Source organism: Fundulus heteroclitus, chromosome 1 (assembly GCF_011125445.2).
Source record: "Fundulus heteroclitus isolate FHET01 chromosome 1, MU-UCD_Fhet_4.1, whole genome shotgun sequence".
Lineage (NCBI taxonomy): Eukaryota > Metazoa > Chordata > Actinopteri > Cyprinodontiformes > Fundulidae > Fundulus > Fundulus heteroclitus.
In genome coordinates, this window is record NC_046361.1 from 16,847,812 (window position 1) to 16,907,653 (window position 59,842).

General features: G+C 39.2%; 3 protein-coding genes across 3 annotated transcripts; all 3 read left to right on the forward strand.

Moving 5' to 3' along the window:
• Window positions 1-1,070: 1,070 nt before the first annotated feature.
• LOC118564834 (contactin-6-like) lies at window positions 1,071-17,534 on the forward strand. The gene is made up of 9 exons (XM_036144086.1): window positions 1,071-1,089; window positions 1,169-1,229; window positions 1,348-1,384; window positions 4,462-4,696; window positions 5,176-5,285; window positions 7,339-7,525; window positions 7,745-7,857; window positions 7,987-8,155; window positions 16,882-17,534. Exons 1-9 carry the CDS (start codon window positions 1,071-1,073, stop codon window positions 16,977-16,979), a joined length of 1,029 nt encoding a protein of 342 aa, XP_035999979.1. The 3' UTR covers window positions 16,980-17,534.
• An 11,731-nt stretch (window positions 17,535-29,265) lies between these two features.
• exosc10 (exosome component 10) lies at window positions 29,266-42,249 on the forward strand. Its single transcript, XM_012873477.3, has 25 exons — window positions 29,266-29,468; window positions 30,174-30,310; window positions 30,554-30,677; window positions 30,784-30,888; window positions 32,068-32,227; window positions 32,325-32,433; window positions 32,518-32,593; window positions 33,698-33,808; window positions 33,971-34,114; window positions 34,963-35,153; window positions 36,607-36,763; window positions 37,382-37,530; window positions 37,687-37,737; window positions 37,849-37,960; window positions 38,071-38,118; window positions 38,207-38,282; window positions 38,365-38,474; window positions 38,979-39,071; window positions 39,157-39,225; window positions 39,316-39,421; window positions 39,503-39,576; window positions 41,407-41,578; window positions 41,696-41,760; window positions 41,851-41,927; window positions 42,021-42,249. Exons 1-25 carry the CDS (start codon window positions 29,346-29,348, stop codon window positions 42,049-42,051), a joined length of 2,670 nt encoding a protein of 889 aa, XP_012728931.2. The 5' UTR covers window positions 29,266-29,345; the 3' UTR covers window positions 42,052-42,249.
• A 3,134-nt stretch (window positions 42,250-45,383) lies between these two features.
• Window positions 45,384-52,198, forward strand: srm (spermidine synthase). The gene is made up of 8 exons (XM_012873480.3): window positions 45,384-45,614; window positions 45,861-45,981; window positions 46,076-46,168; window positions 46,466-46,619; window positions 46,712-46,795; window positions 47,827-47,972; window positions 48,063-48,185; window positions 51,249-52,198. The coding sequence occupies exons 1-8, from the start codon at window positions 45,484-45,486 to the stop codon at window positions 51,264-51,266; spliced, it is 870 nt and encodes a 289-aa protein (XP_012728934.1). The 5' UTR covers window positions 45,384-45,483; the 3' UTR covers window positions 51,267-52,198.
• The last annotated feature ends 7,644 nt before the right edge of the window (window positions 52,199-59,842 follow it).

Consider the following 59,842-nt stretch of genomic DNA (forward strand, 5'->3'; position numbering starts at 1 on the left):
GTAAGGAAACCCCCTGCTGTCAAGAAGATAAGTCATAAAATTGGAAAACCAGTTTGATTTTAAAGGTAAACCCATGGAGGTTTCAGAGACCAGAGGCTCAGAAATAGCTTGCTTGAACTGCTGACATTTCCCTGTACAGTGAAATATAGTATTTTTTATCATTTATAATTTCTATTAGACCAAATATATGATAAAACATAAGGAAAGGGAAGGTGTTTTCAACACCTCCTCATTCATGTTGTTACATTTATTTTTGTTACTTACATGCTATGCACGTTTGAGCTCATCAGTCGAATGATCTGATGTTAATGGCCTATTAACCCATTTCATTCGTGTTGAATAATGCAAAAGCATTTGGGCTTTTATTGTTTTGCAAAAACAAAAGGTTAACGTATTATATCTACATTCCAAATAAACATAATAAGCAAAAAAAAAAAAAGATTGGAGTTCCATTACTTTCATCACTTATCCACCATAATTTAATTGGTGTAAACTGTTTGTTTTTTTTGTTTTTTGTTTTGGCTGCTGAATGCATCTTGCTGATGCATTCAGCAGCAATATTTTGCAGACAGATTTCCTATTTAAAGCTACAAAATGTTGAGTAATATCATTAAAAAGCAATGCTGCCTCTGCTCCCCCACAAGCTATAAACTGAATTGTTAATGCAGTCACACCGACGGGTTTTGCAGACATCAGCGTAAGAGCAAGGCCATTTTAAATTTTTACTTTCGTTTATCCAACATTTGTCCTTTTATGTGCAGGACTCCAATCAAAAATTTTCACATGAACTTTCTAATGAATTTTTAACTCTCTGTGACCCTCGTTTGGCTTCAAAATCTTTGCATTTGAAATTACAAGCCTCCATGAAAAAGCCAGTGTGTGTTAAAGAGAAAGCCAAGTGACGTTTTGATACTTTAACCACTTTAGGGAATTTATCTACCTTCCTGGTTTTTCTGCTTGCAAGTCGATCAAATGCTCCAGCTGACATGCTTTAAATGTATTTATTACATTTATCTCTTTCTACAGTGGTGTGATCCATGATATGCGCCCTGTTTATTTAATGATGTCTCATGTCGTACAGTTCCAGAGGTAATCGATGGTAACACCCTCACGCTACTGTGGTTGACCTGAACGCCTGGGTCGAGTACGAGTTCCGGGTGTTGGCCAGAAACGGCGTCGGGTCGGGGAACCCAGTCCTGTGTCGGTGAAGACAAGGACAGAGGATGCAGGTGCGTTGAATGCATTTAACACTGGATCCTGAAAGCTTTGTTTTTCATGCATGTAGATGAGTTGGACAAGTTGTTTTGTTTTGCAGTTCCAGATGCAGCCCAGGTGATGTGGGTGGAGGGGTGGCAGCAGATATGAACTGGTCATCACATGGGAGGTAAGTCATCAGTCTTATGTTCTTCTCTATCTATTATTTACTGTGTGTACAGTCAGCCCTTTGGAATCTTGTGGGAGGTCAGGGGAAGACTGATGATGCATTTGGTTTTATTTATTTATGCATTGTTAATGTAGAGAACATATCAACAATTGTTTCCGGTTGGATGAAGGAGGATTCATGCCCCTTGAAGTCGACTTCAAACCTCTGTGTGTTTCCTTGGATTTTCCGTTTCTGACCAACTCATGGTATTGCAGAATTGTAGGGTGGAAGGACAAGAATTTATGTATTTTTTTAAAAAAAAAATTCAGATTGAAATTTGGGTAGCATGACTTTCGTATGTATTTAGTCCCCCCAATACTTTTTTCAGTTTAATTAATTTTATGTATATAGCGCCAGTTCACAACACATGTCATCTCAAGGCACTTTCCAAAGTCAAATTCAATCAGATTATACAGATTGGTCAAAGGTTTCCTATCCAAAGAAACCCAGTAGACTGCATCAAGTCTTGACAAGCGTGGTTACGTCATTAGGACTCCTCCTCATACGTCATCGTAGCAGCCATCTTGGGAGGGTCACGTGTATCTGAACTGTAGGTAGCTTAGCTGAACTAGCTTTGTGTAAGACATCAAAGCGTCCAGTGAGATTCCCGAAGCTTTCTGTCTATCAAGGCTGATACGTGAAATGCCGATGTTCATCTACGGAGAAACAACTTTGAGTTAGTTAAGATCTGCTAACCGCTCATTTTAATCCATTGTTTATTTTTGTTTTGTTCTTTATTTCCACATATATATTTTGCATGTTTTAGTTTAGTAATGAGTAAGAATTCCAAAGTTGTTTGAATCAGAGAATTACTGTAACAGGGAATTGCTTTTGGTTCAATAAAACCAACCACTGCGGAATAGACATTGTTTTGTGTTCAGTCCAATTCACAGTTGCCTGGGTATTCAGAAATCAGAGCTAACCTCCTTTGGAGTTAACATCTGACATTAATACAGAGACAATATCATTGGATGGTGATAAGGAATAAGGATTTAAACTCTAATTGCAGTTACATTGGGGTTCTCACAGCCTGCTGGATAAACCTGGTCGGTTAACAGTCCGACCTGATCATTTATTCCAGCATAAATGAGTTCATAACAGCAAGTTAACTAATGCATTAGTGGTATAAATACTTATAAGCTTATAGCTAACATCACCACCATTTGAACTATATTTGTTATAGCGAAATTTTGAGTTGAATGATTTATTATTTAAATTATAATACCAAATTATAATTAATAATAAGCATATTCAACCAGCTTATGGCATAGCATGTGCCATTAAAGGTATACTATGCCTTCTTTTTCTTTTAGCTCTCGCCATTCGGAAAAAGCTTGCCCGATGTTCACCCGTGTAGGACTCTTCTCTCTGTCCAGAGCCCTTTTCCTCTTTCTTGCCTGCTCCGACATGGGCTTTCGCTGTTTTCTCGCTGGTTCCGCCATGATAACTGCACAAATATCGCCACTGCGTTAGCAACGAGCACGCCTTTCACTGGGGGCGTGTAGCAGTTTTCACCGTAAAGCAAGACCGACTCTCGCGATGCACCAGACTTCTGAGCCTGTGGGTTCGGGCTGAGGGCTCTTGCAATTGCAAGTACGGTATTTCCCCTACAGACCACCAGGGCGGCCGAGAAAACCTTTGTTTGACCTGAAATGAGTAATTTAATCATCCAAAACGGTATGGAACACAGTAATTATCTGAAAAATGTTGCATAGTATGCCTTTAAATGGTCAAACCTTGTCGTATTTTATAGCCTAACCCTGCTTTAAACTTCTCCACAAATGTATTCTAGACTTGTCTGCTGCATTCATGGATCTTTATGAGGCTGATTGTTCTCAGATGTTCTTAGAGAAAACTAAGAAGAGCTGTTTTTATGATTAGATTAAATGAAAGACAAGTGGTTTCCAGTTACTCATATGGTGATCTTCTGAGTGCGATTGACTGCACTAGATTATCTTTAGGGGTATAAGATTAATGAGGTGTGAAAACAAATGAACACCACACTTTTTAGATTTTTATCTGTGCAACCATTTGAAAACCATCTCTGCCTTTCCTTCCGCCTCTCAGTTATTCACTACTTTGTTGGTTTGTTGCATAAAATCCAGATCAGGGCTGCACAATTTTACGAAAAGTTGTGATATGCGATAATATTGGTAAATGTTGCAATAAGGATACAGCTTGTGATAAAAACATTTATCACAAGATTAATGCCTCCTATTTTAGGATCATAGCAAACATACACCCCACATAATGAGTCGTCTATCCAGCTCCTAAATAACAAAAACATTCATCATTTCCATCTCAAATTCAGGGTTTTAATGACAAGGTTGCCTCTGGTCTGACTTGTTTTAGCAATGAAACAACCTATCCATAGTTTCTTGTCAACTTTACCACCTCTTTATCTTCTCAAACATTTTTAGGTTGCATTAAACAACAAATGTTACCAAAACATATTAGTGGCACTGAGAGCCTGCGTGCAGGGTGCTTAAATAATTAGCTAACACTTATTGCACTCCAGGCGATTCTTTGCAATATGCATGTTGCGATCCGTGATATTGCGATACACTTGCTTTTTATTGTGCAGCTCTAATCCAGATAAATGCAAACAAGGTGTGTGGTTGTTCAAGGGGTGTGAATACTTTTGAAAGACGCTGTATGCAATTCACGAGGATAAGCTCAGTTTTGATTTCCGGCAGCTCACTCAGGTCCAGAATGATTAAGTCTACCATTGGAATAAACTAGTTTCATAGCTGACAAATAAGATTAGGTTGTGAGTCCTATTTCTTTATTAAATGCAGATTAACTCTTATTTTAGAATTTTATTTAAAAAAAAACTCCCTGCTTGGTCTGTAATGAGCACAGAGGCTTTTTAAAATCACTTATTACTTCTAGTCTCATTATATCAGGTAGGTCACAAAAGCAATTTGTGGGTCATGCACGTCTGAGTCTGCGGTGATTGCGCAAGCCCGGCGCCCGGAGTGAATGTGACTGGTCTGTATATATTTTAATATCACTATAGTTTTGTGTTTCACTCTCAGCCTGTCCCCGAAGAACTGCAGAATGGCGAGAGCTTCGGCTACATCATTGCTTTCCGTGCCTTCGGTGAAATCAGCTGGACCCACGTGGCCACCTCGGCCCCCGGTGCGTCCCGCTATGTGTACCGCAACGACAGCCTCGCGCCCTTCTCTCCATTTCACGTGAAGGTGGGCACTTACAACAGCAAAGGACAGGGCCCCTTCAGCCCCGTGGTCACCATCTACTCTGCAGAGACAGGTGAGGAGGGGACGTAATGGGGGCAGAGCTTAGCAAAGCTTGAAAGCCGTTTCTCTCGCTGAAAAGGACAAAGATCACAAAAGTGGTTTTACGGAATTGGCTGCTTCGGGCTTTAGAAATCATTTTTAAGGCAAGAGAAAAGCAGAAAATGTGGGCCACAATTGCAAGACATTTATGTAAGAGTAGGTAGTGCATTTTTCTCCAAATATCACCACTCACTTGGATGGCTTTACCAAGGTAAAAACCAGTTGGCATTTAGATCTATGCTCCCTCTCAGCGCACTGAGAGGCAGTCAGTTTGTGCTGTAGTGTGTGTCTATTTACCAGTAGCACCTTTGTGCGGTGACTCATGTGAGCCCGGATCAAGATTCATAGATGTAAAAGTACAGGGGAGAAAAAAAATTAAAGTAAAATCTCCGCTTACCTCCATGCTACTGCATCCTGACAGAAATGCTCAGTCTCATGTCGTCTGTTTTTCAGAGCCAAGCGGGGTGCCAGCAGGGGTTTGGGCCCGAAGTGTCTCAGCCTCTGAGATTGAGGTGAATTGGCAGGCTCTCACCATCACCGCTGAAAGGGTTCTGGGCTATGAGGTACTTTTTTTTTTCTTCTTTTTTTTTTTTTTAACTCATATAAATGGAAACAGGTATCAAAAACGACACCATTCAAAACGCTTGTCATCACCTCAGTCTGGACCTCAAAGCCATCTCTTCCAAAACTGCGTCGCCATGGAAATGGCATCCTCGCACCTCTTCCAGACTGGAATTATACACTTCTTTGTATCTTTCTGTATCGACATGACAGAAAAACATGTCAGACTCTTTTTCGAGGGGAGAAAGGAAAATTACCCGTCCACTTGCTCGCGCTGATCTTGCTGTCATTTATGCAAAATCATGATAAACATGACCCTAAAGGAATACTGGTCCTCGTGCCGTTGTCTTTTAAACATGATCTAAGTTAAAAAATAGGATGGATTGCTGTCAACTAAAAGGTGATTGTAGTTGAGTTTACCATCAGAAACTGGGGCAACCTGATTAATATATCTGTGTGTTCAGAATTTTGCAATATTTCTTTGTGAAAACTTTAAATGTTTTTCTTTTCCATAACTAATTTGTTTCTGTGATCATCAGCGAATACCAAACAAAGAGGATAAAAAGGGCAGTAAACGTGGGCTGGATATTTGCTGGTAGCATGAATTACTATTCCAATGATTAGGGGTGATAAAAGTGATAAATGATAGTACATACCAATTTAAAATTTAATCAGTCAGACTTCAATTAGTGCAATTATTTAAATTTCATACTTTGTTGTGCGATACAAGATGTATTGCACAGTTAAATTATGGGACAATAAATCCACGGGTTGAGTGACAAATTGTTAATTTATCTAATTGTTTCCGTTATTTAGATTGATTAAAAGGGTGAACAGAGCCTTAATTCACTGTTTTGAAAATTGTTCTTCATTTACAGCCATTGTTGAATTTTGATTCCCATCATCTTGGGCTGTGTGTTATCCCTTTTGTAAAGACTTATTTTACAAAAACAATCTCTAAAGCAGTAGCTAAAATAAAATGACCCATGACTTCTGGCTTGTATTACGCAGATGTTGTTTCTCTGATGTTTTATCTTAACTGAGGTTTCTAGGAGCAAGTGGAAAAATGCTAAAATTTCTCTTGTCAGATTAACAAAACTGACCTCAGCAGCATGTTTTCAGAGTTAAGCTTTTTCCCAGTTCAAATGTAATCTTGTCCAACCAGATACTCATGAACACATCTAGCTCAGGTCTAAAGGTATCTACAGTGCCTTAGAAAAAGTATTTGTACCCCTTAAACTTTTTTTGCAGTCCGTGACTTTACAAGCCCCAAACTTTGTTGTATTTTGTTGGGATTATTATGTAATGGAGCAACAGAAAGTAGTGCATGGTTCTGAACTGCAAGCAGTATTCCGACAGTTTCAGCTCCAGCAGTCAGACAGGATGGGAAGTGACGGTGAACATCAATTTTCAAGTCCTGCCATACATTTTTAATTGGATTTAGGTTGGTACTTTGACTAGGCCATTATAACAGGGGAATGTGCTTTAATCTAAACAATTTAATTGTACCTTAGACTGTATGTTTAGGGCCGTTGTCTTGTAGGAAAGCCAACCTCCTCTTCGGGCTAAAGTGTTTTGCAGCCTATATACTCTTTATACAGTTGTATATAAATATTACATGTTACTTTATATTCTAATTGCATTTTCTCCAAAAGTTTGTCCCTGATCTGTGTGGTGTCTTCCTTGGTCTTCATGGTGATGTTTGCTGACTAAGGTTATCTAACAATTTTGTAGAGGTCTTAATAACACCACTATGTTTACATTTGAAGGAGTTGTACTCAGGCTGCTTCATGCAAGCAGATGCTGTGGATTTTATTGAGGAGCAATTGAGTGCATTCTAAATAACAAATTTGCATCAATATTTTTCAAATTTAATTTGTAAATATGTTTTAAACCATGCACCGTTTTCTATTTACTTCCTAAATATGCGTAACTTTGTGTGGGTTTGTCACGTAAAACCTTTTTAAAATACATTGGTTATAATGTGACAAAATGGGAAAATGGCTGAACAGGTAACACAATTGTTTGCTTTGAATTTGCTCTGTTTCAAAATAGGTTGTTTACTGGGAGGATGACACAAAACCAGAAACGATGGGGAAGGTTAGAGTGCCTTGGAACCAGACCTCAGTCACAGTAAACAACTTGGCAGGAAACACCCAGTATTTTTTAACGGTTAGCGCCTTCAACACAGCGGGCACTGGCCCATTCCTCCCTGCAATCAATGTCACAACAAAAAAGCCACGTAAGTTGCACAGCGTTTTGTAACAGTAATCGTTTTGCAAAAAGCCTGTGTTCGCTTTGAGTCAGGGCTTTTCTTAGTTCGCCGCAATAACAATATCCTACGCTAATATTGTTTTTTAAATATAGCCTGATGTAGTAATGTCATGATTCAGTATGCAGGTAATACAATCATTTGTTTCTATGCCCACACTTTGACATAAATCACTTTTATATCATGCAGCGCCTGCCCAGCCACCGCTGAATATAGAATGGACCCTAATTGGCTCTCAGCTGTCTCTTTACTGGGAGCCTGTGGCGGCGATGGAGTCAGAGTCAGAAGTTACAGGATATCAAGTGAGTTGCTCCGCGCTTGATGATAGCACGCTTATTAATGCCGCGCATTAGGCGGCAAGAACGGAGCCTGCTGGAAGGATACATATTTACATTGTGTCTCGTCCCTCGTTTCCCCCTCCCCTCGCTCAGCTTTCATTCTGGAGACAGAGACACAAAGAAGTAAACACGTTCACGACGGCCAATTCAACAGCGGACCTGACCCTCCCCGACAACGACGATGACTACATCATTTGCGTACAGACGCTGAGTGAGGGAGGACTGGGTCCATCCTCAGATCCCATTAGGATCCACAGACTGAGTAAGTTGTTGTTGTTTTTTTTTCATATTCTATCTAGTTGAAAAAGCAAAAGAGGTGTACTCCCAGTTTGCCCGCTCTTCCTTTGGAGACATAAGTAAATTTGACATATTAATCTTATAGTGTCTCAGGGTCTATATCTGAATTTTTTTTATGTGTTTTATGAATGAAGTCACTCAACACGTTTTAATTCAGACAGGGACATTTTGTCCTGCGTTAACTCAACAGTACTAATGTCCCTTGCCACCCTCATTTGGCTCTACTGGGCTCATGTTTTGCTGAAATATGCAGCGCCATCCATCTCTGTCCCCAGCTCTCTTTTTACTAGGAGCTATTACTGTCTCTTGGAGCTCCAGGGGGGCTCGTTTTCCCCTCTAAATGCTTCTTTACATTGTTGGAAGTTCTGTGTTGAATCCCTTAAAAACAGCAGTTCAGGGAGACGGAGTTAGTTACATGCTGGCTTTTCTTTTTAATAAACACTTCTTTTCCTTTTTCTTTGGACACAAAGTGAAAGCTGTGTGCAAAAACACATTAGCAGGGAAAACATAAAGTGGTGTTTACAGAAGGTGGATTCTCTGAAAGTAGTTCAGAATGCTTCCCGGGCATCATTTATGCATGTTTTTCTTTCTCTGGGGAAGATTTTTCTGTGGACATTATTTCATTATTAAGAAGAAGCCAGCAGCACATAGCTGTTAATTTAGTCACAAATGTCATAAAAATGTTGGGTATTGGAATCAAACTCAATCACATCCCTGGTCCCATGAATGAGTTGTATTACATTTAAAAGGGCCTGTTTGTATTTTCTTTCCAGTGAGTTTTTAGTTGTCAGTTGCACACAGCAGGATCTCCTTTATTCTTTATGTACATTGAGAACAATAAGTCATCCCGGGAACTCGATTTAATGACATTTACTAACCGCAAAAACCAATACCAGGCTTTGTCTTTTTAATTTTGCTGTTTATACTGTTTATTTTTTCCAAAACAAACGTTATTGAGTGCTGTTTAGCAGAGCAGTCAAACTACTGAATGTAACTATTTTAGTAAAGAAACACATACTTTTAAGTTTTAATTGTAGAGCAGCTACACTAGACTGAATGTAGGTATAGATTTCTAGCCTAAAAGGTTGTGCTTATTGTTTTTGCCTTTCTCTTGCACAAACACTGGGAACACTGTAGTGTGTCTTGTCAATTAACATGTGTCAATTAACAGCACTGCTGGTGTGCCACCATTGATGCTAATGCTTAGCCAGACAGTGGATTCCCGCTCTAGAAGACAACCGAAGCTCAAAACTCTCCTAACATAGCAAACCATGCCTGAATCAGTGGGTTCTAAATTTAAATACTTTTGCTTGAGACTTGTTTAGTTTCTTTATATTTCCTCAAAATGTACCGAAAGAAGGCAGGCGTTCAATTTCTAATCTGTTTGTTTTTTTTTGCTTGATTTGTTTGTTTGTTTGTTTTATAAGCTTCCATCTGATCCTGATTTTTACCAATATCATATTTCTCTTTAGGAACTGTTTTCAAACAGCTTCTGATCTACCTGCCATGACCGCTCATTAACTACTTATATCAGGAGCAGATGTGACTCTACGCCACATGCTTTAAATTGCTGTTTTACTAATTTTTTTAAAAACAGACAAAATGATTTTAACCTTTATTTTTTGGCACTAGTTGCATTTGCTCACATTGTTTCATACAGAAAATGGACAAAAAGAGAGGATAGCAAAATCAAACCCGAGAGGGGATGGGGCACCTGCTCTGCCTCTGTGCCATGTGCTGCCCCAGCCAGGAGTTACTATTTCAAACTATGTTTTTCATAATGTTAGTGATTAGCATTGATTAGTGCAGTTAGCATTAATAACCGTATACATCAATCTCTGTGTATACTCCATAGAAAATATAGATGCTTAGTTCAACTTAGTCATTGGACGTGGATCTAGTGGACCATATCACCCGGAATATATTGTGGAGAACAATACAGTTATAACAAACAAAGAAGAAATTGCAAATGGGTTTAATGATTTTTTTGTTAATGTAGGACCAGAACTTGCTAGGAAAATTCCAATTGAAGACGATTGGTGCAGTGAATTAATAAATAACAATTTCAATTCAATGTTTTTGGCCCCTACAAATGAACAAGAGGTTTTGAGTGTATTTAAAAAATGTAAAAACAAAAAGTCACGTGACATAGATGACTTAGACATGAGATTGGTTCGAGGGGTGGCGGAAGAAATCATCAAACCATTTACACACATTTGCAATCTATCCTTCCAAAATGGACTCTTTCCCAATAGAATGAAAACTGCTAAAGTAATCCCACTCTTCAAATCTGGAAATAAGAATACTTTCACCAACTTTCGTCCGGTTTCACTCTTGCCACAGTTTTCTAAAATCTTAGAAAAATTATTTGATTGTCGGCTTCGCAGTTTCATAGAACAAAATAAATTGTTAACCGAAAGCCAGTATGGGTTCAGACAAAATAGGTCCACATCACTTGCATTAATTGATTTAATTGAAAGCATTACAGATGGCATTGATAAACGTAAATTTGTTTTGGGAATTTTTATTGATTTACAGAAGGCATTTGACACTATTGATCACAGTTTACTATTAAAAAAGCTGGAAAGGTATGGCATCAGAGGGTTACCTAACAAGTGGTTGCAGAGCTATTTGGAGGATAGAAAGCAAATTTTACAGTTTGGAAAACATAAATCTGGGCTCAGGGGCATAACATGTGGAGTACCGCAGGGCTCCATTTTGGGTCCAACTTTATTTATTATGTATATAAACGATATTAGCAATGTGTCTTCCGTTATGAAGTTTGTACTTTTTGCGGATGATACTAGTATTGTATGCACTGGAGACAACTTGGAGCAACTTTTGGCACAAGCAACAATCGAAATGAACAAGTTAAAGAAATGGTTCAACAACAATAAATTATCACTAAATTTGAAAAAGACTAAACTAATGTTATTTGGCAAACGGAAAACTAATGTACCAATTGAAATTATTATTGATAATGTAAGCATAGAGAGGGTTAAAAAAAATACTTTTTTGGGTGTGATTATAGATGAGACATTGTCCTGGAAAGATCACATTAATTATTTGCGCACAAAAGTTGCAAAATGTGTGGGAGTGATGAACAGAGTACGTCACTTCCTCAGTCAAAATGCATTGTTCCTCTTGTATCATTCACTTGTTATGTCATATCTGAATTATTGTATTGAAGTTTGGGGAAACAACTTTAAGACCAATCTTCAGCCCCTGGTTACACTACAAAAAAGAGCTATTCGAATTGCTCATAAAGTAAATTATTTACATCCCACTAATTTATTGTTTCTAAATTCTTCCAATTTAAAATTGTTTGATCTTGTAAATTTAAGGACTGCGCAAATAATGTTTAGAGCGTCAACTGGCTCTCTTTCAGATAATGTCTTAAAACTTTTTCAGGAGCGGGAGGCACTTAGCACTTATAATCTTAGAGGCGAAAATCAATTATACCAACCAAAAGTAAGAACTACATTGAAATCAATGTGCATCTCAAGTCGTGGTGTCACCCTCTGGAATAGTTTATCGGAGGAACAAAAGTGTTGTGAAAACATAAATCTTTTTAAAAAAATATTTAAGCGGGATGTCCTGAGAAAATACCTGGAAGAGAGTGAGTGATGTTCTAAGAGGGTGGTGTGGTGTAGGGAAGGAGATAGTTGGGCCAGTGTGTTGTCTTGTATGCATGAGTGTGGATGTGTCGTTTGTCTTTGTCTTGTCGTTTGCAGGTCTTGGGAGTGTCCCTGGGATGAGCGGGAGGGGATTGGACATGTATAAGCTTTTGCTTCTTCCATCCCCCTTTCAAGCCATGCATCTGTATTGTTTATCAGTATATGTATTGTAAAATGTGTGCAGGTTTGAAATAAACTTTTGAATTGAAAACTCTGAGATGTCCAACATCCAGAACAGACAGGAGTTGAATTTAACAACTTTGTTCACGCTTGCTGGTATCTGATGAAGTTGGCTCCAGGTCACTTTGGTCCTAAACCTGCTTGACAAAACGTGCCCAAAGTGGGCATGAGTGGATGTCCATTTTGTACACGAAAAAGTCAAAAAGAAAGGCCTTACACTGCAAAAATACAAGAACAACAATAGATTAAAATGAGCAGCACCGGGCAAAGTCTTGCTCTCAGTTTTTGCAACCTGAAAGAAACTCCAGCATGCCTATGTAGAAAAAAGTTTCCTTTTTAAATAGCTTTCTTACAGCTTTTGTGCTTCCTCTGGCTTACGTCTTTTTTAAAAACCTCACAGATACTGAAAATACCTGTCTTTGTAAAGGCTTTTGTAAAGGCTTCAAACAGACTCCGGACCTGTAAATGACACAAAACAATGAGAAGGTTTAAAGCTTCGTAGGGCGTCTGAAAAGAACTCCAGCTAACTTCCTGACAGCTCCTCTGGAGGAGATACAGGACAGATTGTTAACCAGTTACTGGAGCAACACCACAGGCTTGTTTTTTTGTTTTTTTGCTTATTTCATTTTACAACATTTATGAGTTGTAAATTGTGCCAATCAGAGAGAGAAAAAGATAGGACAAACATTTTATTATTTACCTGTCACAATAATAAATTAGGATGAGTAAAACGGAGGAATTATCAAAACAAATTTGGTGTGATTGTAATAAAAAAAAGGAGATTATACTTGATTTATCACTACATCATGTCCTCATCTCCTCTTTGCGTTTTATATGTCATTGTTTCCTGCTATGTTTCTGAAGGAATACTGGTTTAGTTGGACCTCACCAGGCTGGTGCTTGGCCTCATCAGTGTGGGTCTAAGTCTGGTCAAAATATTTTTACAGGCTTGAGCTCATGTACATCAGTTTGCAAAAGAATAAAAGTCTGCATGGTAGCAGACCTTTTGGATCATTTTAGGCAAGCAAGATACATGTTGATTTTAAACTAAATGCAGTGAGGCTTACAAATGAGTTTTAGATTATCTAACTGAAAGCTCAGGGCCGGTAGCACTTGCCAATAGTTAAATAAAAATGGAAAAATCTGGACCTGGTAAGAACTCTGTTGTCCTTTGTGTAAGCCACTGACATCATATTTTATAAATTATATGTGATCTAATAAGGGACATTTGACAGATAAAAAGTACCTTTAGAAAACAATGTCTTTCAAGAAGATATTAAACATGCTTTTCATTAAGCCCACATTTCTATATTGAAAAAGTTGTTGCATAGGTCTGATGTAATATTCTAATCCTAAATATCATGTTTTCATTAGTTGTAAGCATAAAATCCTCCTAATTAACCAAAATAAAAGCTTGAAAACAGGCTTGCTTGTATGTAATTACTTGTATGTAATGTGCTTCACTTAGTCAATTGAGCTACTGAATTAAATTAACTTCTCAATAATGCTCTATTTTATTGACTATGAATGTAGTTAACCAGGAATAATCTAGTTGTCTGCCTCACGGACAACAACAAGTAGTTCTTCATATCAGTGTGTGAAATGTTTGGTAACCTAAGCACTCAAAATGCAGACATTTGCTCCTTTTTTTCAGTTAGATTTCAAATGTAAGTGCTTTGAATACATACTTTCTCTGATATTGTGGTTACTATTGTTACTCCTCAATCTCTGTGGGAATATGCAAGCAGTTCTAAAAGAGTTTCAGGGAGTTTTACAAAGATTCCTTAATACATATAAGATTACCCATGCTGGTCCGGTTCTTGGAGCCTCTTTTTAATAATATTGTGCAGCTGTGGGGCCGAAGCCAGGAATAGTGGTCCGTGCAGTGAGGAGAGCCACTGTTTGTGTTTCACTAAACATGTAGCTGAAGGGAGATAGTGATGAGAGCAACATAGATGGAAAGAGGCAGGAAAGACACTAAAAAGGTGCAGAGAGAAAACCCAAATCCGATGTCCGAGCATAGCGGAGACAGAGTCCAAACAGCAGATAGGTGGCTCAGCATCGAGGCACAGGAACAGGATCAGAAGGCTAAAACGCCGTGACCGGAAGTGGCTTCAGATGATCAGGCAGAGTTATTTCAGCAAAGAGCAACAGTTACAAGTCATAAAAACTCAGAGCACCTACAGTCACAGATGATGTGCATTCAAGTGCAGCTGTGTGAACATAGAACAAAACCCTCACAAGCTTTGACTCTTCTTCCAGTTCCCACACCGAAGAATGTTAGGTTAGACAATGACCAGGTAGTGAGCCAGGTAAAGTATTCAGTTTTAAAGGTTTTAACCAGCTGACCACAAAGTCTTTGGCGATCGGTGAAAATCGACCAGTACCAGTTAGAAGAAGGGGTTTGGTGCTACTTTAAACTGCATGTAGGCTGCTGGTTTTATCAGTACCTAATAAGCTACGCCTTTGATTCTGACAAATTATTTTGAAATAACCTCAAGGGGGTAAGAATAAAGTATTATAACAGCAAAGAGGACTGGCACGTTTCTGGGGAGATAAAAATATATCTGCATGAGCCAGAAATATCCTGAGTAAAAAAAATGTTTTTTTTTTTTTTTTGTTTTTTTTGTTTTTGGACTGAAAAGCCCAGACACAGAAGAGAGAGGTAAAGGACAACGAAAGAACAAAAAAAAAAAAAAAACAGAATGCAGGTTTTGGTGGTACAGATTAACCTACTACATGATAGGCTAGAATGTAAAAGGAAGGAAAACTGTTCTATTGAACTTTTTGTCTATCAGTGTCATGTCTATCAGTCCATATATATATTGTAAGTGAATTATTGTCCAGCCCTATTGTGGGTCATTTGGGCTACAACAGAGCGAGAGAAAGCTAGACTTTTATCAGATAACAGGGAGGCAGGACTGAGTACATCAATGGGTCTGTTTTATCTTTTTGAGCTTTCATCATTAGTCCATAATGAAACATGCTAGATTTGGGAATGTTGGTAGATCTTTTGAAACCTCAAAGTTAAGGGAAGGCCTTACATTCTCTAAGGAGTACAGAGAGAGACTGCCGTTTTATTAGCTGCCCTATGGTAATTGCTAATATAAAAGGCTGTGTACAGTTTATAACGTCAACTCCTTAATCATCTCATCTTTTTTTAAGGAGTAAAATCCGGTTTTACAATAATTGCCCTCACACACATGCAGACTAATATCGCCTCTGCTGCTGATATAAAGAAGTAAAGACGGCTCACAAGATGAAGACTAGAAAAAAATATCTTGATTCAGTTTGATAAATTGTCTTATATTAGACTTTTTAAAGAGAAATCAGAGCAGCCAGTATCAGTCTTAGCAGCTCAAAGCTTTACAAAAACTGAGGATTAGAAGTAAGCCGCAAAAGTTTGATCCATGTATCTCCGGGACTGACGAATCTCCGTTGACCATGCAAACAGATATAGCCGGAGCACACATTATTTCATGTAGTAACACAAGGAATGTTTGACTGAAAAACCGATATAAAACTAAACATATCCATGTTTACAACATGCTGAAGCATTCAGGTTTTTTTTCACTTGAACTATGAGGCTAAGCTCAGCTCCAGAAAAAAACAATCCCACACCAGAACCTCTCCTTCACCAAACTTGGCCCAACATTCAAACATGTACCAGTTCTCCTGGCAACCGCCAAACCCAGACTCGTCCTTCAGATAGCCAGATGGAGAAGTAGAGAACGCGCCTCCACTGCTCTAGAGTCCTGTGGTGGCGGGCTTTACTGACAGTTGACTGTGGAATATGTAGGAGTGAGGAAAATTCACGACTGGACTTGTTGCACAAGTGGCATCCTATCACAGAACCACGCTGGAAACTCGCTGAGCTCCTGAGAGCGACCCATTCTTCCACAAATGTTTGTAGGAACAGGCTGCATGCCTAGGTGCTGGATTTTATACACCTGTGGCCATGGAAGGGATTGGAACACCTGATTTTGAACATTTGTGTGGGTGAGCGAATACTGTATATAGTGTATAAATTAAAGCTCTCATGGAAGCAACAGTAAAAAAAAAAAAAAAAAAAAAAAAAAAAAAGAGCAAAAGTAACAGTCAGTTTTGAAGGTTTGCCAACATCATCAGTTAAAGCGTATCATAATCTCAATAAATCACAAAATATCACATTAAAGCAAATAAGCAATGTGATGATTTTCCATCGATACAGGTAACGACTGCTACAAAATATTGCCTCCCTTTTTCTGAAAGCTTATTTTGCGAACACGTTTGTATATCTTTCAGATAAGCTGTTGACAACTACTACACTAGAACCTCAGTGGAAAAGAAAATATTAATTTTCGCTCTACAAATAGCACAAATTTACTTAACCTGGCGGTGGTTTTTTATATGGGCAGTTACCCAGGGCAGCATAAGAAAGGGTGGTGCACAAGCACTGGGTTAAAAAAAAAGTATAACTTTTGTGTCAGTTAAACCCTCAACAAGTTTTTTATTTCTTTTATACATATGAAGTTAATCTAGAGTTTGGTCTCTACTGAGGATAGAGACTAATTTAGGGGCTTTTTTCTGCACTGTGCTGTGTTTCATCCAGCTGCAGAATTTAGGTGGATTCCTGTATTTTGATTGGTTTTGGGAGCAGCAGAAGGAGGGGTTTGCTCTCATGCAAAAACTGCCACTTGTCATATGTAACGTGTTTCTATATTTGTAGGAATGTTTTCAGCTTTCCAGTAGGTTGAATCTAACTCAGAGTTAAAAACAGTTATATATCTGTCTGATTTAATCTAAAGGACTTCATTTTCACCATGTTTCTTTTGTGTGTGTGTTTGTATTGTAGGTATGAGCGCTCGTGGTTCCAAAGCCCTGAGTGTGGACACATCCCCGCTCTCCTTGTTCTTCACCATTGCAATATCTACGTTCAGGTCAATGTTGTGACAAGGCCTCTCTCTCTCTGCTTTGTTTTCCAACATTTTTCTATTGTTGAAAAAAGTAACCAGGCCTTTTTTTTCCCTTGACTCTTGTTTGGAGATGACAGTTTTATTGTGTTCTATAGAAAATATTAGGCAGTGCAATATTGGAGCGTGCTGTCAGCCAAAATTAATTAACATTATTTGCTTGCCTTTATTTAATCATTTTTTGTATGTGGGTCGGACATTTTTGCCAGTCGGGAACAATACTCCATTTCAGCTCTTTACTTTTAACGCCTAAATAACACAGATGCCTTACTTCCATTCATGTGCCAAAGTAGTTTCAGCCTTCTTTTTGTTAAGGGGATTGCGCCATGCTTTTCTCAGCTTTCAATTTCATGCAGTTTACAATCATTAAGCACCCAGTGTACCTTTTGGAGCGCCTCAGTGTGAGATTTTAGTTTTCATCTCAACATTTTTCTGTGCTCCTCTTCATGCCTAAATCAGACCGTTTGAACGTGTTTATTCACACATGCTTGTGCCTTTGAAGACTCTCGCAATGGCCCCAATTATAGAGACATCCAGCAGCAACAAAATAATATATTTTTATTATATATATATATATATATATATATATATATATATATATATATATATATATATATATATATATATATATATATATATATATATATATATATTGGTCATGTCCAAGGTTATGGTCATAAAACACCTAGTGTTAACCATTTACCTTATCATTATAGTTTAATTTTGTAAAGTTAAATTTAGGCTCCCTAAGGCTTTAATGGTTGAAGGAATAACTGTAGTGGACTGCTGCCTACAAATCTGGACTTGGCATCTAGAAACATACCATGTGCCTGCAAACAGCAACAGGAGCAGTGCTGTGGAGAACGAGTGCCAGTGTGTTTTCTTTTTCAAAATTATCCAGCTACTACAGAACTCCAACATTTTTACTTCAAACTAATTTTTTCCTATGAAAATGTGTACACTGTTCTGAATTTATCCTGTTTCACAGTTAAATATATGACGTGTATTTCACTTCCCTTTTTAAAGGAAAGGATGGAAGAGGTGATCTGTGAAACAAAGAGGTTTCAAAACACGGTGCTTCGCTTAGGTTTCCTCCTGAGCAAAAATCTCATTGCAAATGCAGAGAAGACAACATTCACTTCAATCTATATGTTAGGAAAACGCAAACTTTCTCAACAGGTCTTACAACAGCTCTTTAGTTTTACTAAGTAGAAATCTTCAATCATGATGAAGCCCCTATAACAAACAAGCTTTACTGTTCTGTCCAGTGTTTGAAGGGATAACGTTGTGAATCATAAACTAATAAGCTGTAGAGTGATTTTGAAATTGCATATAATGAGTGATTTCACATTTTCTACACGAAGCATTTAACTCCCCACCGTAAAACCCAAGTTAGATAAAGCTCTAACGTCAACATATACCGGTGCATTACCTTAATTTTGCTAAGAATCCACGAATATAGATTCAAAAATGTTTTGCGGCAACTTTAGATACTATACATAGAAGTCAACAACAAGCACATACTAACTGGTCACTTTATTAGGTAACCTGCTCAGTTGCTTGTTAACACATGGTGAATCATCCTGTCACATGGCAGTAATTCAGTGCGCTCTGGTATCTAGACGTAATGAGACGACTTGGTGAACTTCCAGCCACCCACAAGAGAGGGAGATTTAACTGATTTTAAGGGTGACATGGTGGTTGCTGGTCTGAATATTTCAGAAACTGCTAATATGCTGGGATTATAAGACAAAACTAAATCTTGGGTTTATAGACAATAGTCCCAAAAAGAAAAAAGTGTCCAGTGAGCAGCAGCTGTGGGGATGGAAATTCCTTTTTTTTGACAGGACAGAATGGATACTTTTGATGGACTGATAATAGTTCAAATAAACATTACAAGTTATGGACAATGCATGCACAACACGTCAAACCTTGAAGCAGATGGGCTACAGCAGCAAAAAAATAATAAGAAAAAAAAAACAACGGATGTCCCTGATATCAGCTAGGAACAGAAAACGGATGCTACAATTTGTTCAGACTCACCAAATTCAGACGCTAACAGATTGGATCGACATTGCGTGGTGGGATGAGACCCGATTTTAGCTGCACCATTCAAAATTTGGTGTAAACAACATGACCACATGAATTCAAACCGCCTTGTATAAATGATTCAGGCCCCTGCTGCAGGTGGTGTAAGAGTGGGGGAGATATTTTCTTGGCACACTTAGACCCCCCTTGTTGAGCCCATCCTACCTGAGCGTTACTGCTGACTGTATCCAGCTGACCAACAGAGCTCTGAAAAGGCGTACGTACCTAAACAAGCGGCCAGTTAGTCAATAAAACATTAGAAAACCATTTGGGAAACATATTTCAGCTGCAGCATGTGGCGTCATGTGAGCCTTGTCAGTGGATTTGAAGCTCACACAATAGTGAATGTTGTGCACATCACTTATAAGGTCTGGCCTTCCAGGAAGCATAAATGTACTAAATATCATGAAACTAAGAGATGCGTTTAAACTCCTGGAACCAATAGAGATGGATGTAGTCACAAGGTCCCTCAAGCCTTAACGTTAAGTGTAAAACCAGTATATTTCAAGGTTCTTACATAAAGGTTTATTTTATCTCGCAAAGAGAGAGATTAGAAGCTTTCGACAGAACTAACAAGACTGATGCTTTAGAGGCCGAAAGGAACGAGCAGCACAGTGCAGGAATAGTTAACCTTTAACCGATTTATAATGAGAAACATTATATACCGTGTCAACAGTTTTGTGATACCTAACTGCATCAAATAACACGCTTAATCGTTGATCTGAACCATCTGAACCTGTACATAAAACGTACAGTTTAGCCACTTACCTAAAAGATGATCCTAAAACGCCACAGGGCTCCAGTAACATATGACGTCAAGGACCGGCCGCGACAAAAAGCCCTCCTGCTGTCTTTTTCTCACATCTCCAGCGTTTGAGAAAATAATGGAAATTAATTCACCACATAGATGACCTCTAACAGCCAGCTCCAACAGACAGTCTGCTTCTGCATAAAATGACTTAACCCATAAATTATTAAATATTGCAGCTGTTTATACAATGTTTGTACAAGTCAGATCATTATTAGTTCAGTTCTCGAGTGGCGTTTCATTTCCGATGCAACACATTTATCCCATGTAAATTTTAGACTTTTCTTCTAGTCCTTCCATAACCTCTGTTACTTTTCTATTATTGACTCAGTAAGTCAAAGTTGTGATAATGGATCTTTTGGCTATTACAAAATGAAGTAAAAAAGAGTGAGAGAGAGAGAGAAAAAAAATCGTCATGGGGTAAAACAACTTCCACATTTGTGTGACTTTTCATACCCAGCGGATGCATCCATCTGTTGTACCATCTAGCTTTTTCTGTCACCAAAACCGATAATCTGACGTTCACCTCACATCCACTTTACACCCTCTTCACACCGCCACCAGGCAAGTGGAGGTGAGAAAGGAAGATGGCTCTCAACATCTCTCTCACTTGTTTTGGTAACAGATCCTTGCATTTACAACAGAGTTAAGCATTGCAAAAGCCTTTACTAAAAGACTAAATTTCTGCTGTCATGCTGTTCTTTTTTTATGTTGACTTGATTTGACCACAGCAGGCAATATTTGTCCTTTTTAAATTCTAATAATTAAATGCAAGTGCATAACACCTGCACAAGCGACAGTTCCTTAGCCGTAGGATAATCCCCTATATCTGACAACATTCTCAATCCATAATCATGTTACTTAATACATTTTTAAAACATATAAGCTCAGATTGATCAATACCAAATAATCATTAGAATACAGTTTTACAGTCATTGGTGTGCACAGGTACACAAGAGGTTCCCCACTACAGACACCTTTGCTGGCTCCTCCTTTGCAGTCAAATCGAAACCAGCATGCACCTTCTTTGTTTTCTTTTCGGTAAATCACCTGGTTTGTCCTTCATAGTAAAAATAAACAATAAAAAGGAATTGGTTGGTGATTAAGGCATGAAAAGATACTAACATTGTAATAAACTTATTGGTTTCAGATTGTTTCCATAATCACCACAAATAAATACCCCGTTTACACTACCCTTTTTTAACCGTGCCGAGAACGGTCCGACCTCGGTAACTGAGATAACTATCCAGTGTAAATGGATTGCAAACTGAACTGAACCGTGCCAGACACAACCGGACCACGCTAAATCCAGACCAGTTCGATAGTAGGGCTCGGCCCGGTTTTTTAGTGGCTCGGTTCTCTGATAACAAAGAGCGCATGAGCAGATTGCGTCATCTCCTTGCAGTCAGCTTACTAGTTTTGCGGTTACAGACATTCATTATAATACTAGCTTCCCTACCATACCACACGGTTTCCAGCGATGATTCTGCTTAGCAGTGTGATGAACCTCAACGTCTGTCGTTGTTTCTTATATCTGTAATCCCTGATTAGATGTTTGTTTGTCTCATCCACTTCCCAAAAGCCGACTCCGTCAAGTAAATTCTCCAAATGTTGCCTTCTTCGCCTGACTCTCCGCAAACAACGAAATCAGAATCAAGTTTATTGCAAAGTAGGTTTTCACTTACAAGGAATTTGGCTTGGTGTTGATGGTGCAGACAAAACAAAATATATATATATATATATATATATATATATATATATATATATATATATATATATATATATATATATACATACAGAAAGCTATATACATGGTAGACTGTGCGTTAATGTAATGCAGAAGGTCTGGAGATGCTACGTTGGTGTAGCTTGTAAGTCCTGAACGGGGGAGAGAGGCAGTATCCAGTGTCACCGGCGGCTCTGGGCCTTATTGGTAAGGCTGGTAGCAGATGGGCAGAAACTGTTCTTGTGGCGTCAGGTTTTAGTCCAGATGGACCGCAGCCTCATGCCAGAGGGAAGTGACTGAAATAGTTTGAACTGGGGTGGGAGGGATCAGCCACAATCTTCCCTGCACGCCTCAAAGTCCTGGAGGCGTACAGGTCCTGGAGAGATGGAAGATTGCAGCCAATCACCTTCTCTGCAGACCGGATGAATACCACAATTATATCACAATATCACAGTTATAACCAGGCATAACTTCCTGAATGTTACGGGCACTGCTATTTTGATTTGCTTGAGTCCCTCCTTCAACCCTAGAGAGCAGTAGTACCGCAGATTGTCACTAGGAGGCGAGGAACCGTGCTAGCATGATGTGTAAATGGTCGTCAGAACCAAGCTCAGCTTGGTTAACTGATCCAAGCTTGGTCCGAGCTCGGCATGGATCGGTTTAACAAGGGTAGTGTAAATGGGGCTTAAGTTTATTGCTAATGATCGCCTGATGTTCTCTCTGGACCTAGAGAGGCCGTCTGTGGGTTTCAACCCGAGTACTTGCAGCCTTCTCAGAGCGAACTCTAACCACTAGGCCACCACTCCTCTAAGCTAACGCTCTTAGCTGGCTAGCAAGTTTGTCTCTAAGCGTTTGTGCTGCTGCTAAATTAACTAAAGCCAAAAAAGAAGCTTAAATTACTGCTCCAAACACGATTTTTATCACAGGTACTACAACAGCTCTTTAGTTTTACTAAATTAAAATCTTCTGTCACAATGTAGCCCCTATAACAAATCAGCTTTACAGTTCTGTTTCCCATAACCCACGCGGTGAAGGAGAGTAACAGCGTATTCAATTAACCTGTTTAGGTTGCATTTTTTTCACCAAAACAAAGTATCTCACATTGTTAGAATGAACCCATTACTGAATAGGCTTGATTAAAAATTAGTATTTAGTATAGTATAGTATAGTATAGTATTTATCACCACCCAAAAGCTAATTTTTACAGTGTTTTCTTTTTGTTGTGGTTTGGAGGTTGATTGGAAGGAATGACCCAAATGCAGGTTCACAGAAAACAAGCTCTGAAATCCAATAAACGTTATGGTAAATCCTTTAGGGAGGGGCAGATGCGTAACAAATCAGAACCAGGTGAAATGGGGAAACGGGGAAGTAACTGGACTAAAATGGATTTTCGAAAGTAAAAAACCTTTAGAGAATAAAATGGGAAGCAAGATTTGTAACAACAAAATCCAGTAACAACAACTCAGTTGAATATGTTTTCAGAAACATCGCCTGGCACCTGCTTGACTAGAGAAATGTCATTACTTCCAACCTCACAATCTAACATTAATGTTCAAGTCAAGTTGTGTCCCAGTAAATGCATCAAAAATATCCTCTCAAACATGTCTGAATATGTCAAAAAATCTGGTTTTGTTTAAACTTCCTCTTGTGTCTCTTTGCTTCCTCTGACCTTAGTTTTAAACGACAAACCCCAATAACGCTGAAAGATGGCCAACATTTAACCCTCTTCGCTCATTAACTGCATCCAAGCTAAAGACTGTTGTTCATGCATCCTGGTAGTGCTCCTATGCGGTGGGTTCACTGATCAGACAAAGGCCAGATTAGTGAGTTTCCGGCCGGCTGGCCACCGGTCAGCGCAGATTGAGCTGAAAATCGGCCAATTCCTGTTAACTGCGCATTTGTCGGTGCATCTCTAATGCACACTTTGGCTAAAAGCTTCAGATGAATCTGCTTATTATGATGCTATATCACCAGTTTACTGCCCTTTGTTTCTCATAATCGTCGTGAAAGAAAGAAAATAGTGAAGTTCTTGTGCCTGATTACTCCAGTAAAGAAACAGACACCTGCTCCCTTTCTAGAATGTCCCATTGTCTTTAAATCAGAGGGCTCTTTAACCGTCCTTTTGACCGAATGAAAGGAATGATCAGAAAACTTGTCACTAAGCATTCCAAATTAGCAACATGGACATTTGAGTACAAGAGATTGAGGGATTTACAGGAAACACTAATGATTTAATCATTAATAGTGAGGGAAAATTGAAACAGGACTTTGAATCTTTCTCTACATCCATCTGGGCACCCGGCCGAAGCCAGCCGGTATGCATCATCATCATCAGCCATTATAGTTGGGACGAGACATTCAAAGTGCTGCCAATTGTGCCAGTCTGAAAACTGAAATCTAGCCACCAGCTTTGACATTATTTGGCTAAATATATGGTCAGCTGTGTTTTTAATACTCTGTGAATCTGTCCTTTGTTGTCCGTTGTATTATCTGCCTTTCTGTGTAGTTTGTGCTGTCACTGTTTGCCTATGTATTTCAGTGAAAAACCCGCCACCGCCACCACCACTCAGGTACTCAGACCTGCTTCACTCCATCATTCAAATGCTCCGAGGTGGCAGGAGCGAATAGATCAGAGAGGTATTAGCTCAGAACACAATGGGCTATTTAACAGTCTGACTTGATGAATGGAAAGCCTGACATGTGCCATGATTAGCAGACATTAAAACATCTTAATAAATTAAAGCAGGCCTGAGGGGGTTCTGTGGAGAAAGGGCATTCGACTAATGGCACTAATGACACCCGCACAAGACTAATACATCAGGATTTAGAGAGGACTGAATCAGGACGGTTCTATCAAGATGACACGAGGAAAGGTGTGAGCACGAGACAAAAGAGCGAAAGTTGCGGAGCAAGATTGTGGATGGTTATCACCTTAGCCCACGGAGTCACGGACTAGTGATTTGACGAGGACCGTTCTGGTATTTAAATATACATTCATCAAACTCTTTTCTTGTCCGTAACAATGCTTGTCGGCGCAGGGTAAGTGAAGCATTACGGGCATTCAAGTACAATAATGCAAGGTCAGTGTCGGGGGCGCAAAAATGGATTTGACCCAGTCTGGCGCTGAAATGTCTGCTTTTCTATTAAATGATCATAGATTGCCAGAGAAGGGGAACAGGTGGAAAAATCCACAGAATGCAGGCTATGTTGGGTGCATCCTTTTGATTAAATCCTGTATTGTTATTATTACCATTTCCCCCCCAAATACGTGTAAATGACTAAAAACAAATCTTGAAGTCTGAGTCTGGTTATGTTTTTTTTTATTTATTTATTTTTTTTCTTCTCTGTGGCTTTCTGTGCAAGACAACCTATGTATGTTCTTTCATCACTTTGTTTTAATTATAACGAATAGATGCTTACGTGGGCAACACATGCTTTTGGCCATTGTAAGGATCACACAAACTGAAAAAAGGCTACATTTATGTCTTTGATACATGGAAGCATTGCCAGCCTCTTTGTTTTGTAATGTATCGGTACTGTGGAGATGATTTGATATGATTTGGCTGATTTCTTTCTAAATGTTTGATATGGTTCCTAATTGTTCCTGTTTTGTTTTGGGTTTGTTTTTGTTTTTGTTTTTTCCCAAAATCTCTGCACAAAGGTCAAGTGTTGTTTGATATAATATCTACGAGCCAACATTTTCTACTAGGAAAGCCAGTCTCCATTACCTTCTTATTAGATACAGCACCCCCCACCCTAATAGGCGAATGAATGCGTTAAAAAAAAGCTCAAAATAAATTCATCTTATATGGAGTCACATGATCTGATACTAAAACATTCCACAGTTCTCTATCAGGGCTTTATTTTTTTTTAAACCAATTGTTTTAAAAATTTAAGTTAAACGTCCCCCTGTGGATATAACCAAGGAGTTATTTTTATTATATCCATTTCCTATTTAAGAATTTAAGATCAACAGAGCTACATTTTTCCTTTTGAGTGATATGTTCTCTTGTCTTTGCTGTTTTGTAGATTGGCTGAGAGACATGGGGACATTTATAACACATTATATGTTAACCCCAGGGAAACAGGAAGGCATAGGCTCCTAATTAAAAGTTACAAGAGAGACTAATCAAAATTAAAAAAAATAAAGTTTACTTCATATGTCATTGTCACGATTATAGGCATTTAGAAAGGCTTAAATGTGTCTGGATTTGCATTTAGTTGCATCTTGAATTTGGACACTATATTCTTTATCCATTGATTTGTTTTTCTCTTCATTTCATTTAATTTGATGTGTTTTTTCTCTTTGAGAAATAGTGAAATCACTCTTTCCCTGTGGTGTAGTTGCAGCTAAAGATTTCTCACCAGGTCGCAGCAAAGCTGGTTGTTTCTTAATCAAGACACGGGCGAAAGGAGTTTAACCACTTAATATTCTACCTTTCTTACAATCCAGCAAAATCTGTTTTAATGATATTTGTTTAAGGAAATAAAATCAAAACCTTGTTACCTTACCTACTGGCAGCTCATTTAGGAGACAACGTATTTAATTAAATCTGGCTGTAGCCCCACTGCTTCAGTAGTGGACTAAAACCTGTTGTTACAGACCATTATGATGCATACTGTGTAAAAGGCTTCGAGATTTAGTAATGCAACCACAAAGCAACCGGCTCATGTACCACAATCACCAGGATGAATTGACACAGTGCTATTTAACTTCATTATTACATATGTTACATATGTTATTACGTTAAAACAAAAAGAAATCAAAAATACTTTTTAAAACCTTGTAAAAAGAAATAAAAAGCCATTTTGGGGAGATACAGTATATTGCTGAGGACAAGTTTTGAGTTGTTTAATATTGAAATTGGAAAATATATAAAACATATATCAACTTAAGATGCAAATGCACTTAGGACTTAAATTTAATTTATAATGTTCTTAAATTTAACGTAAAGAAAGAAAGTTTTGGATACATTTATATTATAGGAATGTGTAGAGGTGCCCATAGTTTAAAAAAAAAACGCATTAATGAATGTGGGATATTTTTCCTCAAAACATAAGGTTTTGAAGAAAAGGTTAAAGTAGTAGTCGACTTCTCCACTGTGACAAAGGATGAATTTATTTTAGGCTTTTTTTGATGTCTTTACCAGCGGTGCCAATAAAAGAAGAGGGCTCCGTGCTGTATGTAATATATTTGCTTTTAAATCAAGCTCCTTCCCGGCTCAATTCTGAGAAATGATTGTGGCGTTCTATTTCAAATTATAATCCTCAGTCAAAGCTTGAGTTTGAGAGAAAAAAAAAATCACCAGCTGCTATCTCACAATCTTTCGGTGCGCCATCACAAAATACGACAAGGTGGTCAAACTGATGCAATGGACCACAAAGGTAATACTGTCTATTAATACTTCTAATGTTTTTATGCTGTATTTCAATTTTTGCAGTCAGTAAAATTGACTGTAAAACAATAAAAGATACCTTAAGTAATTTGATTAAGAAAACTATTAACAGTGACTGACAATTGGAGCTCCGGGTGACAACGCTTGGCCTTTCCTATTTGTGACTCCTCAGTGTTTTCATGTCCCGGTGATCTCTGTGAGATCTTTGACTTTTAACGTTTTTCACATTGAAAAGTGAACAGTTGATCTTGATATGCGGAAGATGTGCATGTGTGATATTGTTTGGTGCATTTGTGTTTTCTAAACGAGGGGGCTTAATAAAAACAGTTCACTGAGGACTTTTCTTGTGGATTTTTCTGCTTCTCTATGATTATTCTGTGTGGGGTGGGGTCATTTTCAGCATCAGCAGTTTTAGTGTCTTTTACTGCTGGAGGAATTTGAGTAGAGCCTCGGGGCGCCACGGTACCTATAAAACGGATGATATTATGAAAAAGCTAATAAATGGGGGTAAAAGGCTGCAGTAATGTCCTCTTCAGCGGGCAAGGAACACAGTCCATAAAGGTCTTTGCTTGATACATTAATTGTATTGTTGCACATCATTAGGACCATTATCGAAGAATATTTTACGAGTGTCATTCCACACCCAATATCTTTCAGAAGACACTTCTATATCTGAGTCGAGCTGTTGGCCTTGCACAGCTCCGTCTCTTTCAACAGATCTGGTTTATTAGTGCATTCATGAAGTTCAGAGAGTTTCCACTGAAACAACAGAATGACACGGAAAGCTGCTGTGAAATATTGATCGAACCAGTGTTGCAGAGATGCTTTTAAGATAATAAGAAGGAGAGGACCCTGTGAAAGGATCGATTCAAATGGGAAGTAAAGAAAAGAGAGGTTTCTCCCCTCACACCACAGATCATTTATAATGAGCTGGTGTGTCAATACTTTGGCTCTTCACATGCTATCGACCGCTGGACCACTACTTCGGGGTGTCTGGTTGATGTTAACACAAAGAGAAATTAAGGATATACAATGGCCGTTCTCACGTCGTAGTGCAACACTGCAAAATGTTTTTAATTCAGACATGATTTGGATATATTTCATATAGAGATGCTCATAAACGCATGATTGGTGGATGTTGCGTCTCCCAGTGTGGCAGCTGCGGCCCCCGTGGCTACTACAGATTCAAAATGTCCACATTGCCCCCTTATGGTAGCAGCATCCCGGTGCATCCTTCTCAGCCAAGCTGGAGGAGATGAGGCAATACAGAGGAGATGTTGCTGTGTCTGCAGTGTTGCTGCATTGGATGGATGCACTGCTGACCAGCGCCTGCTCCTGCAGGATTTGTGGCCAAAGGCAATAAAGATTCTGGGCACAGCTTAGTCCAAATTGCAAAAGGCATCTGTAAATATGAGCCAATAAACCCATGGGGACACACTGGTGGCTTCTATCCGTTGAGTTATGGTTTTAAAGTTTCTGTGCAGAGCCAGAGCAATATTGCATGAGGTCCTAAGCAAAAAAAGTCATTTGGGCCCCAATCCTCAGTCAAGCCCACCAGCCACCACTGCACCACTATCTCCCTGTTACATATCAGCTTGCTTGTTTGTTTGTTTTTTTTTTGTTTCTTTTTTTTTTTTCACTTTTAGGGCAGATGTTAATTTTATGTTTACCATAAAATTACGGTGAACATAAAAAAAAGCTACTGTGGGAACGCAATGTTGAACAAAGTGAGGACTTTTATTTTATTCAGCTCCGATGCAAGCAGCAGAAATTATTAAATTAGCTGTAAAATTGAACCCTGTTAACATATCTTTCAGGCTATGAAGGTTTCCCTTAGTATGTGTACTACTGATGCATATGTGCAGCACACTGGGATTTTTTTTTAAGCTTAAATAATGACACCAGTCATGGGGCTAAAGCCATTATTTGTTATTTATTTATTAGCTCAACCAATCAATCAGATATTAAGGTCTATCAGAAAAGCCATAAAGACACGGAATAAAATGTAAGGCAATTAATGGACATTCTAGTTATTAAATAGCACTTTATTATTTGTGTAGTAAACGGTGGGCTGATTTATAAGTATTGGTTTATATTTATTTAAAGTATCTCGTATGTCATATTTAGGCGATGACATATTTAGATATTATTTGATAAATTATTTGTCAGAGTGACATGAGATATGAGACAGCCTGCTGTTGAACGGCCTGTATTTGCGTTCAGCTCCTCCACCGACAGGGGTCGCTGTAGTTCCCCCCAGCGGCACGTCTCCGAAGAAAACACTCGGCCGCTTCCTGTGGCACGCATGTACACAGCAGAGATCGGGCGATGAAAACCTCCAAGAAAAAGCTGCCCACCAGCAGCGAACCTAAGCAGAATAATTCAGACGCCAACAGCGAAGAGGAAAAGGAGCTGTGTCCTGGTTTCAAAGACGTGGACGCCTTCGTTAAAGTAAGTCTGAAGCCGAAGCTTTTGGTCCTGGGAATGAAGGCAACGTGGATGAGCCTGCGTTAGCTCTGAGCTAGGCACGTCACAAGAAGAGCTTGCTACCTGGCCAGTGTTTCCTTCTTAAATGTCACTTTGTAGTGTAAAGTAGCCGTCTAATTGAAGAGTTAGAGCTGCTTAAAGCTTGTATTTTTGTCGGGACGAACAGTTTTCATGCTCAAACCCGCTGAAGTCTGCATGAAGGAGCACTTAATGTGGGACTTAACAATGTAGTTCAGCATTCAGTGTCCGTCATTTTTAAAATGCTGCAACTTTACATCCCCGGGGCGGATTATGTTGGTAGGAACTAAAATGTATCTTTAATACTCTTAAAGGAATCACCTGTTTTGGCGTGAAACACAAAACGTGTGTTTGTCAAAGGTCGTTTTTGATTGGATGGCATTGCCAGTTAAAAGGTTCATAACAGTGACTGGTGTGCCACAAACCCACATGAAAGTTGCTATTAAAATGTACTTGGTATCAAAAATCAAATACAAAATTAAAAAGAACACTAGAAACAGTGAGCAGAGGTTTTGTCCCAGCTGTCTTTTGAGTTAAAAAAAACAAAAATCTTCATTTTCCACGTTTTCCTTTTTCTAATCTTTTTAACCCTGTTTTGATTGTGTGGCAGATGTTCTCTAAGATGAGTCTCTCCTCGTTTCTCCTCTGCAGTATGAGTTGGGAGCTGTGCTATCAGCCACTAAAGCCTCCGCTGGCTTACCGCAGGCCGGAGACGAATATGACTTCTACCGGAGCTTTCCAGGCTTCCAGGAGTTCTGTGAAAGTCAAGGAGATAAACTTTTGCACTGGTAAGTGTCGCTCTTACTGGATTCTGTCAGGCTCCCGTCTGTGAGACGAACCACTTCCACTCATATAAATGAGCTGCATGGACATTATGTAATTTATATAATTAGTTGGTCAAGAGCTGTAGGTACTTCGTTTGTGTTTTGCATTCTTCTCAACTTGTACGTCTTAATGTTGTTTTTAAAAGTGTTTGTCTGATCTATCAGTGAAGTGCTTGTGTAACAGGAGCCACTTTGTTTTTGTGTCAGCATGAGTCAGATAATGCAGCACCATGGCTGCAGATCTCACATAAGAGACCGGAACAAGCTAACCGGCGTGGAGGAGAGGTTTGACTTGGTTGTGGACTCCAACGATGTTATTCTCGAGAGAGCGGTAAGACCTGAAGCTTTGTCCAGAAACATTTTTGTTTTTGTTTTTTTTTTTTTCCAACACAAACAGTTTTGCTAAAAACAACCACGCTCTGCTCTTTTACTTCCAGGGGATTCTCCTTGATGAAGCTGATGGGGTGAACAGGAACCAGAATCCCGTTATGCCTGCCGGGTTTCAGCCTCCGAAGATTGTCGTTTCCAGCTGGAACCGTAAGGTGAGATGGCTGACCTGTCAGCTTCACTGTCGGATTTGACCCAAATCCAGAGTTGTATGCTGTGTGCCAATCTAAACATCCAATCCATGGGCGTCTAACTCCAGTCCTGGAGTGTGGGTGTCATGCAACTCTTAGACGCATTCCAGGGCGAAACACTTTAACCAAATGGCTGGAATGCCTCTCATGCCTGTAGTTAAGTTCTGTAGCTCCTGCTAAAGGCCTGATTTTTTTTTTCAGTGTGTATTGAAGCAGAAACTCTTCTAAAAGTTGTTGGAGTTTGCCACCACTGATCTGATCATTTAAAATACTGTGGGACATTGTATGAGGACACAGACCAGGGAATCAAATAGTGAACAGAGCCTGAACTGCCAATTGGAAACTCCAAAATCTGAACTTTTTGGGAGAGTGTTAAATTTGTTGCTGAAGAAGAAAAACTCAAGATCAGCTTTTCTGTCACTTCTGCTCTCCACATGCTGTAGATTATGGTCCATTAAAGATAGTCTGCGATTTTTTTTTTTCCCCCCCAGAAGTTTCCCTAAGTCGCTTTTTGAATAACTACATGCGCAAGACCGTCTTACCTACTTTTCTGCTCCTCAGGTGGATCGCATGAAAAAAATCTCCCAAATCCACTCTAGTCTTATTTCTTTCTACTGAGGTCTTCCTCTTTTTCTCATAAACGTGAAAGCGGTTCACTTCTTGTGACTCTCAGCCATGTTAAAAGTCTACAGTGAGAGCAGCGAAGCTACAATGAACGGCTAACACCAAAGCTAACCGCTAAGCTAACCAGATACATAAACACTAGAAGCGCGCAGCCAGCCGGCCAGCATACGTGAGCGCGTCAGAATGATTGGCATGTGGGACAACCAATAGATGAGGTGATACTCCTGGAACTTGAGGGGGGTGAGGGCAGGAACAACAGTTTTTACAGGCCTGCAGCTCTCATTGAGATCTTTTTTTTTTCTTTTTTTTTAACCTCCTCTTTGTGTATTCATAATGTATTGACTATTTTCAGGAGGGAAGAACAATTTTACCCAGTATAACAAAAAGTGTTTCTGAACAGTATTACGAACTACGGCTTAAAGAGAAATCTCTATTGGTGCATCACTACTGGGCAGAATTCACTGTGGTGTCCAACACCATTTAGTTGGTCTTTTAAAAAAAAAAATTGATATTTTTCAGAGTTCCAGCTCAGGCAGTCGATCGGAGACGTTCCGACTGCTTCACGCCAAGAACGTTGCGAGACCCCAGCTGAAGTTTAAGGAGAAAGTTGACAACAGCAACACACCTTTTGTTCCCAAGATCTTCATCAAGCCCAATGCGTTGAAGCCACTTCCATCATGTACGCCAAGCCTATTAACCCTCATGGATATCACGTGCGGTCCTTGTTGCTTTCCCTTTCTGTCATGTCTGAATGGATTCGCTTTCTCAAACTGTAGATTTCTCAAACAAACAAATCCGTAAAGAGAGACCAGAGGACCTGGATGTCCCGGCTGCCCTGGCTGACTTCATCCACCAGCAGAGAACTCAGGAACACGTAGAAGACATGTGAGGCTTGTTTTATTGTGTAATGTGAATGTTTTTTTTTTGTTCTTCGTCTCCTTGCTGATGTAATATGTCTGCTTCATGTAGGTTTGCACATCCCTACCAGTACGAGCTGGACCATCTGACCATACTGGAACGCTTGCTGTCCAAGCCAGAGCCTCAGGTGATGCAGTCAGATATGCCTGGAGCACATTGAGGATTTTCCTTTTTCTTCATTAAGCAGCAGAGCATTTTCACCCAAAGAAAAGAAAATAACCCACAGCATACTGTAGTGTGCTTGACGAAGAGCTGCAGTTTAAAGCAGCAGCACAAAAGGATTGGTCCAATAGAAATTAAGAAAATCCCTTCAAATTAGATCCAGAAACACTGAACCAAAACCTTAGCCTACTGACCCTCATGCTCAGCTGCTGTATAAACAGAGCAGTACATTTCCCTGCATAACTTTGCATGTGAATATCATTTGAGTGTTTTAAGAGAAAAAATATGTTTTTGTAAAATTAAGCTTTACAGAAACCTGACTGAGCTTTATAAAGAGTGTATTTACCAGGAGCAGCTAGCTGCTCAGCCACAATCTTCATTAAAAGCCCAGTAACAGGAGGGATTTAGAGATGGGTTTTAATATAGTAGACAGAGAAAAGTCTCGCTGAGGCAGTGAAATGTCTTTGTTCTGTGGCTGCTTAGGCTGAATCTTTGTCAGGAATCTTCAGGTGAACCTTTGTGTCTCACTGCAGGCGTTTTATGTTGGATGTTTGTGTCCAATATCTGGTTTTCCTCTTGTATCACTTCAGTTGCCAAGTTGACTTCTATTGTGTCAGGATCAGAACTGGAATCCATGTCTTCATTTCATGAAGACTACATTATTGTACTTCCACTGCCTAAACAGGAGATCCATGGGATCTTCTTTAGGTTGTGATAAGTGCTCATGGTAGGCGTCTCAGTCTCCTAAGCTTTCCCACAGCTCCCAGATTGCTTTAAAGTACTCCGGTTGTTGCGTACGGAGGTCAACACGGAGCACCAGCGTAGATCACGCTGTGATCAGGGTCGGCTGGCTGTGAAATGAAAATTGAGACCAAACTCTTCTACCGACTTGAGATCTGCGGGCTTTGAGTTTTTAACAGCAGCTAATAATAACCCATCTTTAGAAAAATAACTTTTAAGTAATTTAAATGACCTTTTTTATTTGTTTTTTTTACAGCCTTGTGAAATCTTGTCTTGAAAGTAGATATAATGATACATTTTTACTTAATTATCTGCGTTTGTATTGTAGATGTACAAACCGGTGGCTGAGACCAAGCTGTCCTTTATTGACTCACTGGAGGATCTGGTGGCTCTTAACGAGAAGCTGTGCAAATTATCTGAATTTGCAGTGGACCTGGAGGTATGGAGATCATGTTTCATTCAGATCAAAGTAATTATTGAGTCATGCACTGTTGAGCTGGAATTTGTTATCAGGACATTGTGATTTAATGCTTTTGGATTTATTTATTATGCCGTTTTTTTATTAATTTTTTTATTTTACACGTTTTGTTCTCCATGGCAGCACCATTCCTACAGGAGCTTCCTCGGCCTCACCTGCCTGATGCAGATCTCCACCAGGGAGGAGGACTTCATCATCGACACCCTGGAGCTCCGCAGCGAAATGTACATCCTGAACGAGGCGTTCACTGACCCGACTATCGTCAAAGTAAAACAACTGTTCCATAAATCAGTTCTCGTATGTCTTAAGGTCTGAAAATCCAGGGTAGGGCAAATGTGGTTTAGTTATGGCAGCTGCTAACTCTTTATAGAGTCATGTTTTATGTTTTGTTATAATCTACTGAGATTTGGTCAAATAAGCAAATCAACTAGGTGTTGCACTGCCCCCTGCTGGTCTGGCCATTATTGATTAATATTACTTTAGTTGAAAGAAGGATTAGCAAATATTTTTGAGCTCTTATTTAGTTTGTGAAACTATTGTGTGGGTTTTTTTTTTCCCTCTGAGATTAAGTCCAAATCTAATTTTCTTCAGGTATTGTCTGGTGTTTGTTCTCCTGGCTCGTGGACTCTCGTGGGCCTGGTTCTGAACTGCGTTGTTTTATTAAAACCTGACAGCTCTTCTCAGAGGGAGGCTTTTAAATATTTTGGTGTGTTTTCTTCCAGGCCAGCTCAGCCGTCTGAGCTCCAGAAGCGGCCGTGGAAAATCGATTTGACAAATAACATTTGAAATGATAAACCGCGTCGTAGTGAATCATCTTTCCCATCTATTCTTCCTGAGTTTAAAGAGAAGTCCGAAGTTTTAATTTCTATTTTCTTAAAAGATAAAGCTGCGGCGCTGTATGTTGTCTCTGAGAGACCAATCATACTCAGACAAGTTTGATGAAGCTGGCAGGTGTCTTCTGGTGTGTGGGAGCCAACGTGGCTCACACTCAGCGGGGACACCTTTGGAGAAAGTGTACTGCGTGGGCCCGATCTGCCAACTCAATTGCAAATGTCCTCCAAATGAAAAATCATCATGTCTTTTTTTTTTTTTTTTTCTTTATCTTTTTTTTCTAGGTTTTTCATGGTGCCGATTCTGACGTGGAGTGGCTCCAGAGGGACTTGGGCTTGTACGTTGTCAACCTGTTTGACACCCATCAGGCGAGCCGAGCCCTGAACCTGGCCAGGCATTCCCTCGACCACTTACTCAAACAGTTCTGCAACGTGAACTCAGACAAACGCTACCAGCTGGCCGACTGGAGGATCCGGTACGTTCACATCTGGACCCATTTATCTATTTAAAGTTTTATTATTATTGTACGGCATTCTTTTTTGTTATTACGAACTTTGTCAAGAAATTATTTATTGTTCATTGCAAAAGTATTCATGTACATGACAACAACAGGCATCAGTGATATTTATTGGGATTTTATGTGATAGACCAGCAGAAGGTGATGAAGTTGAAGGAAAGGTGTGGTAGGCGTGTTCACCCCCTTTCCTCTGATACCCTTAAATAGAATTCAGGTAACTTATCTTCAGTAGACATCCATCGGATAACTAGAGTCCCCCTGTCTACGATTTACCCTCAGTATAAGTCCAGCTTTTTATTTTATTTTTTTTAAATCTTTCGAGTTTTGTTAGAGGACTTTAAAAAAACAAACGGCTCAATAAAAAAACCAAAGAACAAAGCAAGGTTCTGAGATTAAGTTGTGAAGGGTTTGGGTTAGGTTATCAAATAATATCTCAAGCTCAGAACATCTGGCATGGCAAATCACTGCAGCACCATCATCTGGAAATTCAATTCAGTTTTATTTATGGCGTCAATTCACAACACGTCATCTCAAGCCACTTTCCAAAGTCAAATTCAGTCAAATCATACAGATCGGTCAAAAAGTTCCCTATGTAAGGAAACTCAGCGGATTGCATCAAGTCTTGACAAACAGCATTCACTCCTCCTGAAGGAGCGTAGAGCCACAGGGAGGTCTGCATTGTCCTTGGCTTTGCAGCAATCCCTCATACTGAGAAAGCATGAAGCGACAGTGGAAAGAAAAACCACCCATTAGCAGGGAGGAAAACCTCCAGCAGAACCAGGCTCAGTGTGAACGGTCATCTGCCTCAACCGAATGGTTAGATAAGACAGACCAGAGACACAAAAAAGCACAGAAGCACACATTGACCCAGGAATACTTTCTATGTTATATGGTAATAGTGGATGATTTGCCTCCCCTGGATGGTGTCACTGCTAACAGCTGAAAATAAGAGATTGAACTGCAAACCTACCACCACCTGATCTTGCTGGGTAAGCAGCATGGCATCTCTGGAGGAGCTGCAGAGCCTCTAAAACCCATGTTGGAGAATTTGTTGGCAGGGCTGCTGTTAGTTGTGTACACCATAAACCTAGACTTTATTAAAGAGTGGCAAGAAGAAAGCCTTTATTTTAAAAAATCCAAATTAAGTTTCGTTTAAACCAGGGTTGCTCAGATGATCTCCATCCATTCGGATCGAGGCACCATGAGCTGCCATCTGTTGGTTTATAACATAAAATCCTCGTAAAACAGATTTCACTTTGTGGTTGTCACACGCCCAAGTTTGAATGCTCTTACGATGATGTGGATTTCAGAATCAGATATGCTTTAATAATCCCAGAGGGAAATTACTGAAACATTTAACATTGCTTATAAGAAATGGAAATAAACATTAGCCCATGTGATGTCATCGTAGACCCTTGCCAGATGAGATGATCGAGTACGCTCGAGCGGACACCCACTATCTCCTTTACATCTACGACTGCATGAGGGCTCAGCTGCTGGAGTCCAACCACGGGCAGCCGGGCCTGCTGCAGTCCGTCTGGAACAAGAGCAAAGACGTTTCACTGAAGGTTAGCCCAGATCTCTCTGCAGTTTGTTTAGCTAGATGCTTTCCACTGGTTCAAACTGTTGTAAGTAGGGCTGGGCGGTATGAACCAACAATATCTCTGTCTTTAGGCTGAATTTTTACGATTTTTATTGCGATACGTTTTCTTTTCATAAAGTAATTATGAAAAGGTTTCTCTAAATCAAAGCTTTATCCCAAATGTCTCACAGGCACATTTCTAACAAACAGCTGTAGATAAATATGAGAAACGTCTGGAAAATAACCTACTGGAGTACATAAAAGTATAATTCTAATGCAACATAATCATCTCGATATAAACCATATAGTCTCATCTTATATCTCTTTTTAATATATGTCCAGCCCTAGTGTAAAGTATAGTTAATTAATAATTCTGTCATGGTTTGCATAACAGCGAGCATCAATCAAGGAAAACGCTGCAGATGATGAAATATTTTTATTCATTGCCATTTCATGATTTGTATTTTTAGATTTAAATTAAAAAAGCGTACCTGTCATAATTTGATATTTTAACTGTGAAGTATTTTTTTTTGTGAGGGAATCGCTTTACAGTAATTTAACCGTACTCAGCACCGCGTCACCCCGCCTCTCCCTCTGCCAACAGAAATACGTGAAGCCGATCTACACGGAGGAGTCATATTTAGAGCTGCAGAGGAAGCAGAAAAGGTCTTTTAACACTCAGCAGCTCACCACGTTCAGGCTGCTGTACGCCTGGAGAGACAAGCTGGCCAGGCAGGAGGATGAAAGCACCGGGTAGGCTGTGTGAATTCAGTGGACCTGGTGTTCTTGAAATGTCCCATATCCGCAGTTCGTGTGAATCCGCCTCTTCCAGCCCACTTGATTTGAAGTTTTAGTTGTTGTTTTTTTTTCCTGTTTATCGTGTTTTAATGTCGGTCTGTTTCTGTTCAGATATGTCCTGCCCACGCATATGATGATCAAAATATCTGAAGAACTGCCCAAGTAAGAGAGATTTAACATTTTTAAATAATTTCATACGTCACTCACAATTCCTTTTATTCAGATTAAGTTTTTTTGTTTTTTTTCCCTCCATCTTTCGGTTTTACTCCCCAGAGAGCCTCAGGGCATCATTGCCTGCTGTAACCCTGTGCCGCCGCTGGTGAGGCAGCAGGTCAACGAGCTTCATTTGTTGGTACAGCAAGGCAGGGAAATGCCGCTCCTGAAGGTGAGGAGAAATTTACGGCAGGGGTGCCTGAGCCGTCGCTCGTCTTCGAGACCCTGCGCCAGCATCACTTCCACGCTTAACTCTGGCTTTGCTCCGTTTTACTCGCACAGGCCGAGATCGCAGCTCAGAAGAAGAAAGGACTCACGCCCGTCAAAAAGGTCGGCTGAAGGCTTTTTCAACCGCAAATTTCTCCGTTTTAATAATCGGCGATGACGCCCGGGTTAATGAATGACTGTCTGTATTCAGGCTGACGTCACGTTGTTTGGTCCACACGATACGTCCAGGGGGTCTGAGAGCGAGCACCCTCAGTTCTCGGCTGATGGTAAACGGGACTGTTAAACTGTGGAAGGTTTTCTGGGTGACTGTGTTTCATTTGTATTAATTTATAATTTGCCAACTTTCAGACGTCCCAGTTAAACAGGGAATCCTGTTCTCAGAGGAGGATCGTCAAATGGACATCGATGAGCAGAAGATAAGCGGCCTCTTGGCTCCAGCTAAAATCACTGTTTTTCAGGTAAATACTACACCTAGCAAAAGTTTTCATACGCCCTTAAACGTTCCACATTTAGTCATTTTACAGCTGCAACCATGAAGTATTCTACTGGGATTGCATACGATGGACCATCATAAAGTATGGCATCAAATAAAACTAAAGCAAATGTATTTCATGTTAAAATCACCTTTTGCAAATAAAAATCTGAACAGTGTGGCGTGCTTATGTGTTCAGTGCCCATGAATTTGCAGAACCGCCTGTGGCTGCGATAACATCTGCACGTCTTTTGGGGTGTCTCTACCTGCTCTGCACATTTAAAGACAGAGTTTTTGTACCCATTATTTTAAAAGAGCTCAAGTTCTCATGCAGAACTTTGGGTTTCTGTCATAAATGGCAAAAAAAGGAGCATTCAAGTCATGGTTGCATTGTTATGACAAAATCTGAGAGGAAATAAACTTTGATCAAGTTATAATAAAGTTTATTAAATAGTAATTGTTTTTTTTTTTATTCTGCTTTCTTTCAAAGGAACTGGAAACTCCTGCTGACCAAGAGTCCCAATCCGTAGCCCAGATGAAAGCCATGCGTATTATCGAGGCTTTTGAAAATCCTTTTAGAATGGTAAAAATCTCAGAAACCATTAAGCGACTAATTATTTATTGCATTCATTCCCGTTTAATCCTTATTTTTCCTTTTGAAATCTCAGTATTTACCCTCCACGGGAGCACACGTCAGCAAAAATGCCAAGTTTGACCCGTCTTCAAAAATATTTGAGGTAATCCCAGCTCTCTTTACTCTCTCTCTCTGTTACTGTGATTTTTCCACCTTACTGAGTTTTCATAGCTGTAATTTTTGACGTCAACAGATCAGCAAGAGATGGAAACTGCAGAGTATTGAAAAGCAGGAGAAGGAGTTGGAGGTCAAGAAGAAAGCAAAGGAGGAAGCAAAAAAGCAAGCAAAGAAACTGTCAGGTAGAAACATGTATTTATCTTTGATGTGAGAGTGCTCTTTTATATAAAGGAACGCTCCAACATGAAGTGTTTTGTTCACAGAGGAAAGAACCAAGGCTAAACAGAGCTATCAGGAGTCTCTGAAGAACATCACCACCGTTCGCCAGCAGGCAGTGGTAAGCAGTTGGCTCTCCTCTCTCTTCTGCGTTAAACGGTACGAGCTTGATGAAAAAGGTTGAGCTCCATGTCGCCAGGAGTCTGGTGCCGCATTTAAAGGACGAAGTTTTAACAGTTCAGCCGCGTGTGGTGGCCTACAATCGCTCGGCTTTACAGCATAGGAATACCGCGGCTGATGAGTAGAGCTGCTACTTTTTCTACTTTTTTAAAATATTTGTGTCTGTCACACAATGTGCCTGGAGAAGAATACGCGCAGGCGTGGGGCTGCAGCCCTGAAGACTTTCTCATCGCACATTTCTTCCCTACTGGGGAGAAACGGGAGCTTCTTTCTCTAAAGCCACCCTGCTGTTAGCTCTCTCTGGGGGTATTACACGATACCTGCAGAGTCGCTCATGTACAAGCTTTCTTTCATGTTCTATTTTATCGACGTCCTTCATTTTCTATGCAAGGTGAGCTGGAGTAAAGGGGGGGTCACGGCCTTTGTCGTCCCCACGTGTGCCTGCCAGCTTTACTATTCCTGTGCTGCAGGAGTGATGAATGCCAAAATGATTCAGCCTGCGATGATGGCTGCTGAGAACCACGGCAAGCTGGCTTGTTAGCGCTGTCTGCTGCTATGGATCACAGTCAGAAATATTGGCAGAAACCCCGCTAAAAGTAGCAGTCCACCCACCTGCCAATGGCGGAGAAATATTGGCTGTGATATTAGCAAATTGTCACTTTCAGACGGCCCTTTGGCAGCGAAGGTTGTGGGTAGTTTTTTTTTTTTTTTTTTTTACTAATTAGGATTTTATTTAAAAAGCTTTGCTGTTGTCTTTGCTGTTGTCTTTGCTTTCTTTGCGCTCGTTGCATTGATACTGTAAAAGACGCTGTAATCGGGCTCCAACGTCGCTTTTTATTCCGGTCTCTAGAAATGTTTTGCATGAAAGACGAATTAATTAGATTAGATGAATAAAATTAACAAGCATGACGCTGCCGTCCAAATAAATACCTTTCTGGCTGTGAACTAGCAAAACTATCCAATAGGGGGAAAAAAGGGTTTTCAAATATGAAAATTAATTAAAGGAAATTTATTTTAGTTAAAAATATTCAAAAGAAATTTCTAAAGAAATTAGATTTAATAGAAGCAGTAATTGGAACGTTTGCCACTTTATGTAACATATGTCCTTTTCCCAGTTTTTATTTTTTTATTTTTTTGAATATCATCCGGATTTGATCATCTCTTGCTTAAAATCTAAAGTAGTTTAATGGACCAAATTTGACCTTAATTATTTATTTGCTGGTTATGAGTTCTTTACAGTTGGAATCTGCTGAAAAGTTGAATCGGTTCGCTGAACATAAAAGAAATTTACAAAGAGAATCTTGTCTAGTAAACCCAGCATCACAAGTCGTCTCGTCTCCTGAGCTGACTGTATCGTCACACTTCTAGTAGGGATGTGTTTGAGCTATGGAAGTATTGCATAAATATCATTTTAAAAAGAAGAATTATTTCTGCAGAAATATTTCCTCTAGTCTGCCCTAAAATGTCAGAAAACGCTCTTTATAACAATAGATTTAGCAATATGTCTGCTTTTGAAACCGCTGAAGGACCTAACAACATGGACTCAGGTTGTTCTAGATCTAATTTTGCTACTTTCCTAAATTTCTGATTCTTAATTGTCTTTAATATTAGAAAAATGTCTGCTTATGTGTTCCGTTGAAGTAGTATGCTCATGATATTTATAGTCATAGTACATGACTAGAATCTTTTAATGTAGATGATATAATTTTTGGAGAGCAAGAAAAGGTATATGTGTATGTTTTCTTAGTTTTTGACTTTTTTTTTCCCCCAGGAGTCCAAGGATGGTGGGACAAAAAGAGCAAAGGGGGACAGTGGGGTTGGAGAGATGACTCCCAAACCGAGTAAGAAGCTGATGAAATCAGCAGAGAAGGCGCAGAAGACTGAACCTGAAGAAAGCTTCAAGCCCTTTGACTATACTCAGTCAGACCTTAAAGTTTTTGATGGTAGGGTTATTGGGCCGTTCTTTTTATTTATGAACAAACCACATCCACATTTTTTTTTATCCAAATTCTTTTGATTTTCAATATGAAAACAAGCTTGTTTCCTGCTTTGCTTTGCAGGTTCCAAAGCTAGGGACAACACACAGTTTGATCCAGCTCGGCAAGGCCAGGATTTTAGGAAAAAGGTGGGTTTGTGCTTTACTTGTACTTACAAAATATATTTGCAAAGGCATATTCTCTGTATGCTTAATGACTTTAAATATTTTGCCCAACAGAAGTTTCCCCAAGGACAAAAGAGAAATGTTTCTGCAGGAAACAGAAGTATGTCATACATGAGCGGGAAATCAGAAAGGTAAACATAAAAAAAAAAAAAATTAGTTTTTTGTTTGTTCTTCCTGCAAATTCAGACATCCTCACATGTTAAATCTGTCTTTGTTTCCTACAGAGGTTTCCGAAATAAGTGGCCCAAGAGATAGACTCTGCATTTTTTTTTCCTCCTTTTAAATCACATGGAATACATATATTTTCTTTTTTTTTTTCCTGTTTATCACAAGGGAAAGTCAGTATTTCAGAATTTGAGTTTCAAAGTGGGTTTTTTTTCTCCACCTGTTATACTGCCCTGTAAATATGTGGAAACACACAACTCTTTATTAAAGTTGTTTTTTAAAAGAAAACAGTCTCTTTTGTGCGTTTAAGTTATCACATCAAATACAAGTCACTCCATCCTCCATAAGTAAAAGGGAAATATTGACGACTTTACATGTTCTGTGCCAGATTGTAGGAGCTGAATTCTTCCATTCTAAAAAATGTTTTATTTGCCTCAGTTTTCAAGCTGTGCTATATTCACTGACAGTAGCAAAAGAAATACAGAGAGCTAAAGACAGAGAATAGAAAATCATTTCAGAATTAGTCTTTGCATTTCTTCTTAGGTCCATTCAATAAGGACAGGTGCATAAATCATTTGAAAACACGGCTACTGGTAGCTTTTGATCCCAATCCCACAATTCCCTGTTCGTTCCTTGATCAAGGCTAAAAACTATCAGGGTTTTCAGTCTTACTCCTAAACCGAGGAACAATTTGGTCCTGAAACTTGGCTGACTCTGGACATTTCTAAAAAAAAAAAAAAAAAGAAAACACAAAAAAAAAAGATGAAAACAGTTTGATTCAAACAGGGTTATTTTACTTTTTCATGTAATGTTCAACTTAAATGTGATTTATGTTGTATAGTACCTTGTGAACTGCGCCTTATAAATAAACAATACTACAACTTCAAGCTCATTGAGGGGAGCAATTGTTTTAAGTCAAAGATTAAAAGAACTATATAAATTGCTGCAGTTTGGTTATAAAAGCAGTATAAAACCGAAAATCCAAAAAGCACTTGTATATATTCTTAATCGTCCAGGAGATTTAACCCCAAAGTTTGCTAGGTTACCTAAACTTTTGCAGCTTTGCTAATAGGTCATATTTTGAACAGGTGATGTTTCTCAAATGATTTGCTTCTTCCGGAGCAAAAGATCCTGAACTAAGAATAGATTCAGTATTAATGTGTTTTGGTTTGGATGAGCAGAGATTGGACTAAATAGTCTAAATTTGATACATGACAGATGTGTAAGTATTCAAAACGGCTAATTGTAGGCCAATAAATGGTTGAAAGTGGTTCAATCCTATTATAAATGTTTAATATCAAACATTTTTCTTTAAATGTTTGACAAGCTATTAAAATAAAATGTTTGCATATTTAGAACCAAGTGATTACTAATATTTTTGCTTCCTTTTATACAGTTATTTTACTGTTAATATTCTTTCTAATGTATTGTTACAGTATTTTATGCAAGAAACTGTTTGTCTAAAAACTTTTACATTAAAAATGTCCATTTTTGTAGGTATTAAAGGAAGATGTACACGATATTTGTCTGCCTGTGCAGGTTTCCAAATGTATGTTGATGGCACGGTTTTCTATGTAGCTATTAAGGATGTTGCGTTTGTTTCAGCTGTTGCTGTGATTGGAGTCAACATGGTTTAAAAAGCCACGTCTGACTGTTAGTTTGGTTTTGGTCTAGAGCTCGATTTTTAACCTAACAATCATGATATTCGTCTAAAGCTCAGTTGGCAATTCATCAAAAAGGTCTCACAACTGAGATGTTTTGGTGTTATGTTTTCTGTTTTTAGGTTGTTGTCACTAATGTTTTTTTATTCATTAGAAGCCGGTCTAATTAAAAAAAAAAAAAAAAAAAAAGTTGAATGAGGCCTGGGACACCTGCATGAAGGACTATAGCCTTTCACGTGATGCATCTATTCTACCACTGAACCCCACAATTCTCACCCAAATTTGACAAAAATGACACATTTAAAAAAAGGGTACAAAGGCCTTGGGCTCCAGACTAATTACACAGTCCTTATATTTTGCGCTGTGGATATTTTCATGCTTTAAATTTCTGTGTAACCTCTCCATCACAAGCAACACCTAAAACAGTCAAGTTACTGGAGATAATATGTAATCGGGTGATTAAGAGGTTGGTTTAAAAAAGAAAAAGATTTTGATTAGGAAATCTATTCGATCACATTTATAGTTATGTTCTTAGGAAGCTGAATATAATGACCTTTTGAAAATGTAATTAAGTTTTTAAGTGAACCTATTTTTAGCCTCTTGCTTAATGATTGCTGCAGATGGGTACCAGCCCTTCCACAACCCTGCACGGTTAAGCAGGTATGGATGATAAATGATGCTGATATTGCAGGGGTCCACGGCTACTTTATGGCACAGTCCAGTGGGAATTGTAAGGTGGCTTATAAAACGTCCCTGGCACACACAGCCTTAATGTTGGCAGTCAGCATGGGGGACTTCCTCTCTGCAGAATAAAAAAATAATCTTATCGAACATCCTTTTAGAACAATAATGCATTATTTTTCTAAAGGAGCAGCCATGAATGATTGCAACCGATTTTTTTTTTTAAATCCAAACTAATACTATTGCATTTAGTATTTATTGTTTTGTATTGTAGGGTCTTATTTAGGCTAGCATTATGTTTTTAACTTGTATTTGTATTTTACATAACGTGTTACATTGTTTTTTGTGTAATCATAAGACCAACTGGGGACAGACATTGCAAACTGGCTATAAATTTAAACTTGTGTCACAAATGATGAGATGTCTCTATTAACCAAAACTAATAAATGAAATGAACATGTCTACAATGATTATACACAATATAAACACTGATACTACGTAGGGTTAGGGTTATATGTGTGACCAGGGACAAAAACGCTTATAATTTCTTTTTTTCTAATTTAATAACTTTTAATTACAACACATTAGTCTATTTTTTTTAAATGACTTCTTCGTGACTTCATCAGGTTTTGGTTGTTTTTATAGTTGACTAAAAAGATAATGGAATTGTTAATTTTACACTCTCACTCTTAACAGAAAGTCTGGTATGTATTTTAAACCCTACGAGTATTTTTAAAATATGTGAATACATACGTACCCAATTGAGAATGTAATCTCAGGTTAGATTATAAATGCTAATAATTTAAAAGAACTCTGTTTTGTGTGTGTGTGTGTGTGTGTGTGTGCGCGCGCGCGCGCGCTGAGCCGGGCCAAATGAATCGGATCCCAGAGTATTGTCGGAATTCCCATCGCTAACGTGGGCTCCTCAGCTCAAGACAGGGCGGTGCCAACGATGCACGTCAAACAAACTACACACCAGCCTGCGCATGCTGCCAACCTATTGGCTCTCACAAATTCCACGTGGTACGCCAACGTCATCCCATTGGTCGAAATGCAAGGCAGCAGGTTTGGATGTCGGAAAACGGCTTTGTAGTCGTAAATTGCTCACGTTGCTGCTGCTGCTGGCTGCTCTGTTCCACTCGCGTTCAAGTGTCCCTACCTGTGGCCGTGGACAGCTGTCATGGACCGCATTAAAGATGGCTGGTTTACGGAGTCCTGCGCGATGTGGCCGGGGCAGGCAATGAGCCTGCAGGTGGAGGAGGTGCTCTACCACAAGAAGTCCAAATTCCAAGATGTTATGGTTTTCAAGAGGTGAGTGCTGTGGCTTCCCATCCGTGGCTAATAGCTGCTAGCTCCAGCCAGCACTGATTGAGAAACCCGTAGCTCGAGCCACGTAGCCGGCAATGTACCTTTGAGCTTTCCCACGCATTGACACACACGGATGTTTAGAAATGTAATCGGATCTTAGGTGGGGTTCATCAGCTCAGTGGAACATTGCGCACCATAAATCATCTCTTGCATGTTTTCATTTGGCTGTGCTCTCTCTCCCCACGCCAGTAAAACGTACGGAAACGTGTTGGTGCTGGACGGGGTGATCCAGTGCACGGAGAGGGACGAGTTCGCCTATCAGGAAATGATCGCCAACCTCCCTCTGCGCAGCCACCCGGGCCCCAAGAAGGTACCTCCCTCCGGCACGAGTCGATTCATTCCCACAGGTTCGCGTGTCACGACAGAACCGCGTCACTCAGCCGGCCGTCTTTCTGTTCCTCCAGGTGCTGATCATCGGCGGGGGAGACGGCGGAGTGCTGAGGGAGGTGGTGAAGCATCCGCTGGTGGAGTCGGCGGTTCTCTGTGAGATCGATGAGGTGGGGATGTGTTGAACTGTACTCTCCTCCAGTCACATTCCCAACTCAAACTGCTGTTTATTAGATTATTTTGTGCAATTTTTGAGTGTAAAGACGAAATTAAAGGCAAAAGGATGCTTTGCTTTAGATTCTTTTACCACGCTTAAAATCTGAAAAGTGTGTGGTACATGTCCATTCAACAACCCTAGTTGACCAAAGTCTAATTTTTCCTCTGCAGAGAGGCAGCAACTCTGTGAAGGACGCAGAGATTTGTCAGCTGATTTAAAAAAAAAAAAATAAAAAATCTCTCCTGTGCAGGATGTCATTGAGGTGTCAAAGAAGTACCTCCCAGGTATGGCCAAAGGGTTTTTCAGTCCCAAGCTCACCCTCCATGTTGGCGACGGCTTTGAATTCATGAAGAAGAACCAGGATGCCTTTGACATCATTATAACCGACTCCTCGGATCCAGTTGGTGGGTGCCGGTTCCTCCCGTCCTTGTTTCCCCTCCACGTTTGTAGGGTGGAGCCTGATTTCGGGTTTGCCGTTTTTTTTTTTGTGCCACAGGTCCCGCAGAGAGCCTGTTCAAGGAGTCCTACTACCAGCTAATGAAAGCGGCGTTGAGAAGCGGCGGCATCCTTTGCTCCCAGGGTAAGCGCGCGTTCATTAAAGAACCTCCAAGTTCGACGCATTGTCGTGGAATTGACACCAAGACAAACTAGCATATACTTGCGAAGTGGAAGGTAGAGAATACAACCTTTTTTTTTTTCTTTTATATAAATACAAATCCAAGAAAGTGGAAGGGATTTCTAGCTTTCTAGTTTCTTTCTAAATTTCTAACTAGTAGGTAGAGTCCAGCTGTGTGTAATTTTAGTTTTGATATGAGTGCAGAAGATCTTAGTAGGTTCCTTAAAGGAAGCCACTTCCCTTTATAAGAATAGCAGAAGAAAGGAAAGCCACAAGCAATGCCATTTTGCCTCAAGCCTGGTAGAAAGCAGCAAGTTTTTGGTCTACACACAAAATGCTACATGTGGCTGAATACCAACAGCCCTATGTTGAAACGTGGGGGTGGCAGCGTCATGCTGTGGGAATGGCTTATTCAGGGACAGGGAAGCTGAACAGAGTTGTTGAGAACGGGAATGTAGCTGAAAACAAGCCATCGGTGGGAGAAATAAAAACCTTTAGAGGTGGCCCAAAGATTTGAAGCGAGGGAGGATGTTCAGCTTCCAGCAAGACAAAACATCCAGCCAGAATCAAAACATGTTCATGTCCGGATGGCCTGGTCCTGGATCCGGCTCAGAGTCTGTCAGGAGTTGGAAATTTGTTGTTCAGACTGCTTGCAGGCAGAGATTTCCGACTCTGGATCTTCAAAGCTGGTGAAGGCATAGCCAGATTATTATTATTTAGAGCTTTTTACAACATTTAAAAAACAATAAGATTTTTCACCCACTTTGCAGCTTTGAGCTGCTTTTTGTAACATCTAATCTTGAAAACATGCACTGAAGTGTTTTTGGGTTTGCGGTTATATTAAGAACAAATTAGAAAAAGCTGAAGGAGTATGAGTACTTTTTTTTTTTTTTGGAAGTTTACTGTTTCTTATTTTGTAATTAGTCTTGGGACTACAGCTGGGAAACATGTTGGCTTTCATTCCCTTTTGCTTATTATTATTTATTTTTTTCCAGGAGAGTGTCAGTGGCTCCACTTGGAGCTGATAAAGGAGATGCAGACCTTCTGCAAGACGCTTTTCCCCGTGGTGGACTACGCTTACAGCACGATCCCAACTTATCCCAGCGGCCAAATCGGGTTTATGCTCTGCAGTAAAAATCCTGTAAGCGGGCCTCTCGGTTCCTGTTTGCCATTACCTCGTACATTCTTACTGTAGTGTTGTTCTTTAACACACTAACCCTTTGACTTTCAGGAGACAAACTTCAGGGAACCAGTGAAGGCGCTCACTAAAGAAGAAATGGAAAGTATGAACCTTAAATATTACAACCCTGATATTCACAAAGCATCCTTCATCCTGCCTGAATTTGCCAGAAAGGTACGTTCAATAATCACTTATGCAGTAGCGTGAGTGTCGTGCTCTTGAACTTTTGCCCATTTTGTGAATATAACAAGCTTTTTTTTACTTTATTGGGATTTATGCAACACATCTTAGATCTTTCACTGTTCTAATGCGTATGTGTTTTGATCTGAGCCATTAAACTGTGTCCCTGGCTCTGTGTTTAACATCAAACATCAGAGGTTTACCTCTGTCCCAGTCTCAGTCCACCGTGTTTCATTGAGTACGTTGACGTTTTGCATGTTGCCCAGAAAGTTCAATACGGAACCAGAGGACATTTTTCCACGTTAGTTGGGTGTCCTGGCTTTTGATAGATTGCAAACTTGACTGTTTTCAGTCTGCTTTAAATTTATCCAGAATAGGGCTGTACGATTTTGCCAAAAATCAAAATTGCTATATAGTTTAACTATAATTGTGATTTTATTTAGACTTTTCTCTGCATTAATCACCAGCAACAAAATGGCATGGAGATAAAGATGTTTGTAAACAAGGACTATTTAAAACAAGAAATTTAACTGTTTTTATTAATCAGAATATTATTATTCAAGAGAATGGTTTGTTGAGTTGGACTTTTTATTGTGCAAAGTGAAACCAACAAACAAGTCAATATATTAAACAGTTTTACCACTAATTAATGCTATGGTGAGATTCCTGAAAGTTTCTGGTAGAAAAGTATGATTATATGAACTCTAAAACAAATTATAAAATTTGATTATCTCACTGCTGCAACTCTCTTCCCTACCATGTGGAGGCAGACCCACTTTAAACACATTACCCACACCTAAAGGACGTGTTTGATCCATTGATTGTTACATAGGCAAAAATTGCAGACCACTGTGATTTGGATTTTGTTTTTTTGTTTTTTATTTATTTTTTATTGTGATTGCCGTATTTCTCAGACTTTAAGGCGCACTTACAATCCTTATATGTTCTCAAAAATTGATGGTGGACCGTTAGGGTTATATATGATTACTGGCTGATTTTTATGTGGTACAATGCGCTCAAAAATCTATTAAAATGTGTAAGTATGACCTTGGTAAGCATTGAAGCCCCTCGGCTCAATGGATATCGGGAGCACTACGGTAAACTGTGTCACTACCTGATCGGACCCCTGAGCTGTTCTGTTCTCACTGACAGGTGGGAGCCTGCTGGAAAAGAAACGGCTCTAGGTGCTCAGCTAGTTAATCACACATTTTTACTATCCGTTTCACCGCTTCGTCCCGCTGGTAGAAAGTGTGGGAATTGTAGGAATTTGCCACAAGAAATGTAGGCAACAGTACGCTAGACTATGTAGGCTAAAACGTCCAGGGAGAGCCAGAGCAGAGTCCACCAAACTCAATTTATTAGCCTGCCCTACTCCAGAACCACATCCCTGACCTGAGATTAAATGAGACAGCTGGACTATATTTACTAGTTAGATGACTTCTAAAAGTTATTGATAGGATTACATTGTATTTAGTGTTTTAATGGTAACCTGACCAGCCAGAATGATGTTTAGCACTCTAGTTCTGCACAACATCCATCTGGGACTGCTCCTAGTGAATCTGTTTGGGGAAAGAAGGGAATTTCATCAGAAATCTCTGAGCTGATTGGACGAAACGACACCTAGTGCCCACCTACCAAAGATTGGTTTTAGCCCATCACAGTATCAAATTAAAACGTAAGCAGCAGCTGCTACGAGAAACCACAAGAAGATAAGATAGTCAAGGTGCTTCTTGCGTCTTTCTTCTATGAAAGAAGAAATTGTGGATTCTGACCAATTAGATGTGGTAGCAGCAGCTACACGTGTGTCCTCCTGCACTGCCATGTTTATAGGGATGGGCATCATTAAGGATTTATCGATACTACAACTCTTAACAATACTCTTTATCGATCTGTATTTTAGTGGTACGACTATCAATACTTTTTTTAATCAAACAAAAGGGTAAAAAAATAAAATCATGATTACTGATCACAATAAAAACATATAAATTACTGTATAAATTAAAAAGGCTAAAATACTATATTGAATAAAAAGTATCTTTTAGGAGAGAGAAATTACATTGACAAGACAAAAAATAATTAAAAGAACTCTAAATAGGCTCAAAACAAAAAAAAAAAAACACACTATAAAGTAATTTCAAGTATTAAATAACATTTTACCTGAATACAAACTACATTTATACATTTTCTATATTATCAATTTGAACCAAAAGATAGCAGTGGCACCCACAGTGCATGAGCTGAATAAATGAGATGATGTGTGAATCAGTTACAGGGAGGGATCTGTTTAAGTGTAACGGTTTCAGAGAAATAAAAATACCATTACCCGTTAAAGATTTGTTATATATTTACGTCCAGCTTTGTAATCCAGTGGAAGCTTTGCTCATGCGTGACTCATTTTCAATGGGAAACAGACTTCAAGCTGAGTTTGCTGCTGCAGTACGGCGACACTGACTGACTGAGCGCCCGTCAGAGCTTCCAAAGCAGTATGGGCTCACAGCTGATGGTTTGCTGAAGAGACGGTAAACTCAGAGCAATCAGTGCTTTTACTTGTTGCCAAAGTCTCAAACACAAAAATTCACTAGATCCACTGCTTGTCACTTTTGAATAAAAGTCACTAAAGCGGTCTGAAAAGTTGCTAAATAGTTGTCAACAGTCAGTGTTGATGAATGAAAGCGAGGCGAACATGTGAGAGCAGAATGTTAGCCCATCCCATCAGTCCACTCACCTTAAACCTCAATACTGCGACGTGATTGGCTCGAATCGTTTTTGGTTCGAATGCAAAGGTTAAAGCCTGAGCGGTTCAAGATGTATTTGTTTGTGAAGACAAATACCACGAGAATTTATCTTGCAGGCAGGGTTAGTATAATGGAGGCTGACGATCAATTTAATTTCACTTTACAGGTATTTACTGCTCAGTATTGGTTCAACGTACAAAGTCAATGAATGGCGTTATGTGAAAAAGTTCAATGTGTATGAATTCTTTTTAAAGGCGTATTTTTGGGACTTTGGTCGAGTTGTTACTTTTGACTGAGGTTTTCTTTTTCTAATGTTTAACAGGTACTCACTGAGGCATGACCTGCGCCAGCAGACGTGTTCCTCCTCTGCCAACGCTACAAAAAATAAATAAATACCATTGTTCCATGACGTATCCACCTCTTCAACATGGGTCACTGTCACGCAAGAGAAATCACCTGCTGGGAACCTGCTGGATTACTACCCTATCAGTGTTCCTCTCCTTCAGTCTTACGAACTCTTAATGTTGCTTTTTGTTTTATTTTTACTCTGGTTGATGTCCAATCATATTTTATTAGAGCAGTTGAATGGCCTGGACTGACAGACCATTGTGATAAAATTCTGACCTCATTCTTCAACTGTGTACTGTCTGACCCGGTGGGTTACAAACCATATGGATCTATAATCTGTGTACTTGGGAAGCACATCTGTTTTTCCACGTTCTTTGTTTTGTTATTTGTGTGTGCTCATTAAAAAATATGCAGCGTCCATATATCATGTCTGGGCATTCAGGCCACCCATCATCAAGTTACACAAGAAGCCTCTAGTGCCTGACATTAGTGCTGTGCTATGGACAAAAGACCCTGTAGCATCCTACACTGAAGCTGTAAGGTCGGTGTTGGAGAAATTTTAGAGTATTACAAACTTAAGATAAAACGGATGTGTAGCTTTCAACATCAGTTAAAAATAAAGCTGTTCTGTTATGATAGAAAAAGAAAAGAACAATGTAATAAAAGTTTGTAATTTCAAGAGATAGAAACCTTTTAAGACTAAATTCATTCTACTATTTTAGTCTGGAGGATTGGGTATTTAACTTTAATAGGATGGCTGCTTTTGTAGTAAACCTGTACTCTATTGCAAGATGCTAATCTCTCTCCATGTGGAAATCTTTAACTGAGTCAAAATGATCTTTGTTGAGCCTTGGAGTTGTATATGAGTATTCAATTTGTTTTTATAAGAGCTATGAACTGTAATAAATTAGTAACACAAACCTAGGTGTGTTGTTTTGATTCTTTCCTAAGGTCATTAAAAAACACCTCTTTAGCACCAAGGTTGAGTCTTCTTCATGTGTAAAGGCATCTCAATAAATTAGAATATCAGTAAAAAGTTAGTTTGGTATTTCAGTTCAAAAAAGTGAGACTTCATTACAGAGCTGCTGTTTATAAGTATACAGGTGCTGGTCAAATAATTAAAAAATCATAAAGATTTTTTATTTTTTCAGTAATTCCATTCAAAAAGTGAAACGTTTATTCATTCATTACACACAGATTGATATACTTCAAGTGTTTATTTCTTTTAATTTTGATGATTTTAACTGACGCCCTATGGAAACTTGTCAGAAAATTTGAATATTGTGAAAAAGTCCAATATTGAAGACACCTGGTGCCACATACTAATTAACTCAAAACACCCGCAAAGGCCTTTAAATGGTCTCTGTCTATTTTTGTAGGCCATGCGATCATGGGGAAGACTTCTGACTTAACAGTTGTGCAAAAGACGTCCACTGACACCTTGCACAAGGAAGGCAAAACACAAGAGGTGAAGAGGCTGGCTGTTCACAGAGCTCTGGGTCCCAGCACATTAATAAGTGAAGGGAAGGAAAAGATGTAGTAGAATAAAGTGTACAAGCTATAGGGATCTGAATCCTATTATTCATAAAGCACATTAAAAAAAACATTCTTGACCAAAGTGCTGTACATATCAATAACACTAAAAATAAAAGAAAACAAAAATGCACAGCTGACCCATGAGGGGGAAAAACAACTTGAGCTGTATTGAAGCCGAAGGAAAAAAGTTTTTAAAAATGGGTTAAAATAAGACAGCGAAGTGCCTGCCTAACACACAGCGGTAACCTTTTCCACAACATAGAAGCTGCAACCGCAAAAAGGCCCATCACCTCTGAGCTTCAGCCTCGACCTTGGAATGACCAGGAGCAGCTGATCAGCCGTCCGAGAGATAGTCTGGAGCAAGGCCCTTTAAGGATTTAAAAACAAATACAATAATTTTAAAATAATTTATGTAGCAGAGAGCCAGTGAAGAGCAACCAGAACAGGAGTGATGTGCTCATGCCTGTGAGGTCGTGTTAAAAGACGTGCTGTTGCATTTTGGACAAGCTCAAGGTGGCTGAGAGCAGCCTGTCTGACACCAAAATACAGAGCATTGCGATAGGACACAAAGTAATAAAAGCTCAAATGACCTTCAAAATCGTGTGTAGAAAGAACTTATTTAATTTGGCAACTTGTCTGAGTTGAAAAAAGCTTGTTTTTACCACTGAACTTATTTGAGCATTAAATGTAATATCACCATCTAGTTTCACTCCCAAACTAGTGACAGTGGATCTCGCATAAGGAGACAAGGAGCCAATGTTCAAATCATGAACATCACAAGAGTCATTCGAGTCGAAACGTAGGACCTCTGTCTTCTTTTCGTTAAAACTTCAAAAATTGAATGCCCTCCATCTGAGTTTTGACTTCCTCCAGACATTTCAGCAGCATATGAATGGAGTTTTGATCCTAAGTAAAGGTAAGTAAACGTGGCAGTCATCTGCATAACAGGACATACCAAATTTAAGAAAAATAGAACCCAAGAGCAGGAGACATAACGAAAAAAGTAGGGACCCAATATCGACCCCTGCGGATGACCGCACCCTAGGCTTGTGAAACAAAACCTATTCAAAATTGTGGGGGAGATTCAAAAAGAGTGGACTGCAGCTGGAGTCGGTGCTTCAGGAACCACCACGCACAGGCGTATGCAAGACATGGTTTCCAGCTGTTGAATTCCTTGTTTCAAGCCAGCCTTGAACAAGAGACAGCGTCAGGAGCTTCTCGCCTGGCTAAAGACACAAAGGACTGGACTGCTGCACAAATGCTGCTGGTGTTGGTCCACTGTGTTTTCTGAGGTCCAAGGTCAACGCAGCCGTCTACCAGGAAGTTTTGGAGTACTTCACGCTCCCTGCTGCTGACCAACTTTATGGATATGCAGATTTCATTTCCCAACAGGACTTGACACCTGCACACAGTGCCAAAGCTACCAGCACCTGGTTTAAGGACCATGGTATCGCTCTTCTGAATTGGCCAGCAAATTCCACCTTAACCCCATAGAAAATCTGTGGGATATTGTGAAGAGGAAGGTGCAATACGGCAGATCTAACAATGCAGAAGAGCTGAAGGCCTCTATCAGAGCAACCTGGGCTGTCATAACACCTGAGCAGTGCCACAGACTGATGGACTCCATGCCACGCCGCATTGATGCACTAATCCTGGGGAAAGGAGCCCCAACTAAGTATTGAGTGCTGTACTTTTAAATTGGCCAACATTTGTGGAAATCTTTTTTTTTTTGTATTGGTCTTAAGTAATATTCAAATTTTCTGAGATACTGAATTTGGGGTTTTCATTAGTTGTTGGTTATAATAATTTAAATGAGAAAAAAAAATAAACACTTGAAATATATCAGTCTATGTGTAATTAATGACTGTAATATACACATGTCAGTTTAAATGGAATTACTGAAAATCAACTTTTTCATGATATGCTAATTATATGACCAACACCTGTATTAATGGAAATTGAGTGGAAGACAAGGTGTTTGCTGCCTTATTCCTTGTATTAATCCAGTCTTGAATCAGAGATGTCAGGTAGCACACTTGGGCTAAGGAAGAAAAAAATGACTAGACTCTTGCACAGTATTTTTAAGATGAATGGGAATTTTGCATTTCTTTTGGTTACAGAGGTTCTGGAGGAAGAGAGGAGAGACACAGAGAAGAAGGTGTTTAGTCAGATGAGACTATACTTGAAAAAGCATCGGTTCTATAGTGTTTACAACACAACGCTGCATATCTTCCGTATTTTTGCTGTGGAGAGTTTGTTCTCTTCCGCCATCATCTCTTAGCGTAGCAGCATCATAGTCAGAGACTTGAAAAAGCTCAATAAGCTGCTAAAGAAGGCTGTTTTGGGTACTGCTCTGGGACCTCTGGAGAAGATGGCGCTTAATAAAATGGAAAACCCTGAGCATCTTCTTCAGGAGACTGTCATGTAGCATCTTGAGTCAGAGAATTGTTTAGATCTGATGCAACACTGACCATAACATGAGATCCTCCCTGCCCACAGCCACCACCATCTACAGTGAGTCTAAAGAAACTTGAGTAACTGGAGTTACGACATTTAATTTCCCTTCGGTATAAATAGAGTATATTTTATTGTAATCGTACTGTTTTCCATCAAAAAAACAACAACAACAATAATGTTCACATTTCCCTTTTAAATAAAAAATAAATAACCTTTTGATGATATTCTCATTTACCGGTGTATTAATTAATTAAATACGTACTGAATATTCAGCTGCCAGAAGGTGGCGCCTTTGAATCTGTTCTGGATAAATCTGCTGCAGCTCTTGTGGTGGTAAAAAAAAAACAAAAAAACATAAAAATAATATAGTATATACAGTGCCTTTAGTCAAATCAATTCGTCCAGAAATGATTTGACTTGCGTTTGAAAGGGCCCTGGGCAACATTAAATTGCTCTTTCTATGTTGTTGTGGTGTCAGGTGTGGCTGTAACACAGTTGCTGCTCAGTTACGTGAACCTCAGCGACCGCCGTGGAAAACGTCAGCCTTCACTAGTTTTTCTATTACAATTTGACGATGCTGAAACAAAACATTATTGCTATGCTCCTTTCTAAGGGTGCTTCAATCGTGGTCCTCTCAGATGCACAGCGATTCTCCACACAGCTCTCTCCCAATATGAACGAGGCCTCTGTTTGATGCTTTTTTTGAAAATACGGTTAAGAAAAAGTTGGAGAACTCCTCCATTTGTTTTGCACGACTATTCCCAGTGCGTCTAGCTGGAGGTTTGAGGACTCACCTGGATTACAAACCATAAGGAGGAACTTTGTGTTCAACAATCCTCTACAGACAGTTGTTGAGTGGATCTGTGGTGCACACAGAGCTCATGTTGCAAAAATAGAGGCATCAATCCCATTAATGCTGTCTGGGAGCACCTATAGCCCATCATCTTACTGACGTCTCCGCGCTGTTTGAAGTCTTTTTGCGAGCTTAACTCCACATTTCCCAAAGGCAGCGAAGTGGGTCTTTGTGGCTTCTTCAAACACACTGAATCGTCAATACCGTAACAGTTTCAACAAGTCAGCTAATCTTCGGACAAGGCTCCGGGGAGGGTTGAGATCAGAGGAAAATATCCCAACAGGCTGTTGTGAAAGCATGACCAGCCCATCTGAGCATTTCAGTCAAGGCACTCTGGAAGACAAGCAGTCCATGTTTCCTGCCGGTGGCACTTCTCCAGCAAGTCCTGCAAACATCGTTAATTGTGCTTCTTTTTAAAAAAAAAATAATAATAATCAAGTCTCTGAGACAGATACAGGTTTCTCAATATTTCTCCAGATTAAAATATACCTGATATTGAATGTTTCAATCTGCTTCACACAATCAGTTTCTGTGTGTTTACTTTCTATATCATGATATGTGAGGATGTGAAATGAAACAATATCATTACTATTGAGAAAAAAAGAACCTTGTGTCAAGAGACTGGGAGCAAGCAAATAGGTCTGGATACCTATTAGCAAACAAAATCTTGATTTACTGTCTTGCAGAACGCATACAATTTTAAAATCAAGTTCAGGCCAATATTTTAGATGTATTTCCTGTGGAATTTTTTTATTTTTATTTTAAAACCCTTGGGATAACTGAGTTCACTAACCTCTAGATCCTCCATCCATCGTCTATACTTGCTTATCCTTGCAGGATCATGGGGCCTATATCTCTAGCTGCAACCTTTAGTGAGTGGTTCATAAAGTGTTTCCAATAAATACCCCCTCACTAAACACCAAACATTTACAAATGCCACTGGATTCAAAAGACATTTAGAAACAGCTTTACAAGAAAATCTCACCTTTTTATGTTCATTATGTTTAGTCACAAACTAAGGAAGACATTCCTTCTTAATTTGCACTGTGGGTCCAAAGTAAAAATGCCAAAGTTAAAAAAATGAAAAGAACGGTCTTCCTAATTCAGTTTTCCAAGGAGGGGGAAGGAGTGATATTTCTCACCAACCACAGGCAGAAATCCAACACTCTTATTTCTTTAACGTAAAAGCTGTGTTTCTGCTGTTCTTACAGAAATCGGTTTGTTTAGGCCCATTGGGTCAAACGCTGTGACCCAGTTTGTTGGGATAGAGAAGAGAATGCCACAGCCTCGTCTTTCTTCAAAAAAGAAACCGTCATTTTGAAATGTGCAAGGGCTTGATCCGACTTCACTTCTTCCTCAGGATCAAATAAGAATTGGTAAGATGGTAAAGTTACGTTGTATTAGAATTTCAACAGCAGTTAACAAAAAACTTTGCTAGCTATGCCCAGCAGTCAGACATTGACCCAAGCAGTTTGGGCATTAGGTCAATATAGTTAGGTAGTATTTGATAGAGGTGGGAATTTTGAGTAGGATTTTTGTCATCCAAATTCTGCTTTGTGAATAAAAGATGTATTAGTGTACATCGTAGCCAACTTGTCAGCCACTGACTCTTGGAGAAACTGAGTAAAGGCCAATGTATCCTTGCTTTCCCGTTGATCCTCCCTCAGTGTCTTGGCAGCAGTAATCAAGCTCCCCAGTATAAATGTTTACTGGGTTTCTTCAGTCAGGTTCTCCTGTTGTTGCCACCAGCCACTACAGGATTTCCATCTTTTCAGTAAACGCTGCGTGTTTTCACTTGTCTGCATGTGAGACCTCAACTTCACCTGCTGACAGCACCAAAATACCACATGCTGCTCTGACAACTACCAGCCATAGGGTTCAATAAGTAGCTACTGAACAATCTGGGCAAATATATTGAGAAGATTTTTATCTGTTCAGCCCATTAATCATTTACATAATGATTAAAAAACAATCAAAATAAGACAAATTAACCAGCCCCCTCACTGTAAAAATGATTTGCTGACTGAACTTGACTCAGCCTAGTTTACCTCTGGTTTGACTGAGTTAAGTTAAATCGTTTTTTACAGTGCTCCGACTAAATAAACTGTTCCAGGGTTTATTAATTTAAAAACGACTGTGGAGTCCTCTCAGCTTTTGGGCTTCAACCTTGTAATATGAGTGTCTCAAAAAAAATTTAGAGCTTTCATTATTCAATGAAATGAATGTATTCAATTAGATCCTGGTAATTCTGAAGCTCTTTTCCACTACTTCTGCTGTGGAAAAGAAAACTGCACACAATGTGGTGAAATATCACAAAGCCATGTGTAATCTGTGAGAGTAGAATGGGTCAGATTTCCTTAAAAACACCAAGATTTTTGTTTGTAAAAAAAAAAAAAAAAAAAGAGGTACATTTTCAGTCATCAGAGAATGAAAAAACTGTTTTACGTAATTGTACTTGTTTTTTGGTAAATTAATAAGATTGTCAGTTTTTTTTTCAAAAGGCTATTAATTAGTCAATAGCAGGTAGCCTGTGTAAAAAAAACAAAAAACAGTTACCTGTTTGTTTATAGTATTAACTACAGCTAAAGACGTGTAAGGGTTTGTTTAAAGCGACTAAGTCTTACTTCATTTGAGGTGCACTGCTTTCAGGTCCCAGTCACTGGGAGTGTCAGACGGGTCAATTGTAATTAAAAAGGTGTCAAAGAGAACCATGGAGGGAGGATGACAGGAATCAGACGTTGCCTTAAGTTAAATGTCAATCACCAGGGAAGGCTAAATGAAGTCGTGGTCTGTTCTTTAACATAATCCATGGCTTCAGCAAGGAAACTATTTTATTTTAAACGTGAAGCACATTAAAAATGAAGAAAGGTTTTTTTTTTTGAAAACCCCATCAAAGCCATCATTGGAAATTATTGAAAATTATTACTCGTTTTTGGCGAAACAACATAAAAATTTATATCTGTCCACCTAGAATCGTATCCCACTGATGTAAACATTTTTAGTTTGACGTGTTTTATATTGCTAAAGTCAACTAAAGTGCAAGGCAAACTTTACTAACAACCAGTGTATTTACATTTTGAACAAGCTCATGCTTTTAGTTATAATGGTCTCGTGCTGCTTTGCAGCTTCACGACCTGGGCAACTTGCTGTAATTGAGAGGGCAATGTTAGTTTGGATCTTTTTTTTTTTTCCTCTTAATGAATTCAATTATCATATGAAAACTGATTTTTATATTTACTTGGATTAACATTTTTGTGATCGGAAACATTTAAAGGCGACCGTTTACGAAGCTATCCTTTTTTTGCCCTTTTTTGTAATTCTATTTTGGTTTCTACTGCTTCTAGAAACAGTCCTTCAAAAACCCATCCAGCCGTTTTTTTTTTTGTTTTTGTTTTTTTGCTAATTACTAAATGTTTTATTGATGTCTAAAATTAGTCGTTTCAAAAACCTCCCTATTATTGCGTCACAGTCGATGGGCATCGTTGCCTCACCTGACAAATCAAGCGAAGCTCCTCCCACGTTTACTGTGCAGGTGTTGTAAAATGGAAAGACCAAAAGTGACGCACCAAGGGAAAACCAGGAGCAAGTCGGCAGGGCACAAACAGAGAAAAACATTGCATTTCTGAGAAAATAGTGATTTTCGCTTCATTGCAAAATGTTCTTGTCAAAGCTTGTCAGTGCTTTAAATGACCGTTTCAGAGGTTATAAACCAGTAGACTTTG

Excerpts from the sequence above, each read along its gene's own strand:
- LOC118564834 (XM_036144086.1), top strand. Across the intron at positions 4,697-5,175 it reads CATCTACTCTGCAGAGACAG|AGCCAAGCGGGGTGCCAGCA; the intron begins GTGAGGAGGGGA and ends TCTGTTTTTCAG. Across the intron at positions 7,526-7,744 it reads TGTCACAACAAAAAAGCCAC|CGCCTGCCCAGCCACCGCTG; the intron begins GTAAGTTGCACA and ends TATATCATGCAG.
- exosc10 (XM_012873477.3), top strand. The coding sequence starts at position 29,346 with ATGAAAACCTCCAAGAAAAAGCTGCCCACCAGCAGCGAACCTAAGCAG. Across the intron at positions 38,475-38,978 it reads CTAAAATCACTGTTTTTCAG|GAACTGGAAACTCCTGCTGA; the intron begins GTAAATACTACA and ends TTTCTTTCAAAG. Across the intron at positions 41,579-41,695 it reads AGACCTTAAAGTTTTTGATG|GTTCCAAAGCTAGGGACAAC; the intron begins GTAGGGTTATTG and ends TTTGCTTTGCAG.
- srm (XM_012873480.3), top strand. The coding sequence starts at position 45,484 with ATGGACCGCATTAAAGATGGCTGGTTTACGGAGTCCTGCGCGATGTGG. Across the intron at positions 45,982-46,075 it reads GCCACCCGGGCCCCAAGAAG|GTGCTGATCATCGGCGGGGG; the intron begins GTACCTCCCTCC and ends CTGTTCCTCCAG. Across the intron at positions 46,620-46,711 it reads CGACTCCTCGGATCCAGTTG|GTCCCGCAGAGAGCCTGTTC; the intron begins GTGGGTGCCGGT and ends TTTGTGCCACAG.